Source organism: Oncorhynchus clarkii, chromosome 20 (assembly GCF_045791955.1).
Source record: "Oncorhynchus clarkii lewisi isolate Uvic-CL-2024 chromosome 20, UVic_Ocla_1.0, whole genome shotgun sequence".
Taxonomy (NCBI): domain Eukaryota; kingdom Metazoa; phylum Chordata; class Actinopteri; order Salmoniformes; family Salmonidae; genus Oncorhynchus; species Oncorhynchus clarkii.
In genome coordinates, this window is record NC_092166.1 from 59074501 (window position 1) to 59145526 (window position 71026).

A 71026-nucleotide genomic window follows, 5' to 3' on the forward strand; every position below is an offset into this window, starting at 1 on the left:
TTCTCTCCTCACACACGCACATACACACTTAGAGGATGAACTGTTCTAGATGACAATGTCAACAATGCTATTTGTCCAGTTGCACTCAGAGTTATGCACACCTGTTCTACCTTCAGTTGCTGTCTGTCACTTGGGGATCTCTGAAAGTGTGTGGCATGCAGGTGGTCTCTGTCTTTTTTCTTTCTTTGTCTCTCTGTCTCACACACACACACACACACACACACACACACACACACACACACACACACACACTTTCTTTGTATAAAATGCTAAATTAATGTATACTTTGGATAATAATGCCTTGTAATTTACACGACCGTGTGTGTGTGTGTGTGTGTTCTGACTCTGTAGACTAGCTGTTCTGACTCTAGTCTTTATCCGCCACAGCTGTCTCACACTGTCATTCCTCTGTACACTCCAACACAGATATGCAGCAGACAGAATATTAATCAGAAGACACAAACTCACACACATACACACCACACACAGAGAAAGAATAGTAATCTCAGATTGAGCTCCCATCTCACCCCACCATTTCTCTTCCCCCTTTCTTTCCCTTCTCCTCCCCCATCTCAACCCACCAGGCACCGCATGTCATTCCTGCTAACAATCAGACGTGTGTAGTTAACCTTCAAGACAACGACTGACTTATATGTCTGATGGGGTAGGGGACAATGTGTGTGTGTGTGTGTGCGCGCATGTTTGTGTGCCTGTGTATGTGTGTGTTATTGGATGATGGCGTTGGTCCAGCCTGGTATGGTGGGCATTCAGAGCGGAGGTAGGACATTGTCCTCTCATGGCCCAAACAATACCACCTCTCACCAGGACACAAGACACTGACTAGCTACTGAAACATACTCGCAGCAGAGAGCGAGAGAGAGTTCAGAATTTTTTTTGTCAGTAGTATCTGTGTCTTTGATGAAGTGAACGTTAGGCATTTGAACCCAGAGATTTGGGTTAGAGGTCAAACTATGACATCACTGAACAAAGGACAAAAATCCAAGGAAATACCAGAGGAGAGTGCCATCTAGTGTTTCCCAATGTAACTGCTGTAAAATGGCAGAATGAGAGAGGGGAGCAGAGTAAACGGCTTCAAGCTGCTTATTGGTGCAAACTTGGGACCTCTGTCTTGCTAGCACACATGACCGCTCTTCTGAAGAGTCACACGAAAAGCTGGCTATTCGCTGGCGCCAGTGGGGACACTTTAGGCGGAGGAGTAAGTTTCACACATCCCCATGTGCTCCATTCACCCCTCAAACGTACTCAACTGCGACCCCAGCGTTAAGCTAAGCGCACCTGTAGATCCGTGTCACGGCACCACTGTAAAAGACATCAAGCTACTTGCTTAGTGAGTACCACTTACTCCAGATTTAGCCCATATGTGGAGCGACCTCTGCCTTGCCAGCACACATGCCCACCCTCCTGAAGTGTCTCACTAGTCGGCACCACAGGAAAAGCAAGCTGGTGTAAGTGGGGACACTTCAAGGCTGAGGAGTAAGTTTCTCACATCCCCATGTGCTACAAGAACAGTACCTACAAACACCAGCAGGCGGCAGCAAAATGCGGCTTCTTTAAGTTGTATTTTATTTTATTGGGATCTCTTTTCATTTATAATACAATCCCATTTTCACATATAACACACTGTTACAAACAACAGACATAATACACTGACATGCTGACCGGATAAATATTCTAACAGTCTGAAAATATATGTTGGTTCCTTCATCTACCATAGTCCTGCACAACCTTCCAATTTATTATATTTAAATGGTTCTAAGGTATTGTTTGAATATATATATTGAATGGTTTCTGGTTTTCTCAGATAAATTGTTCAATTTCTTTATTGCTCTGAATCGAAATGTTATTTAGCCTATTTCTCTTTTCTGCCAAGATAACAACAGTAAGTGTTGGACAATCTATTCCTTGTATTGATTAAATGTCTGTCTCTTACCAACGGAATACTGTTGTGAATGGGTTTTGGCCGTTTTAAATGGTGTACATTTTAATTCACAATGAACTTGTTGATTGATGACCACCCAAGAGCATTCTGCATGACTACAACAAAAATAATCATATCTCCACCTTAGAACAAAGCAGCAAGGATTATTTTGTCTAATCTCACATGCTAATGCATTTCCCCAGACCACAGAACAGTAGTTCACCTGACTCTCAATTAATGCTTGGGTTGTTTGCTTAAGAATCTTTCCCGGTAAATATTTAGCTATCCTTCTGATCCTGCATGCAGTTTAACATTTTACATAGATTAGTTATTTGAGGCGACCATGATAAGCAGTTGTCTAGCTGCACTCCTAGTAGTTTGGTTTCTGCCACTTCCTCAATTTGTACTCCCTCCATGCTTAATCACATCCCATGTTGTGCTGGCCTTTTCCTTGTGGAATAGACCAACATAATCTTGGTTTTCATGGTGTTCAAAACAAGTTTGTTCTGGCAAACCCACTCCCTGATATTTCCCAGATCTACTTGTAGAGCTTGCTATACCTGTTTAACCGATTTGTCTTGCTGTATAAATTGTAGTATAATCTGCAAATATAGTAGCTTGAGTTTTGGATAAGGAAGGTCATTAGTATATATTAAGTAAAGAATTGGCCCAAGGTAGCTGCCCTGTGGTATTCCACAGTTTAAAGCACGAGTGGAAGAAAACGACCCATTGATATAAGCGCACGGTTTCCTGTCAGTTAGATATGACTGTACCCAATTCCATACTGCCTCCTTAAACCCATAATGCAATCATTTTGTCAAATGATTTAATAATCTACTAAATCAACTGCTGCACTGAAATCTAAAAATAGTACACCCACAAACCTGCCATAATCCATAGTATTGAGCCACTCATCAGTCATGTCAACCAATGCAATGGTAGAGGAATGGTTTTTTGCGATAAGCATGCTGATTGGCTGTGGTCAGATCATTCTTGTCCATGTGCTGTCATATCTGTCTACTCACAATAGCCTCCAATATCTTAGTGAGTGAAGGGAGTAGACTGATTGGTCGACTATTGGCAGGAGTAATGGGCTCTTTCCTGTTTTTATGGATTGGACACAGCTTAGCATGCTTCCATACATTTGGAAATTGCCCCTTTTCCAGTGACTAATTAAATAATTAAATATTTCGGTGAAGCTGCAATCTGGTGAGCAGCATAGAATAAAAACAAAATCGTCCATAAGATCATAACCTATAGATTTACCATTGGGTAATGACTTGAATAGGTTTAACATATATAGGTTTTCTTGCTCATAATATGATCATCAATCCATTGGACAATAGCTTGTTGGAAGAATGGGTGTTTTCTTTGTAAAAAGATCTGCAAAATGATTGGCAATATCAGCTGGTTTTGTTATTATTCTCCCGTCCACCTCCACACTAGATGGGCATGATGAGATGGATGTACCAAGTAAGCTCTTCGCTATATTCCATACCTTTTTACAATAATTTTTAGAATCAATATAAGCATTTTTTTTGTCAAATAACATTTTTTTTCTTACGATTTAATTTAACCGCATAGTGTTCTAAAAGTCTGTTCATCAATTTCTAGTTTAGATTTTGGCTGCTAAGACTTTTGCTATATTTCTTTGAGAAAAAGCATCACCCAGTTCATCATCAATCCATGGAGATGGACGAGCCCCAACTGTACCCTTTCTTACTGGGGCATGATGGTCCATTACCTCAGTGAGCAAATCAATAAAACATTCTGTAGTGTGATTTAAATCATCCTCTACATAAATCAGCTCCCAGGGTACAGCAGCCAAATAACTTTGAAATTGCTCATGATTGCATGTTTTATTATTATTATCTTGACCACAATCCTTTTTACATGGTTATGTTCACAATATTATGGTCTGTCCACACCACTGGCATTGATCTGGCCTTTTAGCATTGCAATAGTATATTACAGAAGATCAGAGCAATGCGCGTGTCCGAACGGTGACAAAACTTAGTTGATGACCTAGTGGTGTCATTAACCATTTGTTTCAAACCACAGCCCTCGGTTGATCTCATTCATTTAGTTATATTTGAATTATTCTGATCCTTCCAATTTTTTATTAAAATCACCCAAGATAAATACATCTCTGTTACTATCTGTGGCCTGGTCAAACCCAGTGCATACGTCATCCAGGTAGAACACCTTAGAGCTAGGAGGTCTATACACACATCCTACCAATATAGGTGCCTGGTGAGGCAGATGTACTTGAGCCCATAGTGCCTCTACTTGACATGATTAAGGTCATCCTTCCTCTCAAAAGGTATATGATTCTGAATGTACAATGCTAAACCACCACCATTCCTATTCAAATCAAACTTTATTTGTCAGATGCGCCGAATACAACAAGTGAAATGCTTACTTTACAAGCCCTTAACCAACAGTGCAGTTCAAGAAGAGTTAAGAAAATGTTTACCAAATAAAAAAATAATGAAATGTAACACAATAACGAGGCTATATACAGAGTCAGTGTGCGGGGGTAGGGGTCAATGTAATAGTCTGGTGGCCATTTTATTAATTGTTCAGCTGTCTGATGGCTTGGGGGTAGAAGCTGTTGAGGAGCCTTTTGGTCCTTGACTTGGCGCTCCGGCACCGCTTGCCGTGCGGTAGCAGAGAAAACAGTCTATGACTTGGGTGACTGGATTCTCTGACAATTTTATGGGCTTTCCTCTGACACCACCTACATATACGTCCTGGATAGCAGGGCCAAATCCTAACTTTTACTTATATCACATTTTCCCTTAAGGCTCCCAGTGACATTAATGCATGCAACGGAAGTTAGGATTTGTCCTAGTGACTTTGACAGTACTTGTCATAAACTGTATACAATATTTTGGGTGCTTATATTTATCCTGTTACACACTTGTACAAGTGTAATGGAAATGTGTTTCTTGCATATCCCAACTATGGCACTCTCAGGGAGTGGGGTCACGGCCAGGGTCACCATTGTCCTGCGCCCCTGGAGCCATTGGGGTTAACAAGTTGCATGGACTCACTCTGTGTGTAATAAGTGTTGAACATGATTTTTGAATGACTACCTTACAGATCATTGTATGTATGGGTTACAGAGATGACTCTGTAACCCATACATACAATGATCTGTAAGGTCCCTCAGTCGAGCAGTGAATTTCAAACACAGATTCAACCACAAAGACCACAGAGGTTTTCAATGCCTAGCAAAGGAGGGCACCTATTGGTAGAGGGGTAAAAATAAAAAGCAGACATTGACTATCCCATTGAGCATGGTGAAGTCATGAATAATTACACTTTGGATGGTGTATCAATACACCCAGTCACTACAAAGATACAGGCATCCTTTCTAACTCAGTTGCTGGAGAGGAAAGAAACCGTTCAGTAATTTCACCATGAGGCCGATGGTGACTTTAAAACAGTTACAGGGGCCTCCCAGGTGGCGCAGTGGTTAAGGGCGCTGTACTGCAGTGCCAGCTGTGCCACCAGAGACTCTGGGTTCGCGCCCAGGCTCTGTCGCAACCGGCCACGACCGGGAGGTCCGTGGGGCGACGCACAATTGGCCCAGTGTCGTCCGGGTTAGGGAGGGCTTGGCCGGTAGGGATATACTTGTCTCATCGTGCACCAGCGACTCCTGTGGCAGGCCGGGCGCGCAGTGCACGGTTAGATTCAACAGATTAGCCATGTGCAGGTACAGTGATCGGTAAGCTGCTCTGACAGCTGATGCTTAAAGTTAGAGAGGGAGATATAAGACTCCAGCTCCAGTGATTTTTGCAATTCGTTCCAGTCATTGGCAGCAGAGAACTGGAAGGAAAGAAGGCCAAAAGAAGTGTTGGCTTTGGGGATGACCAGTGAAATATACCTGCTGGAGTGTTTGCTATGGGTGGGTGTTGCTACGGTGACCAGTGAGCTGAAATAAGGCGGGGCATTACCTAGCATAGACTTATAGATGACCTGGAGCCAGTGGGTTTGGCGACGAATATGTAGGGAGGGCCAGCCAACGAGAGAGTACAGGTCGCAGTGGTGGGTAGTATATGGGGATTTAGTAACAAAATGGATGGCACTGTGATAGACTACATCCAGTTTTCTGAGTAGAGTGTTGGAGGCTATTTTGTAAATGACATCGCCGAAGTCAAGGATAGGTAGGATAGTCCGTTTTACGAGAGTATGTTTACAGCATGAGTGAAGGAAGCTTTGTTGCAAAATAGGAAGCCAATTCTAGATTTAATTTTGGATTGGAGATGCTTAATGTGAGTCTGGAAGGAGAGTTTACAGTCTGGCAGGAACACCTAGGTATTTGTAGTTGTCCACATATTCTAAGTCAGAACTGTCCAGAGTAGTGGTGCTAGTTGGGCGGGCAGCAATCGGTTGAAGAGCATGCACTTAGTTTTACTTGCATTTAAAAGCAGTTGGAGGCCTCAGAAGGAGTGTTGTATGGCATTGAAGCTCGTTTGGAGGTTTGTTAGCACAGTGTCCAAAGAAGGGCCAGATGTTTACAGAAGGGTGTTGTCTGCGTAGAGGTGGATCAGAGAATCACCTGCAGCAAGAGCAACATCATTGATATATACAGAAAAAAAGAGTCGGCCCGAGAATTGACCCCTGTGGCACCCCCATAGAGACTGCCAGCGGTCCAGACCACAGGCCCTTCGATTTGACACACTGAACACTATCTGAGAAGTAGTTGGTGAACCAGGCGAGGCAGTCATTATAGAAGCCAAGGCTATTGAGTCTGCTGATAAGAGTGCAGTGATTGACAGAGTCGAAAGCCTTGGGCAGGTCGATGAAGACTGCTGCACAGTACTGACTTTTATCGATGGCAGTTATTATATCGTTTAGGACCTTGAGCGTGGCTGAGGTATACCCATGACCAGCTCGGAAACCAGATTGCATAGCGCAGAAGTTATGGTGGGATTCGAAATGGTCGGTGATCTGTTTGTTAACTTGACTTTCGAAGATTTTAGAAAGGCAGGGCAGGATTTGAAGAGGGGGATGACCGCGGCAGCTTTCCAAGCTTTGGGGATCTAAGACGATATGAAAGAGAGATTGAACAGGCTAGTAATAGGTGTTGCAACAATTTCGGCTGATCATTTTAGAAAGAGAGGGTCCAGATTGTCTAGCCCAGTAGGTCCTATGATTGCGTGTGGTCTGGCCCAGGAGTGTGAAGGTGAACGGAAAGGCAACGAATTGCACTTGCTGTCTCTGCCTGGCCGGTTCCCCTCTCTCCACTCTCCACTGGGATTCTCTGCCTCTAACCCTATTACAGGGGCTGAGTCACTGGCTTACTGGTGCTCTTCCATGCCGTCCCTAGGAGGGGTGTGTTACTTGAGTGGGTTGAGTCACTGATGTGGTCTTCCTGTCTGGGTTGGCGCCCCCCCTTGGGTTGTGCCGTGGTGGAGATATTTGTGGGCTATACTCAGCCTTGTCTCAGGATGGTAAGTTGGTGGTTAAAGAAATCCCTCTAGTGGGGTGGGGGCTGTGCTTTGGCAAAGTGGGTGGAGGTTATATCCGTCCTGTTTGGCCCTGTCCGGGGGTATCATCGGATGGGGCCACAGTGTCTCCTGACCCCTCCTGTCTCAGCCTCCAGTGTTTATGCTGCAGTAGTTTATGTGTCGGGGGGCTAGGGTCAGTTTGTTATACTTGGAGTACTTCTCCTGTCTTATCCGGTGTCCTGTGTGAATTTAAGTATGCTCTCTCTAATTCTCTCTTTCTTTCTCTCTCTCTCTCGGAGGACCTGAGCCCTAGGACCATGCCTCAGGACTACCTGGCATGATGACTCCTTGCTGTCCCCAGTCCACCTGGCTGTGCTGCTGCTGCAGTTTCAACTGTTCTGCCTGTGATTATTATTATTTGACCATGCTGGTCATTTATGAACATTTGAACATCTTGGCCATGTTCTGTAATAATCTCCACTGGGCACAGCCAGAAGAGGACTGGCCACCCCTCATAGCCTGGTTCCTCTCTAGGTTTCTTCCTAGGTTTTGGCCTTTCTAGGGAGTTTTTCCTAGCCACTGTGCTTCTACACCTGCATTGCTTGCTGTTTGGGGTTTTAGGCTGGGTTTCTGTACAGCACTTTGAGATATCAGCTGATGTACGAAGGGCTATATAAATACATTTTATTTGATTGCAATTGCCCCTCTGAAATAACAAGGGTGAAATACAGGTGCTTGATGTTGAATAGTTAATTTGACACAGCCATAGCCATATATAACCCTGCCAATTCCAGCAACTCCATGTTGCTGGCCCAGATATGTCAGAAGCTCCCCACTTCATCCCACCCACTGTAGTTCTCCCTATGAAGGTTTAACCCCCTGAGAGATAGCTGACGTTTGGTCTTCTTTTTATAATAAAAAATAAATAAATGATTAACCCATCCACCACCCTTCTTCAGGGGACAAATATATATATATATATATATATATTTTTTTTTACAGCTTTTCTGCTACATGTACATACATTTTACATACATGGTAGTTTTATATAAAGCAGTCATGAAAATTAATACATTACCAAACATAAACTCTTTAATCCTAGCTCTCAGCCACTCTCAACCCATCCCACCTATCACCGTAGACCACCTTTGGTTGATTTCAATGACCCATATATTTTTCAATTGTGCTGTGATGTTTGACAAAACTTTTTTAACCTTTCGAATCGTATAGTATCCACAGATTGTGAGCTAAAGATGAAAACCTTTACTACGAGTATTATTATATTATTTTTCGACTGACTATGGATTTCCACATTGCCCAACACTGCTATTTGTAAGGTTCATTTTAACTGCATGTTGTGATTTTTTTTAACCATTCCTGAACCTGTGACCAGAAACAAGCTGCATAGGTACAATACCAAAATAAATGATCTATTGATTCTGTCTCTTTGCAGCAAAATCTAGAGATGAGACTGTCGTATGAGACTGTAGTAATCTGTTCGTGGCAAGAATTGTATAATAATGTAAATTGAAAAACTCGTAAGTGTTGAATCACGTGTTTTGTTTTGTACCTGTTCATAAACCATGGGATCAAAAATCTCTTCTCATTATTTTGCAACCTCTGACGCAGCTGTCAACATCTTTGTCCTCAAATGAAACTGGTATATTTTTCTAGTTATGCCAATTTGAATCTTTAATATATGGCAGGCAAACAAGTTCCCTACCTTCTCACTTTTTCACTTGCCTCCTCCATTGGTGGTAATGCTTAATCACTTGTTTGTAAATTTGGATTGAGCAGATATTCCCATATATTTTCGATAGCTGCATATGTGAAATAACGCCTCCATTTGTATTCATAATATCATTAATAAATATATATATATTTTTTTTAATCCACAAAGAATGTTTTTTTAATTAATCAGTACATTTGATTTCTTCCCGGTACGTGGACTTCCTATGTGTTTGCATGCTTTTTTAAAACAAATATGGGCCTAATTATAGAATTAAGCATACAGTGGGGCAAGACAGAATTTAGTCAGCCACCAATTGTGCAAGTTCTCCCACTTAAAAAGATGAGAGAGGCCTGTAATTTTCATCATAGGTACACTTCAACTATGACAGACAAAATGAGAAAAAAAAATCCAGAAAATCACATTGTAGGATTTTTAATTTATTTATTTGCAAATGATGGTGGAGGGTTGCAGGGTTGAAATGTTTTCTCTCTTTTGTTTATGGAGGTGCTATCCTCAGATAATAGCATCATTTGCTTTCGCCGAAAAGCCTTTTTGAATTCTGACTTGTTGGCTGGATTCACAACACGTGTAGCTTTAATTTGGTATCTTACGTGTGATTTCATGAAAGTTGGATTTTTATAGGAATTTATTTGAATTTGGCGCTCTGCATTTTCTCTGGCTTTTGGTCAAGTGGGATGCCACTGTCCCACATATCCCAGAGAGGTTAATGCAACCGCTGTGTCAGATTTCAAAAAAGCTTTACGAAAAAAGCAAACCATAATCTGAGAACGACGCTCGGAGAACGACTTTCGGAAAACAAATAGAGATATCCACCATGTTGGAGTCAACAGAAATCAGAAATAACATTATACATATTCACTACCTTTGATGATCTTCATCAGAATGCACTCCCAGGAATCCCAGTTCCACATTAGATGTTTGATTTGTTCGATAATGTCCATCATTTATGTCCAAAGAGCTACTTTTGTTAGCACGTTTAGTAAACAAATCCAAAGTCATGAAGCGCGTTCCCTAGTTGCAGACGAAATGTCAAAAAGTTCCGTTACTGTCCGTAGAAACATGTCAAACGATGTATGGAATCAATCTTTAGGATGTTTTTAACATAAAACTTCAATAACATTCCAACAGGAGAATTCCTTTGTCTTCAGAAAAGCAAAGGAACGCAGCTACCTCTCGTGTGAAATGCGTGTGACCAGCGCGTGACTGCTGGCAGACCACTGACTCATTCCTCTCTCATTCGGGCCCATTTCACAGTAGAATCCTCAAACAAGTTTCTACAGATGGTTGACATCTAGTGGAAGCCTTAGGAAGTGCAACATACCAAATATCCCACTGTGTATTCAATAGGGGCTGGGTTAAAAATCGACCAACCTCAGATTTCCCACTTCCTGTTTGGATTTCTTCTCAGGTTTTTGCCTGCCATATGAGTTCTGTTATACTCATAGAGATCAGTCAAACAGTTTTAGAAACTTCAGAGTGTTTTTTCTCCAATATAATTGGATATAATATGCATATATTAGCAACTGAGACTGAGGAGCAGGCAGTTTACTCTGGGCACCTCTGAGCACCTTTCATCCAAGCTACTCAATACTGCCCCTGCAGCCATAAGAAGTTTTAAACAGCATGATCATTACACAGGTGCACCTTATGTTGGGGACAATAAAAGGCCACTCTAAAATGTTAACTTTTGTCACACAACACAATGCCACAGATGTCTCAAGTTTTGAGGAAGCATGCAATTGGCATGCTGACTACAGAAATGTCCAACAGAGCTGATGCCAGAGAATTGAATGTTAATTTCTCTACCATAAACCGCCTCCAACATCGTTTTACAGAATTTGGCAGTACATCCAACCGGCCTCACAACCGCAGACCATGTGTAACCATGCCAGCCCTGGACCTCCACATCTGTCTTCACTTGCGGGAGAATTGTTGTCTGTAATAAAGCCCTTTTGTGGGGAAAAACTCATTCTAATTGACTGAGCCTGGCTCCCCAGTGGATGGACCTGGCTCCCAAGTTGGTGGGCCTATGCCTTCCCAGGACCACCCATGGCTGAGCATTTGCCCAGTCATGTGAAATCCATAGATTAGGGCCTAATGAATTTATTTAAATTGACTGATTTCCTTCTTTGAACTGTAACTCAGTAAAATCTTAGAAATTGTTGCATGTTGCGTTTATATTTTTGTTCAGTATGTTAGGCTACTCCACTCTAAAATAATTCCGGCATCCATACTGTGCCTGTTGATACATTTGGTTATTCGGTTATTGTCAGTCATTAGGGCTAGTCAAGTCTTGTAAACTGAATTGTAAACAACACACTGCCTGCGTTCATCTCGTTCTCGGACACTCATCTCAGTATGCATTGGCAAAAATGTCAATGCACGTAGCATTTTGGAGAGTATTCAACAAGTTTTTAAGTCTATTCGCTCATTTTTCATGCGACTGACATGCGGTAATGATAAATTGTGTTGCAGCCTACAGTTTTATTGGAATCTGTTTTAATTATTGTGAAAAGGCTCATGTTTTACCGGTATGGTGTACCCCCAATATTTATTTTGCCATTACCGGACAGTTTTGGCTTACTTTTACCCCTGCCTACTACACACCTTTCACTAACCATAAACTCACCTGATCCACCTAGCATTAACCCTCTTTACCCACCCTAACCCACTTTACCCACCCTAACCCTGAAACACCTTTATAGCCTGCAACTTGATCTCAAAGTTTTACTTCGGAATTTGACGTAATTGGATGAACATGTATTTTTGAATCCATTAATTACGTGTGGGTACAGGCTTAAAACAGGAACAACTCAAAGGGTTAAGTTGAGGTGTTATTTCAGAGTGGTTAAGGTTGGGGCTATGGTTTTTGGGAAAGCATAAAGCTAAAGGATTCAAAAAAGTGCTGTTTCCATTTAGTATCATCAAGTACACTCCCTGCTTGCTAGACAATTGTGAACTGCCGTGGCGCAGTGGTGTAAACAGTGTGCTCTGGCTCTGAACATAGTGAGAACCTCTCTCTCTCTACCTCACACTCTCCAGCCTCACCCCATCTCCATCTCCCTCCACACCTCCTCCATCACCCTCCCTCCCTTAGTGATGTATGTCCAGGGCTGGTCAGCTGTTCTCCAGGCTGATGTCTAATAATGTTAACCTAAGGCTTCTTTAGGCCTCTTATCTGCTCAGAGCTGCTGATTAACCACAACACCACCTACTGTTGGCCTCTTTACCGGTGCCTGCAACTACCCCACACACCCACTAACTGCCCCTCAGGACCCCGCTAACTACCCCACACGCCCACTAACTGCCCCTCAGGACCCCACTCACTAGTTAACTACCCCACACAGCCACTAACTGCCCCTCAGGACCCCACTCACTAGCTAGCTACCCCACACAGCCATTAACTGCCCCTCAGGACCCCACTCACTAGTTAACTACCCCACACACCCACTAACTGCCCCTCAGGACCCCACTCACTAGCTAGCTACCCCACACACCCACTAACTGCCCCTCAGGACCCCACTCACTAGTTAACTACCCCACACACCCACTAACTGCTCCTCAGGACCCCACTCACTAGCTAACTACCCCCATTATAGCTGGTCCAGCACAATACCAAAATAACAACTGCTGTTGTCCTGCCCTCTATATAGCCCTCTACAGGTCTACCCTCTAACTTAACATGGAATCAGAACCTTGATTGGTGGTACAAATCAAGGTTCTCACTTTGAAACACAATACAATTTGGAAAAAGACATGGGATGTGAATTCTTTCTGAAGGCACTGGTATATGCCGATTTATAAATATACAGCAAAGTAAACAGAATTTGGCCCCATGGCGCTGGTTGGCAACTTACTTGACAAAATATGTGATGATCGCCCATAGGTGAATAACGTTGTTGTATCTCTGTTCGTCATTGAATGCTTAGATGAATGACTGGGCTCTGGTGTTGTCGAGTTAAATCTATAAACTATGAGACTTACTCTTTACAGCTGGACACAGACAATCACATAATGTCATAGACGGACAATTAGAAAATTAGACAATTCAACAAGTCATATAAAGAGGCTTAAATAATGACATTGGAATTTGTAATGTAGTTAATGGTGGATCCGTTGTTTGCCTAACTAATAGAAACACATAGAAAGTAATAGATCAAATCTAAAACCACAGAACACACAGTCACAGAACACACACACACGTACACACATACACACCGTCGTCCTTCAACCTCCATGTGCAGGGTTGTCCTGTGTCCATGTGATCGCTATAATCTGATAATTACCCTGATCCAATTGGCTAAATCAGGTGCCCCGCTGAGTTCCCAGAAGGCATTGCTGTTTGATTTCTGATCAGTCTTAAGTAGAAACAACACAACACTCTACTTCACGGGGCTAACATCCTTTATTCAAATTTACACAATGGTCTTATCATCTTTCTACACAACATACAGAAAGAAAACCAGATTGATTTCCCATGGCAAAACACATTTTCTTTAAAGTAAATAAAATAATTTATATTAATTACATTGTTTAAAAAAAGTTATGTATCAATACTAGACTATTTACAAAGATAACAGTAGCACGGGCGTTGGCCTATGAGTGAGGTATGTACAGGAACTTAGTGAGTGTGATATATACAGTAACTCTCGACGGTCCAATAAGAGAAATGCTGATTGGACCTGCTGAGTGATGTCACAGAGCAGGGGCTGGGGTCAGAGTTCAGGGGTTGGAGATCAGGGGTTTAGCTGCCAATCTCAAATGTCCTCCTCAAGTTTTGGGGTCACCCCTGGTTCACCTCTGCCTCGTCACCTATAGCCCCTCCAATCCTCCAGCAGCGCACCCCAAACTTCAACACCATCAGGTTAAGTTGAAATGTTTCCACCTCCCCTACCCCAGGAGTTTCCAGCCCCCCTCCATCCCTCAAGGTAATGGTAGGAGAGGAAGGACTTTAAAGAGGTGATGTCTGAGGTGTTTCAGTCCATTTCTTTGGAATTTGCTAATATAAAAAGTGCTCTACAGGTGGGTCCAAATATTTTAAGATAAAACTCTCTGCTCCTTGGGCGATGAATTAACCTTTCCACTTTAACCTCCTTTCTGGGCTGGAGGGTCGCGTAGCAACCACCAGCCCCACACCATCCTTAAAACGCAACATACCTGCTCTCCTGACCTTACTCTTAACCTGTTAATATATATATATTATTCTCAATACAATGCAAATATCTGACATTATGCATTTTCATGACAGTGGATAGTGTTTTGATGTTTTTCCTCTCATTTTGTTAAAAAAGGGGTACAAATAAAGTTGTAAAATATGAACATGAAATAGAGCAGAATTATACAGAATGTTAGAAAACACACAGAGAGTATCCCATCAAATGGGAACTGCTTGGAAGATTAACAAAGCTGGGGTTGGAGGGAGTGTGTGCGTTGAAAAATCATGAGGTTTAGAAAAAGTGTATTGTGAGTGTGTGTGTGTGTGTGGGGGGCATATTGGAAAGTCAATTTATCAATTGGTTATAATATAACTTACACATACATTCATGCATTCGTACATTCAAAATATCCTATGTGCTGGCATGTACTCAGGATCTGTCCATTTGAGTTTTCCCTTCAGATGGCCAGAAACGTGTGTGTTGTGCGCATATTTGTGTATGTCTGTATGTTGTGTCATAAATGCAAAGGAGGTGGTCAATCTTCCTCTCTTCCCTTTGGTGGGAGTGGTCTCAGTTTGTGTGGGCATTTCGTGATCAGCTCACCGTGGCAACACCATCCACTCCGCCCTCCTCCACTGCGTTACCCTTGCTCATGGCTTTCATCTTGTCCATGATGTCAGTAAACGTCTCCTTCACCGTCTTCTCCAGGATCCAGCCTTCACTTTCACTCTCTGGGTCTTCCGGGTTGGCCAGGTTGCACTGGGAGGTGTTCACGTACTGGAGGCCGATCATCACAATAACCTACAGAGGATAAAGAGAGACATATTACTTACAGCTAGCCCTGGACTAAGACTACAGTTAGCGTGTGTGAAGAGCTACACCTGGCCTGAAGTAAGAGCTAGCTTCAAGAACATGCTCATGTACTGAAAGTGAAAACCCACCATAACTAAATCTAACCTCACATTAACCAACCTACAGGGGTAGACCCAGAGAGTGATAGACACATCAGCCTGCACTAACAGCTGTAGGTAATTGATCACACTAATCCCCATTTAACAACTGAATATGTTCCACATAAACACATCAAACCAGTCTGAAGCAAGAAGTTAAAAACAGAGAATCACACTAACAGAGATAGCAACAACAAACAAAAGCAATCATACGTTTGCTAATGTAGTAGCATAGCATACACAAGCAAATATATGTTTGAAGTATTTGATCAGGAGTCTGATTTCCATAATTGGTCCCTCCCCCAAATGAAGACATCACTCCACCTCTCACAAGGCTATCGGTAAGGTAATACCATGGAGACAGTTGCGTAACCATGGCTATTCCAGGTAGGAGACAGCCATGGCTGTTTTTGTCCCTGATAAGCTTCAGCAGATTGAGTCCAGGTTTTTAGTACACGTTAAGTACTGTAAGATTTCTAGAACAGAGATTTGCTGTCCTTAGTAAGATATGTTTTACAAATACCAAAACAGCTAAAAATGTATAGTAACGCTTCTCTCATACTTCTTCAGATAATTTATTCTGAAAAGAAGACAAAGAGACAAAGAGACAAACAGCGCATGTTCAAGGGCAGCCATTTTGCTTTTTTGTCTTCGTAGGCCAGTGGGGGTTGCAGACTTTTGCGCCAGCCAAAATCAGTAACACACCTGATTCAACTAACCAACCAATAATCTTCTTCAATATGGACTTAATTAGTCTGCTTTGGTTGTTGTGAAAGCCTGCATCCACACGGACCCACAGGATTACCAGTACAGCAGTCTAGTTACCAGCCCTGTGTACTACTGTTGTAAGCCTTACAGGTGAAGCTGCCTCTACGCATGTGTCTGTGTGTACCGTTGTAAACCTGGCAGGTGTGTGTGTGTCTGTGCGTACCGTTGTAAACCTGGCAGGTGTGTGTGTTTGTGTACCGCTGTAAGCCTAGCAGGTGATGCAGCCTCTACAGAAGAGAGCAGCAGGTGTAGCAGCAGCCCGCACATGACCTGGAAACATGACAATGGCAGGAGGGGTGGAGGAGGTGTGGAAATGTACATTGAGAGTAAAGGAGGACACCATGCAAGGAACTCTGGATCTAGCCAGGCATCTGGGGCAACTTTGTCATCGGTCAGTGATGAACGCCATCACAAAATAATTACCCCACGCCTTTGAAAAGCGAGTAAGAGGGAGCATTTTCCTTACCTCCAGAATAGCGACCAGTAGCACCAGGGCTCCTATGGTGTTCATCATGCCTCCGTAGTAGGATATCAGTGCGTCGCGGCAGCCCCGTTTCCAGATGTTCAGGTCCTCAGTGTGGTGGTCGTAGGAGTAGTGGGCCGTGTTGTTGGTCACCTGGTACTGGATACAGGGCCGAGGGGAGCCGGGGTTACAGCAGCTGAATGGAACAGCATCCATCAGGTACTTCCCATCCACGTTGCTGCCGATACGACTGGGGGGTGAAAGGGCAAAGGACAGGGGTTAGGGTATTGTGGGTTAGGGTCAGTGCATTGTGTGTTAGGTTCAAGGTCCTTATGGGGTTAGCGGAGTGAAACGGTAGCCATCCATCGGGTACTTCGCATCCACATTACTGCTGAAGCGAATGGGGGTCAGAGGGCAAAGGGCAGAGGTTAGACTCAGGGTAATATATGAAAGTGCTACCCAATCCATCCATCATCATATACTGTAAGTGTGAGGAAGTGCTAGTGAACTACCAGCATTTAGAAAGGTAGGATTAGGCTGAAAGAACATCCGCAACAAAGTCACTCATACCTTGACACAACCTAACACTGATTTTTCATTCAGTATCCATGATAGAGGGTTTACAATGCTTGCATTGTTCCTGACACAGCTGAAATCAGTTCACAGTGTACCTGGTAAATAGAGGATCATGAAGGTCTATCAGTCTCTCACATGCTGTTTGAATGGGATTAACCCCATTAGCTCCTCCCTACTGTGAACACGGTCTCTTCACACTGGCTTTGGGAAGAAACAGTGCAAAGGAAAACTAATACTGTCACTTGCTTTCCAACGAAGGTGCATGAGCCAAGAACTCTGCTCACGTTGGGAAGGAACAATAATACTTCCACTATACCTCGCTTTCCAACATAAACAGACATGCACACTGAAGATGAGAAAAACATTCAGCAACTCTTGGAGGACACATCTTTCTTGGAAAGATGCACATATAGTATATCTGCCAAATACTCAGAAATTACAGCAAAAGGATATGAAAAATCATGCTGCACACCACATACGAATTATCTCTCCCAGAGTTACTTTCCTCCCCTACACTGAGAGGGCATTTCAGAGGATGTATTGAAATTGTATTCATAAATTGATGATTGATCCATTACTTTCAATGAGAATGAATTGCCTAAATGGAATTAGTCTGCATGCTAGCTAATAGATGGCTGGATATACAGTAGTAGTAAACATCGTTGTGGCTTGTCAACAGAGTTGTAGTTGACGGGTAATCAATCAAGCAGTTTGTAGATCGTCTGAGTAGATGAGGATTATCCTAACAAAGTGAGACTGAATGGACTGACTGTGACAGCAGTCATCTCTGATTCTGTAGGAGGAAGTGTGCATTTGGTCTTTGGGTGGTCTGGGGGTGGAGTTTCAATTGTGATTGACAGGTGTAGGGCAGTTCTAAATTAGCATTGTGGAAAGAGTGGTTTGATAGCCACTCCTTGCACCTGCAATCCTAGTGGTTAGAGTGTTGGGCCAGTAACTGAAAGGTTGCCAGATCGAATCCCTGAGCTGACAAGGTAAAAAAAAATATGTTGTTCTACCCCTGAACAAGGCAGTTAACCCACTGTTCCTAGACCCTCATTGTAAATAAGAATTTGTTCTTAACTGACTTGTCGGAGTCAAATACATTTTAAATAAAAAATGTGACAGGGATACAGATCATTCCCAGTCATTCCCAACAATATGGACATGGAATTACACTCTGTTGGGAGTACTGACACTATAGGTTAATGCTGACACAGACCAGGGGTGGGAAACACTTAACAGGACCTGGTTAATGCTGACACAGACCAGGGGTGGGAAACACTTAACAGGACCTGGTTAATGCTGACACAGACCAGGGGTGGGAAACACTTAACAGGACCTGGTTAATGCTGACACAGACCAGGGGTGGGAAACACTTAACAGGACCTTGATTTTCCGAATCAGGTGTATTACAGTAGGGCTAGAGACAAAATTTGCATAGATCTCCAGGAAGAGGGTTTGCAGGCCCTGCTTTAGATCATTTGTTTCCTGAAAGATAAGCAATTTAAGCAGGACTAAGATGTGGTCCTTTAACAGCCCATAGCCCATCGTCGTCATCATCAACCCTGAATCAAAAGAGCATGCGGCTAATATCTCCTTGAGGTCCTATTGGTTAATCACTGTGTCTAGCTAAGCCCTTATTGGTCAATAATTGTCGTAAGTGAATGGTTGGCCAATCACTGTCTCTACGCAAGGCCTTGTTGGCTAACTCGGTCTCTCTCTCTAGACAGGTCTATTCCCAGACCATCACCAGGCCGCATGCTGATTCGTTAGCACATAAGCCTGAAGGGGGAGGAAATGTGGTCCAAGAAGATTGGCCACTAAGAACTCACAGGCTCACACACACATTCGCACACACGGTGAATGCACACCTGTGAACACATACAATGAAAACTGTCCCTTTATACAACCACACACTTGATGTCACTTACACTGAAAACCAACACTTGAAACACCTGCACCCAAGCACACCTTACACCCGTACACTGTAAAACGAACCCTAGCATCATTCCCCTTCAACTCTCACAGAAAGCTCACCTCCCTCCCCACCACCACTTTCGTTATTACTCCACACTAATGACTGAATCCCCCTCACCTCCCGTAAATCGAAAACCAACCCACACGTACGCACAGCCCCATCACCACCTCTAACACTAAAACCTCAAATCCACTGACCCTGTAATCCCTCCTTTACCTTATAATCGAAAGTGACCCTTTTATATTGCTTACGGCCCCCCTCCTTGCACCTGCAATCCATTTATACTGAACACCCATTAAGAACAGTGAACTCACCATAACCTAACCCTACAATCTCCATTCATGCCATTTGTTGGTGTGGGCCTAATATATAGGCCTCTTACTTTACAAAAAAACTTACATCACTACATTATAACCACCTAATAGTTAGGGATATGGTTGGGATAGCTTTAGAACTGATCCTAGAGCTGTTGCTAATATCATGACTCACTCTTTAACTTCCTTGGCGCTGAAGTCCAGGTAACGGTTGCTGACCCACTGGATCTCGAACCAGTCCCTGAAGTTGTTGTTGCCGCAGCAACGGAACTCAATCTGCATCTGGTCCAAAGTCCTCTTCATGTAGCAGCGTCCCGGCGTGTCTGTGTCCTTGTAGAACCTCAGGGCGTTCTTCAGGCCCTCGGCAAGCGTGAACTGGAGAGGGATCCTCATCAGGAAGCAGAGCATAGCCGTCAGCACCAGGAGACAATTGAAAGCCACACAGGAGACGAGGAAGGGTTTGAGCATAGGCTTCCACCTGGAGAACTTGACAGGGTCCAAGGAGTCGTAGCAGATCTTGCCTCCCATGGCGTTGATCCCACAGGCCAGCAGCCCCACAGCAATTAGTAAGTTAGGAACGAAGTGGCTCTCGTTGTTGTCCATCATCTCCGAGCGCTTACGCAGCTCGATCTTAAAGAACAGCCCCATGCTGAAGACGAGCACGCCTGCCATCACTGAGAACCAGTACATCAGCCATAGGAACTGGGCTAGCTTCACCCGCTTCTTCAGGTCAAACTTGACCACCATTAGTGCCATGGTGGCAACCTAGGGATATTCCTTACCTATACACAAGGAAAATACACTACTGAGATGAGATATAGCTCTACGGTCGGGTCCTTCTTCTGGATGCCCCAGCCAGCAGAGTTTCAGCTGTTCTCGTTAAGCGGTTTGAACCGTTGATTCCCTGTAAGGTGGCTTCAGCCGTTCTCTTCGTCTCTCAGTCGCTCCTGCAGCTCATCCAGCAGTGCAGGACTGTCAGCTCAGGCAATGATCTGTAATCCATCCCAGAGAGAAGGAGCAGAGGTAAAGAAAGAGGAGTGCGGTTATTCCTTCAGGACCCTCTCCTCTCCCATAGTGGCCAGACCCTACAAAGAAAACTCACCCAGACGGATGACAGAACACAGGGTCACACTTGTCCCCTTGCCTTAGTTCTAAACTTTCCCTCCAAAAACGTTGAAATCAACAGGTGAGGCTAATCGTGATGTTCCTTTCGCTGGTTGGAAGAGGATTGAGGAAGATCCTCCAGATTCCAGGCGGAGGGGAGGTGCGTCATGATAATCCCCTGTAAGCAGCCTGAACCCATTTACAAAAATCCCTCTCCAGAAGATGAGCCTGGCTGTAAGCTGTTGCCAGGAGACATAATTGGTTTGAATGCTCACATGGTCATTGTCACCCTGATCGAATGCACCGGGGGCCATTAATAAGGACAGTTAACGGTTGACGGAGAGTGGAGATGTGGAACAACGCCGTGCTGCACTTTTGGAAGGGGTCCCTGGGTTCAGGCGAGGAAGAATGTTTACAGTGTAGTCACCTAAGATGTTTCAGCAAACCATCCAAAAACCATGTAAGACTCTCCATGACCCACTTAGCTCCACCTACACTCAGCAGTCAATATCAACAACCTGCCAGTCTCTCGCCTGTAGTAAAGAAGCAGGCAGATTTAGCTATAGGTGTTTGTGTCTACACTAACTGAACTATCAGTGTATGCTCATGGCAGTTTGGTAGACCAATAACTAACTTCTAATGGGAGCTTCTTCACTGCACAGCAAAGTTAGGATTGTGATGTGTACAGTATATGAGAGCAGGGAGATGTGTGGTTGTCAGTGCATTCAATTAACGACATGATACACTAGTGTACATGTGAGCTACACTGGGACGCACAACAGGCCAGCAGACCTGATGACAGCTTCAGTAGTTGGCAGAACTTGTGACAGAGCCAGAGATCAGAGAAACCAGAAGAGCATACTGGTGTTAGTGTACCCGAGGGCGGAGATTTGTACTGTCACTACCGCAGAATGATATTGATCTCGAATGAGTTAGCTATCTCATGGGAAGAGTGGGGACAGGATGTGGAAAGGGGAAGAAACCATTAGGGGCATGCACAGATTAAGACAAGTCCTGGACTAAACAGCATTTTCAATTGAGATTCCTAGGAATTTGAGGACTGGGCTTAATCTGTGTACGGGAAACCACCTGTTACGTTCCCCAGTTTCTGTGTTGTGGGTTTTGTTTGTATGTGTGTGTTTCAGGATGGATTCCTGAAATTCCCCCAAGCAGCTGATTGGTCGGCCACATTGCTAATTGGCGCCGACCCCGCCCTCACGTCAGAGGATACAGCTGTATCCCATTACAGACTCCTTCTCCAGCTATATAAGCCAATGTTTTGTTGTTTAGAAGAGAGATGATTAGTGTGTTCCGTGTTGGTTGTTAAGAGAGCAGATTGATATATCCTGTGTTGGTTGTTTCTCAGAGAGAGCTGATGGTTATGTTCTGTGTTTGTTGCTCAGACAGAGAGCTTATTAGTATGTCCTGTTTTTGCTGAGAGACCGGTTTTTGTACTTTATAGCCGCTGCTTCTAAGGTATGTGTGTCCCCATAGGATGCAGTGTTTTTGATTGAAATTGTTTACTTACATGTATTGTTTCAGTTGTTCCCAGGGGGAAGGGGAAGGCACCTAGGGAGTACTTAGGCAAGAGGCCTGCGGGCATACAAACTGTAGTATTTACTGTCTATACGCACTAGGTAAGACCTGGGCAGACAACTCCCTGTATTTTGGTTCAAACACCAGGTGGTGTTAAGTTAGGTAAGTAGTGGGTAGGCAGGTAAGGTAGAGGGGGCTTTGACATTTACTTTTTGGTTCCGTTCAACCTTTTCTGCAAATTTGTGTGAAGGAATAAATTCCCAGTAAACGGTAAATTGTCTGCCTTTTGTCATCCTTACATTTACAGTCCCATTCCTCTTTCACTACACAGGGAGTGGAGTTGTAGCAGGGTGTTGCGTTCCCTCCTCCTAGAGTTCTGCATAACACCACCCCTAACTGTTTCAGTCAATTATTTCATGCACAATTAAAGACAAGCGTACGAAAGACAGATTGGTTGATGTCAGCCAAACCCTTTATTCACATCTAGTATTTACTCCAGACCACTTAGTCAGAAGAACAGAGAGGTATTTAGTGCTTTATAGATGGGAGAATGACAGAACAAGTGCTGTTTGTAAACATAAGATGGCATTTAAGGACTAAGATTGTTCTTCCTGATTAAATGAACAGGTAATAAGCTGTGTTACAGTACATGGTTGACATTCTGTTTATTGCTCATCGTATAGTCATGAGAAAACAAATGCAGCAACTTTTTCCTCCCTGTGAAGAAAAAGATTTCAGGCAGCACGCTACTGAATATTACCCAATATTTAATGGGTAATCCTGTCAGGACATCTATGGAACAACTGTACTATGGAACTCATTAGCATGAAAAGCAAAGTCAAGTAAGGCTGTGTCACATCAGGGCTGAATGAAAATAAGAGCCTCATTTGTTTGATTGACAGGCTCTTTGTATACTAATGTCTCTAGGAGTCCCACTCTGTTCTTCTCTCAGTTTCTGGAATGACAGACCAGTTAGGAGATTGGGTACCTAAGGCCAGCCAGTTAAAATCATCCACCTGGTTCCAGTTGTTCCTCTCCCGGTCCAGACCAGACACCTTGAAGTCCTGGTCCAGACCCAGGTAGGACCAGGCAAAGGGGGCAAAGCGCACCCCTTGGCAGTCCTCTATGATGGCGCGGCTGGTGACATGCAGATAGACCTGTGTGTCGGTGGTGTGGTGAGTCCGTAGTTGCTGGCATGGGAAGGAGAGGGTGCTGCCGGTGCAGTGGTCCACAAACACAGAGCTGGACACTGGCCCAGAGAAGATTTCACAGTTCTGGACGTGTTTGATGTGGATGGTGCTGGGGGAGCCCAGGAGTCTGACCTTGCAGTTGGTCAGGTGGGTCAGTAGAACATCCTGTTGTTTAATCTCCGCCCCGGACTTGGTCAGCACCTGCCAAAAATAAACAGTGGTCAGACATTTAAGATACATACCTGCAAAGAGCAGAATCTAAACCACAATTGACTAGAAACATTCTCAGAATAAATGATTGAATCTTGTTATGTTAGGGACTGTTACCTGGGCCTCAAAGTGGGAGAAGCCACACTGCTCTGGGGGGCTTATGGCTCCGTCCACTTTAGTTCGGCCAGAATCCTTAGGTGTTACAGGTGGAGCTGGTGGGTCTACTTTGGGTGTATTTGCTGCGCGCGACCTAAAGGCGAACTTCTTCTTGGGGAGAATCTCGTCTCTCTTCTCAGCCAGAGAGTTCTGTAGTTTCTGGAGCGCCGCCTGGGCCTGTCTCAGCTCGTACTGCGGTAAAAACACCATGCTATCGTTTAGAAACTTCTGGAGGAACTGTGTTTTAGTAGTCACTTTCTCCAAGGTTTGAGTTGCCAGGGCGCGGTCAGTAGCCCCCGAGCAGCCCTCCAGTAACTCCTCGATTGTTGCTCTTTCACTACTGAACGTCGCGGTGAAGAACCCACTCTTCTCCTCCGTGACAGACTGGCTATTTTTCGCTTCTTTCTTTCTCTCCACGTCCTCAAGCCTATCCTGTTCTCGTTTAAGCATCCTGTCCGGGATCTTAATGCCGGACTCACTGGGACCAGAATCCTCGTTTCCCTGACAAATACTACTCTCCACGTCCATGTTTTCACTGATGTTGTTTGAATACGGAAGAGATGCGGTTGCTTCGTAACAAACGGCCTTCTTATTGGATAAATCTCTCCTCTCTTGTGACTATACTGTCATTCCATTGGTGGATTAGGGAGCGTTGTTTGCTACGTTCTCCCACTCCCACCCATGTTCATGCATAATTGTAAACCCATAACAAATATCCAGTGGTGGAAGGAAAAAGTACCCCATTTTCATACTTGAGTAAAAGTAAAGTTACGTTACTAGAAAATTACTAAATGAAATGTGAAAGTCACCCAGTAAAATACTACTTGAATAAAAGTCTATATATACGTAAGTATCAAAAGTAAATGTTTTTTCTAAAAAAAACTTAAGTATCAACAGTAAAAGTATCAATTATTTCAAATGTCTTATATTAAGCAAACCAGACAGCATGATTTAAAACAATGTAATACTAATTTACAGAAAGCTAGTGTCACACTCCTACACTGAGTAATAATTTACTAATGAAGCATTTGTGTTTAGTGAGTCTGCCAGATCAGATGCAGTAGGGATGACCAGGGATTTTCTCTTGATAAGTGTGTGAATTGGACCAGTTTCCTGTCCTGCTAAGCATTCAGAATGTAACAAGTACTTTTGGGTGTCAGGGAAAATGTATGGAGTAAAAAGTACATTATTTTCTTTAGGAATGTAGTGGAGTAAAAGTTGTCCAAAATATAAATAGCAAAGTACAGATACCCTCAAAAACGACTAAAGTAGTACATTAAAGTATTTTTACTTAAGTACTTTACACCACTGCAAATATCCATATATAATGACGTTCATGTTTTATTGTGCACCATTGCGAAAGCAAGTGGAAGGATGACAGTGCACATATTAAGCAAAACCTGAGCTTTAATCTAGGAGAATATAACACACATTTCAAAATAGTAAAGTAGTATATCAGTAGCCACCTTCACAGTAGGTGTAGAAGAGTTTATTATGCATTTCTCAATGTCATATACACCTCACTTTCACATACAGTACCTGTTAATTATTCTGCAGGAAGAAATAACTGCACTCTTCCAGTGTAGACTGCTGATGCAAGTATAAGAAATGGGTCTGTAGTTTAAGGAACACAATAGGCCTATATGAATTTACACCAGAATAGACTGAATTACATACAGTGTGTGTGGATGACCCCCATCTCTGATTGAAACATGGTGTACATAGCATCACTGTGAATATGATTCATTGTGTTACATTGGCGATGACTTATAAAAGCTGTTTCCCCCATCCTATATCCCATTGGAGGGTATGTGAGTGGAATAACGCCCTCGTTTTGCTGATCTCTCTGTTGTCACAATGTACAGCTTCCTCAATTACTTTATCAGCCACATCAAGGTGTGGCATCTGCTAGTGGCCCGCCCCCTACCGTTCATAATGGCCAAGTCTACTGTAAAACAATTTCCTATTCATAGGGGAGAAGAATTATGAAATATCTGTCATGAAAGTAAAAAAAAAAAAAACTTTAATGAATGGTAGAACATAGTTTTTCAGTATTTAGAGTGTAGTGACTATTTGTCCGTTCAATGTTACTTCTATGGAATATTGCATCGCTATCTGTAGAATGCTCTGATGTTACTGCCTTCTTCTGGAGCGGCACTACCCGTGCTGTGATGGCGAGGAAACCCCGTTGACAAGGCACTGCTTTTTCATGACGGTGAGTTTCCCTTTGAGTGTATTATAATTTTGTGATAAAATTTCTAGGAAAAAACACACACAACCTCCTTCCTCCCTTCCTTCGGGGAGGGAAGAGAGTGAGAGTGGAGAGAAATCTATCTGAGACAGAACAGGGACAGTGAGAAAAATATGAGTGGGAGAGGGAGAAGAAGGAGGAGGAGGAGGAGAAGGAGGGGGGAGCAAATTAAAAGTTGCCAAATGGAGATATTGGGTTTCAAGAGGAGTGAGACAGGAGTAAGGGTTTGCCTTCTTTCAGTCGTCTTTATGTTATGCTAATCGAAAAAAACACCTAGGTATCGACACTGTTTAGCCGTGTGAACGAATTCTATCCGACGATTCTAAATAGGCGACAACGGCTAGCTAACCTTGAACAGGCCGATGTTTACAAGTAAAAGTCCGCGGTCAAATAGCTAGACCAAAGAGCTGTTGCCGAAGACTCCGCGCGGTCGTAAATTCCACGATTGAAATATGTCTGTTCAGCCAATCGAGAGAAATCTGACGTTTTGCATTGCATGCTGGCAGATGAGCTAAATAGGAGACAAATGGTAACCTCTGAAGTCTACCCCAGCACAGCAGAGAAAGAGAGCACGTCAGCGACCAGTTAGAGGCTGGGAGGACAGGCTTTTTGTGCTCGAATGCGATTATCATTGTCTGTCGATTCAGTCTATTTTTGGACATAAATCGCAAGCTGTACATCAGCTGGTGGTCTAAACGATGTTTCCAAAGCTTAAAACCGTGGCACGACTGTCGTTGCTAGCTGTTTGTCTGATGGCACATTGATGCTACAATTTGGGAGGGTGTCATTACTATTTCAAATTTCAATTGGAGCTAAATGTGTCTACTATTCTTTGGATAAACTGATTTATAAATTACTCCGACCCTGACTAGCCATATCGTCTTGTACGCCTACTCCGACCACTAATTTGGTGACTAAGCTAGGTGCAGGGGAGAGGAAACACCATATTTTCAATAGCTTGGGCAACTGGCAAGCTAACAACGTTTTAGCTAGCCGCTGCTTGTTTTCCACATGCTCAAAATTCTGTGAAATTTGGAAAATGTAACTAGCTAAATATTCCAGGATTTATTGAGTGCATTTCTGCCAGTTATTTGACACGTGTAGACATATCCCCCCATTTAGTGGTGCTAGCTAATCCTGCCCCTATGACAAAATAACCCCAATGTTGAGAAGGGACCTCATTAGAGGTTAGCTAGCCGATTAGCCAACGTTAACCTGGTGATGGTGTCGTAGTTGTCAGCAAATTTCTCAAAACGGACACACTTGAAGAGATCCTTCAAAGAGCACGTGTATCGGTGTAACTTGTGAAATAAAATATAGTTTTACTGTTTTCATTTTTTGTTGGTGGAAAGCTGAATATAAAGTGGCACTCTTAACTGCGTATGCTAGCAGCTAGCTATATATCTGGGCTGCTAGCAAAAATACAGCTAGTTGTTTCACAATTCCAAAACGACCAGTTTTATTAACTATTAATCGTGTAATTCCCTACGTTGAGCTACTCAATTGTAGCTGAGACATTTTATGACGCATTTTTTTTTTTGCCTTATTAGGCTTGGTTCTTTCTCAACCAAAGATGGTGGCCGAGTCGCCATTTTGTTTTAACGACTGGTTAAATGTGTTCAAGAGCACAATGTTACATCACTGACTTGACACAATGTATCACATTTGTCATTCGACATGGCGTCGAATGAAAGACACAAAATAAGTCAAAAATGAAAATGTTGCTACCGTTGGACACATCACAGTTCCCCACAGGCATACCATTTTTCAAAACACCACCTTGTTTAACCCAGGCATTGCAGCTCTGAATTAACAAAATACACAGCTTCACCTTGAGAATATTCCAAGGCTACATTTACTGTTTTGCTCCTCATTGCTATTCATCACATTATTAACTGTTTTATGTCCCCTTTCACCACGATACAAAGCCAGCATCATTGGAGTTAGTTCTGTGGAATGTTGTTGGCTGTAAAACAAAGTAAATGCTTTGTAAACCTTCAACTCCCAAACAAACAACCTTTTAAAGGGAACAGGGTGGAGTTATTTACACTTTGATGACCATCTTCATTTAATGGGAGGTGACAGGAGAGTAGACCAATGTGCAGGAGAAGAGACAAGGGTAGGGGCGGGAGCTTCACTCTCAATACTGCACTTTTAATACCATTGTTCTTAACTTCTCTCTTTCTGTGCCTCCCCCATCTCTCTTTTTCTCCCCTCTTATCTCTCTTGTCTCTCACTCTGCCCACTACGCCATCACAGCAAATAAAAGGTGGTGGTTAATGAATGATTCCATGCTCGCTGTCAGAAAGCTGTGAGTGTTTTATTGCATCGCCAACTGTTACCACACCAGAGATAAGCATGCAGATACAGTCTGAGACACACACACACACACACAGGAGGAGACTAAGGAGAGGACGGCTCATAATAATTGCTGGAATGAAGTGAACAGAAATATATTAAAAAACCATGTGTTTGATACCATTCCATTATTTCTCCATTTCAATCATTACTATGAGCCCGTCCTCCCCAGGTGCCACCGTCCGCCTGTGACCCACCCACCCAGCACGTCCTCTGTTGTCTCACTGTTTATGTCTCTGCATTACTTTCCGTAACTCTTTTGTGCTCACAAGCATTCATAAGAATTGTTGCAGCAATGTAGAATACTCAAGAGGATTTAGAATTAGAGCTTTTGCATTTATGAGCTTTTTAGCATAGTTGCAGTATACAGTTAAAATAGGATATCTCCCCCTTCCTCTTATCCTTTCCTCCATTACACCTCTTTCTACTCACTTCACTCCCCTGTCACTTCATCCCTCTCTCTGCTCTCTCCTCACCCAGGTGTCATGGATGATGAGGACGATCGCCGTCTTCTGGATATTATAGGGTAAATCCATATAACACATAAATCACAAACACTATCTATAACACATCTACAAACATCTAACACTAAGGCATTAGTAATGGCAAGTGGAACAGATACATCTGGTGCCCAGGGGTTACGAATGTTAAATAATTATATCTATTTTTTTTTTCTAAAGTCAAATTCGGATGTTCTCTGACTGAAGCTCTCTCCCTCCTTCTGTCCTCCAGGGATGTGCAGGCGTTGAATGACTACCTGCACGGCTCCACCAACAAGTCTGTGAGTGTCTCCCCCTCTGGTCTACTAGTTCATCCATGCCCATTTCAAGTCATAGAATATTAGCACGCTGCTTTGCATACAGGTGAAGTGACGTGTATTTTCTCCCTCAGATTGAGGAGGATGACGTGACGAACGCAGCTTACGGCTCTGCCGGAACCTTCTTCACCAGTAACACTGTGAGTAGAAATAAATCTGCACTTACCTGCTGGTAATGGGTTTATAAACTGATGGAGCCTGTATAGTTATAAAGTGTTCTCTTTCTCTCAGGCTGGCTCTAACTCCGGCCTCAAAGATGAAGAGTTTGAGGATTCAGCAGGGGTGGGCCTCCAGCTTTCCAGTAGCCTATCGTTCATTGAGGATGAGCTGGGGGGAGAAGCTTCTCCAGGAGGAATGGATCTTGGCGGAGGAGAGGACCAGCCCTTTGACATCCTGCAGAAGTCTCTCATGGAGGCAGACATTACTGAACAGACTCTGGAACAGGAGGCCATGCTAGACTCCCAACCACCTCCCCCTCCTCTCCCCTCGGCCCCCTCCCCATTCCCCCCCCAGCTGGTCTCGGGGGGGTACGGCAGCGGGGTCACCACATCGACTGCAGCTTTTCCCAGTGGTCAGTTCCTCCAGGGCGTGTCCCAGCTGCCTAATGGCCAGGCAGGGGGGCACATCCAGGTGTTGGGGTCCTTTGGCGGGGGAGGGGTCCAGCAGATCCTCCTCCGGCAGGGTGGTGGGGTAGGGGGGGCGGTGGGGGGAGTAGCAGCAGGGGGGCAGGTGTTTGCCACTCCCTCCCCAGTGGGCCAGGTGAACCAGGTAGGCTTGCCCTTTAAGAACATCCCCCTGCAGAATATCATCATCCAGAGAGGACCTGGGGGCGCCCAGGCCCTGGTCAGACCTATCCAGCCCAAACCCCTTCAAGCTGGGGCTCAGACAGTCTATAGCCTGGGACTCCAGACCACAACCACCACCATGGTTAACACCGCGGCCCAGGGACACTACACAGCTAACGGCTCCATCCTGGTCCACTCTCCCTTGGGGCAGCAGAACCAGGGACAGCAAGGCCAGGCCAACCTGCCCCCAGGGCAGTACCTGGTCCACCACAATGGGCCCTCAGACCCATCCCAATCAACCCTGCTAGCCAATCAGAACACAGTACAGCTCGTCGCCGGGCAGAACTTCACGGCGACGGCGGGAGGTCAGCTGATCCAGGTGGGAGGCAGCCAGGTTGGAGTAGGAGGAGCCATGACCCAAACATGGCAGAATTTTCCTGGTACGAACCCTGCCCCAGTACAGGCGGCATCAAACCAGGGGCGTCTGACGCTGGTTGGAACGGCGACTGGGGTTCGAGGGCAGGTGTCGGGCAGCCCAGTGCAGCGCCTCGTACTGTCTCAGACTCAGAACAGCAGCTCCCTCTCCCCCCTGTCTCTCTCTGGTACTGGTACTGCCTCACAGGAACAGGAGTACACACAGGTATTAACTACAACTCTCTTCCTCACTTAATTATTACCTCTTTGCATGCGTTTCTATAATATGTTTTTGTCTTGTTTTGTTCTCCAATTCCTCAGGACAAGCAGGCTCAGACACAGCTCGTCAACCTCCTTGGAAACAAAGGTTTGTGTTTGTGTTTTTGTGTGTTGTTATAGATGTATATAAACCCCTCTCCTGACTTCTGTTTCTCATTTGTTTCCTAGCTGTGAAAACAATGACCTACATCAGCCAAGACGCCCCGCTAAACACACAGGTATTCTACATGTTATACACTGTGTGTGTGAGGTCATGAAATGTTGTCAGCTGGTGATTGTCATGCCTGTCTCACAATAACTGATTGACTTTTAAGTAACATAAACTGTTTAAAATGTTTAACATATCCAGCTTCCATGCTTTGCTTACAATCCACTAATGCAGACCTTTGGAACATCTGAATTTTAAAAAGTCTAATAAATACATTTAATATAGCCTACACCATCACAATATATCCATTATTTATTTTAGGCAGGTCTAAATATGTCGTCCTTATGTTATGCCGTATGGCTGTGGGCTATGCTAGATCATTTAGCAGGCAAGATTTGCTTTTAATTTCTGTGGCATTATTTTATAGTTAGAAGAATACAATTGAACATAGCTGAATAAAATATAAATGATATTTTTCTCAGGTAGTGCGCACATGCAGCTATTCTGTGTTGAGCGGTTAACAAAGAAACAGGTCCTCCTATATGCTTCATTTAGAGTTATTTATGCAACTTTACTTGTGATACAAACGTTGGGCTATATGTTTTGATTTCTAACACATTCTAAGGCTGCATGATGCTACTCTAATGATGATTTGAAAAAAGTCACATGAAAGGCAAGCGCAGGATTTCTTGCGCAGGCTGCACACACTTCATCAGTCTCTCATTCACAATTTGACAAGCACTGATAATATTCTCACCCATAAGATTATTCTTAATAACATTTTATTTAGAATGGCCCAGAAAAAACTAAAACATGTCATCCGTAGCCTGCACTTGTCACGCCCTGACCGTAGAGAGCCTTTGTTTTTCTATGGTATAGTAGTAGGTCAGGGCGTGACTGGGGGTTTTTCTAGTTATTATTTTCTATGTGGGGTTCTAGTTTAGTTTTTCTATTTTGGTGTTTGGTATGATTCCCAATTAGAGGCAGCTGGCTATCGTTGTCTCTAATTGGGGATCATATTTAAGTAGCAATTTGTCCACCTGTGTTTTATGGGATATTGTTTTGAGTTAGTGTATGTTACACCTCTTTGTTGCGGTTCGTTGTTTGTTTCGTTCTTTCTTTTGTGCCAGGTAGGTTTTTAATATGCCAGGTAGGCTACACTGTTTGTGAAGTGTATTAATGTGCTTAAATTTTAAGCAATAAATATGGCAGCATGAGAAAGCTGGCATCCTCTTTTTAAATAGTGTTCAGTCAACTATGTTTTCACACATGATTGAACAAAGCTTATAAGAACACATGTTTCACTAGGCTCTGTAGGCTATGGGCTCTCCAACTGTTCCAGGGGTCTTGGGACTATAGGCTACGTTTGAGGTTATTTAGCCACTTTAGTTTCTGGCCTTAGACTGCACACGCTTGGCATCATTCACAAGTGATAATATTCTCACCTATCAGACTATTTTCAATTTAATCTTGTCTTTACAAATATTATTTAGTATATGTGTGAAATTAGTTTAGATTTAGAATGGGCCATTATCATTCACGGAACAGAGACAGGGTCAAAAAATACATGTCATCTGTATTTAAATGAAACCTTTTATTTAACTAGGCAAGCCAGTTACGAATACATCCTTATATACAATGACGGCCTACCGGGGAACAGTGGGTTAACTGCCTCGTTCAGTGGCAGAACGACAGATTTGTACCGTGTCAGCTCGGGGATTCGATCCAGCAGCCTTTCGGGTTACCAACACTCTAACCACTAGGCTATGCACTTGAATAGCCAATGGAAGAAGCTTTTCCCATGGTTCGTTTTCATGCTAGTCAGGTAGGCACGCCCCCCGATTTATAAAGTGAAGCGATGTGCTTGATATTAGGAAAGTTGAGAAATAAATATAGTAGGCCTAGCCTACAGAAAGCGGATGGGATCCTCTTCTTTTTAATAGTGGCCTATAGAAATATTGCGAAACATGGGTTTACAGACCAGTGTGGTGGTGATGATGACATTGAAATATGTCTCTTGTAGGTCAGTGCTCAGAAGAGGCCGGCCCCTCAGCAGCTCACCAGAGGAGGAATGTAAGTAGTGTATGTGTATAGATGCTGTGTGTGTGTGCATGCAGTGCTCTTGTGAAAGTCTACACACTCCTTGCACAGTTTTCAAATTTAGCTGCCTTAAAGGTCCAATGCATCCGTTTTTATCTCAATATCAAATCATTTCTGGGTAACAATTACGTGCCTTACTGTGATTGTTTTCAATTAAAATTGTCAAAAAGAAACAAAATAGCAAGAATGGCTCTCTTGAGTGTTGAGTGTTCCTGTATTGTCCAGTCTCCACCCTGACTTAAATCTGAGGCAAGGTTTGAATATTGCTGTCCATCAATGATTCCCTACCAAATGTACTGATCTTGAGCAATTTTGACAAAAACAATGGATGTACGTTGCCCTAAGAGTTGAGCAAGGTTGGTAGAATTTTATTCAAAATGATTCACAGCTGTAATGGCTGCCAAAGATGCTTCCACTAAGCATTAACTCTGGGGTATGAAGACATGCAATCAATACATCCTCATTTTGCATTTCATAGTAATTTGTAGAATTTTCTGTGATTTTTCTTTCACTTTGGATTGGTTTTCATTTAATTGTTTTTAGATAGAATTTTAAGGCAGCAAAATGTGAAGACTGTGCAAGGGGTGTGTAGACTTTAACTAGGGACTGGATATGTGCGTGTCAGTGGCGTACCTCAGTTTTGCTGGGCACCCCCTTGGGGGGCTGCTGGAGTGTGTGTGTGATAAGTGTACTATGTGTGTCTCTCCAGGATGCTACAGCAGTTGAGGATGGATCATTCGGGGGTTCTGTCACCTGACATCGCCCGCTTCACCTCATTGGATGACGCACTGCACAGACTCCTCCCCTACCACGTGTTCCATGGAGCTCCGCCCAACAGGGAAGAGTTTTCCCAAGGTCAGCTGTTTGTTCACCTGCCCGGAGGTGCATATGCGACAGCCCAAAGTCAGACACTAACACGGAGCCCAAACCGGCTGCGCGTGCGCCATGGTGCATAAATTTATTTTGTCCCCCCACATCAAAGCGATCACTACACCCAGGTTAAAATATCAAAACAAACTCTGAACTAATTACATTAATTTGGGTATAGGTCAAAAGCATTAAACATTTATGGCAATTGAGCTATCTAGCTTGCACTTGGCTTGCTGTTGCTAGCTAATTTGTCCTGGGATATGAACATTGAGTTGTTATTTTACCTGAAATGCACAAGGTCCTCTACTCCGACAATTAATCCACAAATAAAACGGTCAACCGAATCGTTTCTAGTCATCTCTCCTCCTTCCAGGTTTTTTATTCTTTGAACTTATAGGGTGATTGGCATCTAAACTTTCATAGTATTACCACGACGACCGACAACACAGTTCGTCTTTCAATCACCTACGTGGGTATAACCAATGAGATGGTATGTGGGTATCTGCTTCTATAAACTAATGAGGAGATGGGAGAGGCAGGACTTGCACTGCGATCTGCATCACAAATAGAACTGACTTCTATTTTAGCCCTTGGCAACGCAGACTGCGAGCAGTGGGTGCAATAATGGAATAATATAGTTTTCTAAATTTATTTTGCAACGCTCGCGCATGCGATGTGAGCGGTGTAGTCAGGGTATAATGTGGTTTTCCAACAGCAAGTCTCAAATCAACATGGCTGTGTTGCCATTGTTTATGAAATGTTTTCGTTAGAATGTCAAAATAATCATCTAACCCCCATATCCCACAAACTGAAATCATAATATAATATTGTTTCCACATTGTATAATCGATTAGTGAGAGAGAGCCTCAAATATCACATTTATTTGAATATATCCGCTGTACACATAAATTCCGGCAAATTTGTTCCTGTTTCAGTCATGTATTTGTGTGGGTAAAACGTAAACACCCTAATGATTGGTTGACAATAGAGCCTCCCACAATGCATGCGATGGCTGCATAGCGCAGTTGGGGAAAAGCAACTGAAGAAACGTCATTAACTTTGATCACGTGATTTTTGTAAAGTTCATGGAGTTGACATGTTGGTGTGACGCTGCTTGCTGCCTTGCTAGCACATGTGACCGCTCTCCTGAAGTGTCTTACCAGTCGGCTGGCGTAAGTAGGGACACTTCAGGCTGAGGAGTACATTTTATACATCCCATGTGCTACGTAGGTGGCAGTCGGACAATTCTTATCCCCAGAATGGGCATGATGCAATGCTTTGCTCTCACACAGTCACCCAGAGTATCTGCGCTTGTGCACGGGTGCGCTTCACGCTGCTACAACGTGGTAGTTACAGGATAAAAACAGCTGAGGGTTTAGCCTTACGCTTCAACGCTCCAGGTTGTTGCGGAAATTGACCCACTACTACTGTTTAAGTAGTGCACCTACGTCATCTCGCGTCATCTCCCTAAATCTACCTTTAAACTTGACCTGACCTATCACGTTATGTATTACTGCCCCACAGTGGCAAGAAGTGACCTCCCAAAAAACACAAAATATACAACACATACAGTTGAAGTTGGAAGTTTACATACACTTAGGTTGGAGTCATTAAAACTCGTTTTTCAACCACTCCACAAATTTCTTGTTAACAAACTATAATTTTGGCAAGTCAGTTAGGACATCTACTTTGTGCATGACACAATTATTTTTTCCAACAATTGTTTACAGAGAGATTATTTCACTTATCATTTAAGGTGTCAATTCCAGTGGGTCAGATTAACACACTAAATTGTCTGTGCCTTTAAACAACTTGGAAAATTCCAGAAAATGATGTCATGGCTTTAGAAGCTTCTGATAGGATAACTGACATCATTTGAGTCAATTGGAGGTGTACCTGTGGATGTATTTCAAGGCCTACCTTCAAACTCAGTGCCTCTTTGCTTGACATCATGGGAAAATCAAAATAAATCAGTCAAGACCTCCGAAAACAAATTGTAGACCTCCACAAGTCTGGCTCATCCTTGGGAGCAATTTCCAAACACCTGAAGGTACCATGTTCATCTGTACAAACAATAGTACGGAAGTATAAACACCAAGGGACCACGCAGCTGTCATACCGCCCAGGAAGGAGACTCGTTCTGTCTCCTAGAGATGAACGTACTTTGGTGCGAAAAGTGCAAATCAATCCCAGAACAACAGCAAAGGACCTTGTGAAGATGCTGGAGGAAACGGGTACAAAAGTATCTATATCCACAGTAAAACGAGTCCAATATCGACATAACCTGAAAGGCCGTGCAGCAAGGAAGAAGCCACTCCTCCAAATCCGCCATAAAAAAGCCAGCCTACGGTTTGCAACTGCACATGGGAACAAAGATCATACTTTTTAGAGATGTCCTCTGGTCTGATGAAACAAAATTAGAACTGTTTGGCCATAACGACCATCGTTATGTTTGTAGGAAAAAGGGGGAGGCTTGCAAGCCGAAGAACACCATCCCAACCGTGAAGCACGGGGGTGGCAGCATCATTTGTGGGGGTGCTTTGCTGCATCAGGGACTGGTGCACTTCAGAAAATAGATGGCATCATGAGCAAGGAAAATTATGTGGATATATTGAAGCAACATCTCAAGACATCAGTCAGGAAGTTAAAGCTTGGTTGCAAATGGATCTTCCAAATGGAGAATGACCCCAAGCATTCTTCCGAAGTTGTGGCAAAATGGCTTAAGGACAACAAAGTCAAGGTATTGGAGTGGCCATCACAAATCCCTGACCTCAATCCTATAGAACATTTGTGGGTAGAACTGAAAAAGTGTGTGCGAGCAAGGAGGCCTACAATCCTGACTCAGTTACTCCAGCTCTGTCTGGAGGAATGGGCCACAATTCACCCAACTTATTTTGGAAGCTTGTGGAAGGCTACACGAAACGTTTGACCCAAGTTTAACAATTTAAAGGCAATGCTACCAAATACTAATTGAGTTTATGTAAACTTCTGACCCACTGGGAATGTGATGAAAGAAATAAAAGCTGAAATAAATCATTCTCTCTACTATTATTCTGACATTTCACATTATTAAAATAAAGTGGTGATCCTAACGGACCTAAGACAGATAATTATTACGAGGATTAAATGTCAGGAATTGTGAAAAACTGAGTTTAAATGTATTTGGCAATGTAAACTTACGACTTCAACTGTGTGTGGCTCCTAGCCTGCATACAGTAGATAGGCAACTTTCTTTACTAACACTAAAACAAAAACTGAAATTACAAAAAAATGAACTGTTTTTATAGAACTTAAGCTAAATAAAAACTAGTAAAGTGGATCTGCAAACGAACTGAAACTAAACTGAATTTCAAATAAAAAATGGCAAACTAAAAGAAAAGAAAAACGCAAAACTATAATAACCTTGATTCCTAATGTGATGTGTGGACTTGATAATCACAATTTAGGCTAATAATATAACTCAATCACTGTTTGTAAAAATGCATGAGCACATAGAGTAGGCCTAGCCTATAAATAAAATGTTATTTGTCACATGCTTCATAAACAACAGGTGTAGACTAACAGTGAAATGCTAACTTATGGGTCCTTTTCCAATATTGCAGAGTTAAAGATAAAATAAATAACAATAATGACAAAAAATTACAATAATGACAAAAAATTACAATAATGACAAAAAATAACATGTCATTAAAAATACAGGGAGTACCAGTACTGAGTCGATGTACAGGAGTACGAGGTAATTGAGGTAGCTATATACAGTGCCTTGCGAAAGTATTCGGCCCCCTTGAACTTTGCGACCTTTTGCCACATTTCAGGCTTCAAACATAAAGATATAAAACTGTATTTTTTTTGTGAAGAATCAACAACAAGTGGGACACAATCATAAAGTGGAACGACATTTATTGGATATTTCAAACTTTTTTTAACAAATCAAAAACTGAAAAATTGGGAGTGCAAAATTATTCAGCCCCCTTAAGTTAATACTTTGTAGCGCCACCTTTTGCTGCGATTACAGCTGTAAGTCGCTTGGGGTATGTCTCTATCAGTTTTGCACATCGAGAGACTGACATTTTTTCCCATTCCTCCTTGCAAAACAGCTCGAGCTCAGTGAGGTTGGATGGAGAGCATTTGTGAACAGCAGTTTTCAGTTCTTTCCACAGATTCTCGTGGCAAAAGGTCGCAAAGTTCAAGGGGGCCGAATACTTTCGCAAGGCACTGTATATTTGTATTGACTGTAAAAACACAAGCAAATTAGCTTCAAGTGATTTTAATTTCAGAAATCTGTTCCAAAGTATTGCCACACTTAGCAGAGAGAGAGAGACACTCAGTGGACAGTTTAAAAAAAATTACACAACCCTGTTCACAAATGTTTAGCTCCTACAGAGTGAGTCACATGGGCGTGGCTTGCTATATAGAGCATTCAGTTATTATTCGATTGAACGTTTGAATGGGCAAAACGAGTGACCTAAGTGTGGTATGATCATTGGTGCCAGGCATGCCGGTCCCAGTATTTCTGAAACAGCCGGCCTCCTGGGCTTTTCACGTACGATAGTGTCTAGGGTCTACCGAGAATGGAGCGACAAAACACATCCAGTCAGCGGCAGTCCTGTGGGCAAAAACAGCTCGTTGATGAGAGGTCGAAGGAGAATGGCAAGAATTGTGCAAGCTAACAGGCGGGCCACAAACGCAGCATAACCGTGGTGTTCAGAACAGCATCTCAGAACGCACAACTTGTCGGTCCTTGTCACGGATGGGCTATTACAGCAGACGACCACACTGAGTTCCACTCCTATTAACTAAAAATAAGAAGAAGCACGTGATCACCAAAACTGGATAATTGTGGAGTGGAAAAATATCTCCTGGTCCGACAAATCCAGGTTCATGTTGCGTAATGCGGTTGGCGGAGTCAGGATTTGGCGTAAGCAGTCCATGGCCCCATCCTGCCTGGTGTCAACGGTACAGGCTGGTGGCGGTGGTGTAATGGTATGGGGAATGTTTTCCTGGCACACGTTAGGTCCCTTGATACTCGTTGAGCAATGGTTCCATTCCCTGTAGAATTTGGGCTGTTCTGGAAACAAAGGGGATTCCGACCCGGTACTAAATGGGTTTACCTAATAAACTGGCCACTGAGTGTATGTGATCGTATTCAAATATGTAAGCAAGGTTGTAAATTATTATGTTTTAGTCAAATATTATATCGGTTTTGGCTTCTTGTGGTCAATTTGCAGTCTACAAGAGAGTCTTCCTGCGGGTGAATCTAGTTGATGATCCCTGAGAAAGGCTATATTGTTCATTAAATTAAGTTGCGATTTTTGCTAACTAAAAGACAGATCTTTTCATTGTTTTCTCTTTACAGCAGCGTTTCCCAAACTTGGTCCTGGGAACCCCAAGGGGTGCATGTTTAGTTTTTTGCCTTAGCACTACACAGCTGATTCAAATAATCAAAGCTTGATGATTAGTTGATCATTTGAATCAGCTGTGTAGTGTTAGGGTAAAAAAAACAAAACGTGCACCCATTGGGGTCCCGAGGACTGAGTTTGGGAAACACTGCTTTACAGCAATAGTTTGGAAAGAAAATAGCTATGTTTCCCCGTAATTGTATTTTGAAATATTGCAATATGCCTGGCTGGGCCTCTCTACTTGTCACTGACAGTCGAAACTCAACAATCATCTATTTGGTATTTGCCGTGTGCGCTGCCCAAATTGCGGGCCCTTCCGCTGGAGGCAATGTGATTTTAAAAACAATCCACAGCTTGTTTTTTTCAAAGAAGTTCATAATCCTTTGTGGCCAAATGATGCATTCTGGTGCCGTAGCCTGTTTTTTCAGTTTTAATTTATTTATGTAATAGACTATTTAGGCTTCATAATTATGGCAATTTAATTCAATATACTTTAGGGAAAGCTTAGCCATATGCCTTTGTTGCCTGAGAATGCCAGAGGTGTCTTTAATGATAGAATGAATGCTTCAATCTAGTTTACATTGTTAAAGTTTTTCATCTCTCATTCTCTTAAGAAGTTAAGATGCTTAAGGACCGAGGACAAAATGCAATTAAAAAAATAATAATTAACAAATTACATCAGTTTAACCGGTTTTAAGGAAATTAAAAGCTGTGAAAACAACCAAACATGTTTCTGAGAAGATTTCAGTTCGTCTTGGATGCATATTTTATGTGGTTGGAATACTATCGGCTTTTATAACGCTGATAAGGATAGCACCTTTACAGACGGTCCCTATCTTGCATTCACATTCTCTCGAGGCTGAATGAAATAAATCATATTTCTCCACTCCTGTTCAGGAGTCAAAATGTAGGTTTTGTATATGAATTGGTATAGTGTCTCGCAATCATTACACAGAATGTAGCTGCCACTGCAATCATCCTCTTTTACCTCTTCACCAAATCTTCCCCATACATTAGGCTACCTATTGTTCTGACCCTCCTATTTATTTTCAACTCTCCATTTCGCAGCTTTTCTCTTATTGAATTCAACTCAGACTTTTTGTCTCAGTGGATCGACGTTAACTTTTTCTGCCCAAGTTCCCAAAACATTTGGCAATTGGTGTGTATTTGGTAAACTTACAGTTAGTCCCTAAATAAAAACATCAATGTAGCCTATAGATATGAACTGCGCAATAATGATACATTTATGGATTTTTAATGCATTGTTTTCTCTTTATTCAACCCACCCGCCCTTCATCCACGCCATATTTCATGACCCTAAACCCGTCCGCCCTGCGGACATAACCGCTGGGACTGCAGGTTGTGTGTCAACCCATGCACCACTAGTGTGTGTCTGTGTAACCACTGTATTCTGTCTCTTAACAGTGGATGATGAGTTTGAGTCGATGGCGACTCAGGTATTGAAGAGGACCCAGGTCATGATCAACAAATACAGACGACTGCTGATGGTGGAGGCTGAGGTGAGTACGCACACACACAGTTATTTTGAATCTTTGAAAAGTGTTGTGCTAACAGGAAGTCCCTTCCCCTCCCTGCAGCGCTCCAGTCCCTCCTCAGAGATGGTGATGATTGACAGGACCTTCAACCAAGAGGAGCGCCAGAACCTGACACAAGACAAACGTATGATACTGGTGGACCCAGGTGAGGAGGTGGGACTTGGCAGGGTTGTGGACCATTGAGCAAGTGTGGACCATTGTTTTTTCTCATCATCGTCTCTCTCTCCCTCCATAGATGGCTTCTTGGAAGATTTCTGCTGTGGGGTGAAGACATCTCCCCTCTCTCTACCCTGCCTCTCCTTGGACCCTCTCTCCACCCCCTCGTCCAGCCACAGCGGTAGACAGACAGGGAGGGGTGCGACCACAGACCCCCCTTACAGGACAGACCCCCAGTCGGGCTATGGAGACCCGGGGGGAGGAGGGAGAGGAGGAATAGACTCTTTTAAGAGTATCATGGACCTGAGGAGGACTCAACATAGCAACTATGAAAACAAAGCTGCCTCTAGCAACCACAGCAACTATCACCATGGCAATGTGGCTGCTACTGCCACAATCGCGATGTCGACAGAGCCGGTACAGACTCAGTTCCTGTCTCACCTGTCCTCCTCTCACCCCCAGGCCCCCCTGCCCCTCCCTCCCACCCTGCCCGACACGGACTCGGTTCTAGAGGCAGCTGTGAACAGCATTCTAGAATGTTAGACAGACAGATTTGACAGACGGACGTGCCACCATTCCATCTCTCTCATCCCCCCTCCATCCTTTGCCCCGCCGGCTCATTCTTGGGGCTACGTGTTTTTTTTTGTTTATTTTCTTATTTTGCTCTCCCATTGTCGGTCCTTTTCAACCAGCTCTGAGTTAGTTAGTCATAGAAATATAATCTAGATATATGGTTACTATGGTTACTGTAGGACAACCAGGGGTCATGACCTGTGTTACATCATGTCCTGTTGGGTGTGAGCCGGAAGAAGATATCAACCCCCTGAACCCCAACTTTAGCCACGTGCAATTATGCTGAAGTTTAGGGAGGAAGAATATGATGATGATGATGATGATGATTCTGTGCCTGAGAAATTCTATGTTGTCCTTCAAATGTTTACATGAAGAAGCCTTGTAAGAAATGTCCTTTAATTTTTGCACCTGACATTACACACCTTCACACACTGAGTATACCAAACATTAGGAACAACCCCCCTCCCCCATGATAACAGCCTCAATTCGTCGGGGAATGACTCTACAAGGTGTCGAAAGCGTTCCACAAGGATGCTGGCCCATGTTGACTCTAATGCTTCCCACAGTTGTGTCAAGTTGACTGGGATGACCTTTGGGTGGTGGAACATTCTTGATATACACAGGAAACTGTTGAGCGTGAAAAATCCAGCAGTGTTGCAGTATTTGACAGAGACCGGTGTGCCTGGCACATACAACCATACCTCGTTCACAGGCACTTACATTTTTGGTCTTCTGAATGGCAAACATACACAGTCCATGTCTCAAGGCTTAAAAATACTTCTCCCCTTCATCTACACTGATTGAAGTGGATTTAACAACCGACATCAATAAGGGATCATAGTTTTCACCTGGATTCACCTGGTCAGTCTTATGTAATGGAAAGAGCAGGTGTTCATAATGTATTGTATACTCAGTGTATGATACCATAGTCATTTGATGGATTTGACAACTACCAGAAATATATTGTTCTTTTTCTGTTCTATACTTCAGTTTTCATAGTCAAGCCAGAGAGACTCACTCACACGCTGAGTGTCTTAACTACTAAAGCAGCTTTTGGTTTTCTGTCAGTTTTTGAAATGTATCTTTGACATTTTTCTTATGTACCTTAAAGGTATGTGATGCCCCTCCGCGCACGCGCACACACACACACATTTTGTTCTTCTATCCTCGTGGGGACCTAAAATTAATTTCCATTCAAAATCCTATTTGACCTAACCTTAACCCCTAAACACTTATTGTGTTCGGGTTCTGCGCATGTGACAAAGTTTGATTTGAACTCCTAACTCCTAAACCTAATTGTAACCATAACCCTAAACCTAACTCCTAAGCTTAAAATAGCCTTTGTCCTCATGTACCCATGTATCCTCATGTACCCAAGGGATAAAACATTATTTTTGATTTTTTTACTATCCTTGTGGGGACTTTTGGGGGTTTTAGGTTCCCACAAGGATAGAAAAACCAACCCACACATCAAACACACACATTTTGTTCTATCTTCATGGCGACCTAAAATGAATTTCCATTCAAAATCCTATTTTTCCTGACCTTAACCTGGAACCCAAACCCTGAACCTAATCCCTTACCCAAACCCTAATTGTAAGCATAACCCTAACTCTAACCCCTAATCTTAAAATAGCATTTGTCCTCATGGGGATGTGGGAAATGTCCTCACGAGGGGAGAATTTTTCTTGTTTTACTATCCTTGTCCCCACAAGTATAGAATAACCAAGAGACACACACACACACACACACATGTGTATTGGTGTTGGGGGGAGCTAACTCCTCAGATTGAGGGAAAAATGTTATGACATGTTTATCTTTTTTTATTTAGATTTAGTTAATTTTTAAAAATGAAACATCACTATTATTTGTGTTGTTAGTGATGTGTGTCCCAGCGATGTCAACACGCAACCATGGCAATGTCTTACCGTCATGTGATACAATGACCCTGGAAGGTCATGGATTGTATATGTATGTCCACTCTCTGTGAACGTGTGCTGGTGTGTTCATATGTTTGTTGTGTGTTCACTCACCCCGGATGAATGTTACTCGTTCCCTAGCACACTTAGTTTCCCCTCCTCCACTCTATCCTTCTCTCCCTCCCCACAGTTAAGAGATGAGAGACAAGTGTATGTAAACTCTGCTTTTAAACTGACTGAAGGAACAGACTGAAGGCCTTAGATAGAAAGTGTCTTGTGTCTGAGTGAGTAAGGGCTTGAATGGTTGTGTTCTCCTGCTCAAACGTCGCATACATCAACCAATGGTTGCGTGCCACTTCCTTGACTGTGCCGTGGCGTCGGGCACCAGATTGCTAGAACATATGTGGCACGTCTATCCTATCCAGGTGTTGTAAGGTCTTCATGTGCCAGCAGTGTCTGAGCAGAGGAACACAACCACTGGGTGTGGCCTTCTCAGCCCTGGTCCTGAGGACCCCTGTGTCTGCTGGTCGACACACTATTCCCCATATATTTTTACCCAGAGCCTATGTAACTCACCCTATGTGACTCAAAAGTAGTGGACTATATGGGAAGTAATTTCACACAGGAGTGTCTTGAGGGGTTAAGGTACTAGGCTATGTATGCCCTTTCTGCCAAGGAGAGCAATACATTTCTACTTTCTTGACCTGTTTTCACTGTTGACTTTCTTTTGGTCTGTCTCGCTATCTACATGATTTGTATAGGGGCTTTTTTGGTATAAAAAATGAAAACGTGAAACACAAAATATTTATAATTTTTTCTAAGGAAAACCCCAGAGGAAAAACACAAGAAAAATGAAGTTCTTTTTTATTCTGTTGGCTTTGAAGTGTTCCAAGATAAATTGTTACAAAATACTGTCAGTTGTTCATTTCTAGTTTGTGTGTTTACTACAACAGCAAAAATAGGTCAATAATAAATTCATTTTGAATACAATCATAAACTGGCTCAGCCTGATTGATTTAATACATTTGCCAACACATGTATTATTGGTAGTAGTTAGATATTCAGTTTGTTGTGGGGTCCAGTATGAAACTCATACTGCTGGTCATTATTTTACATTCAATTCATTCAAGGCTCCACAGACTTACAACATAGCATGTTGCTGGTAGAGCAAAATCATGAGCCATATACAAAAACAGTCCAAGAGTGACAGACAACAGGTGGACAGTCTTGGGAGCCCTTCACAGGTTCTGGTTTCACTTCGTTGCTGTTCACACAACAAGTACTATTAACTAGTCCTAGTAATACAAGTGCTGTTGAAGTATCCTTCCCTTTCATTACAACAGAAAAAATCATAAAAAATGCCACAAATAAATACTTCAGATATATACTGATACACTACGTGACCAAAATAATGTGGACACCTGCTAGTCGAATATCTCATTCCAAAATCAGTGGCGTTATTATGAAGTTGGTTTTCCTTTGCTGCTATAACAGCCTCCAGTCTTCTGGGAAGGCTTTCCACTAGACGTTGGAACATTGCTGCGGGGACTAGCTTCCATTCAGCCACAACAGCATTAGTGAGGTTGGGCACTGATGTTGAGAACTGATGTTGAGCGATTAGGCCTGGCTTGCAGTCGTCATTCCAATTCATCCCAAAGGTGTTCGATGGGGTTGAGGTCAGGGCTCTGTGCAGGCCAGTCAAGTTCTTCCACACCGATCTCGAGAAACCCTTTCTGTATGGACCTCGCTTTGAACACGGGCATTGTCATGCTGAACCAGGAAAGGGCTTTCCCCAAACTGTTGCCACAAAGTTGTAAGCACAGAATTGTCTAGAATGTAATTGTATGCTGTAGCGTTAAGATTTTCCTTCACTGGAACTAAGGGGCCTAGCCGAACCATGAAAAACAGCCCCAGACCATTATTTCCCCCCCACCAAACTTTACAGTTTGCACTATGGTAGCACATTGAGGTAGTCACCTCATACAAGTACCTGGGAGTATGGCTAGACGGTACACTGTCCTCTCAGTACATATCAAAGCCGCAGGCTAAGGTTAAGTCTAGGCCTGGTTTCCTCTATCGTAATCGCTCCTCTTTCACCCTAGCTGCCAAACTAACCCTGATTCAGATGACCATCCTACCCATGCTAGATTACGGAGATGTAATTTATAGATCGGCAGGTAAGGGTGCTCCACCAATGCTCCTTATAGGATACATCACTGCACTCTGTACTCCTCTGTAAACTGGTAATCTTTGTATACCTGTTGCAAGACCCACTGGTTGATGCTTATTTATAAAACCCTCTTAGGCCTCACTCCACACTATCTGAGATATCTACTGCAGCCCTCATCCTCCACATACAACACCCATTCTGCCAGTCACATTCAGTTAAAGGTCCCCGAAGCACACACATCCCTGGGTCGCTTGTCTTTTCACTTCGCTGCAGCGAACGACTGGAACGAGCTGCAACAAACACTCAAACTGGACAGTTTTATCTCAATCTCTTCATTCAAAGACTCAATCATGGACACTAACTGACAGTTGTGGCTGCTTTGCGTGACGTATTGTTGTCTCTACTTTATTGTTCTTTGTGCTGTTGTCTGTACCCAATAATGTTTGTACCATGTTTTGTGCTGCTGCCATGTTGTGTTGCTACCATGCTGGGTTGTCATGTGTTGCTACCATGCTATGCTGTTGTCTTAGGTCCCTCTTTATGTGGTGTTGTGTTGTCTCTCTTGTCGTGATGTGTGTTGTGTCCTATATTTTTTTTTATTTTTAATCCCAGCCTGTCCCAGCAGACGTTTGTTGCGCGCTCTGCACTTCAGCACTCGGAGGTCCCGTTCTGTGAGCTTGTGTGGCCTACCACTTCGCGGCAGAGCCATTGTTGCTCCTAGACGTTTCCACTTCACAATAACTGCACTTACAGGGCAGACATTTGACAAACAGACAAACTGGGAGCATCCTATGATGGTGCCAGGTTGACAGTCATTCTTCAGTATGGCCATTCTACTACCAATGTTTGTCTATGGAGATTGCATGGCGGTTGCATGGCGGTGTGCTCAGTTTTATAGACCTGTCAGCAACGGGTGTGGCTGAAATAGCCAAATCCCAAAATTTGAATGGGTGTCCACATACCTTTGTATATATAGGCCTGGTATAGACTAGAAGACATGAAACTGAAATTAGACTTTTTCGCTCAGCACCTTAGTGTTGCCTCTGTTCACATTCTCCCACCTCTCACAGATGATTCTATGGAGAGAACTCGCCATAGCTTCAGATCTTCTAGCCTTTATTTCCAGGTAACACGAGACTACAGCTCTGCACATCTGGTCTCCACCACTAGGGGCTCCGTCCCTGAGTGACAGCTGTTTCCCCTTAGTCTGACCCTTACCGCCAGGGCTCAGTGGTACTTCCTCCAGCGATCATGCTCTATAGAGGGAAAACGCAGTCATTCAAGAAAGATTTTCTGAGTTGACAAGCACATGCACATACTTACTGATGTGTGGGTAGCTGCAGGTGTAGCTGAGGATGCAGTATCCAGCGAGCAGCATGGCCACTCCTCCCAATCCACCTTTCCTCACGTCTATATACAGTACCTCCCGTAGTACCACTGCTATCCTAGAGAGAGATAGAAAATGACAGTTGGAAGTGAGAGATATCTTGGGATAATCGAAAAAGATATTGTGTGAGTGAGTGAGTGTGTGTGTTTGTGTGTGTGCGGGGTGTCCTACCTCTGTGCAGGGCCAGTATTCCCTGTATGGGGTTGACGGGAGCTCGGTTAGCGATCAAGCCAGGCAGTTCCTTCAGCCTCACCTCCTCTAGAGACAGTGCACCTGCAACTCATCATCTCTTCTACAGGGAGTAGGTGTGTCAAAGGTTAACGGTGTTAGCCAGTCTAAATAAAGTAGGACTAGACAAACACTACTGACCCATTATCCTCTGCTCAGTGCCGTACTTCCTGGTGTTGAGTGGCGCTCTCTCCCTCGTCACGATCTGATTGGCTGTTGCTGCCTTCGCAACGATGAGAGGGAGAGAGGTGAAAGAAAGAAAAGAGGAGGGGCAGAAAGAGTAGGAGGATGAGAAGGAGGAGGAGGGGAGAATGGGAGACAGGGAGTGAACCAAGTAGATGCATGAAGCATCAGCCCTTCCAGTATTGGGCCAGTAAGAGAGCAGGAGGATGACGTTATCTTGAGTCCTATCCTCTGATAGGGCAGGAGCATCTCAAGCGTTGCGTCCATACCTACTACACCCCACTGGGGGGGGGGGGGGGGGGGGGGGGGTGTCCAAGGGGTATTGAGTGAGGAGGGAGGAGGGAGGAGGGGAGAGAGGGGCAGGATCAGAGTACAGGGATGGAGAGACAGAGGGAGGAAGAGAAATTAAAAGGCTGGGGTGGGGTGACCCCCTATTCAGGCCAAGGTGGGGTAATCCTGAAGAGGTGACGGAAGGGGCAGAGGGAACAGAGGTGATGGCTGCAAGGGAGGGGGGATGGCTGGGTTGTATGTTGCTGTTGAGATCTCTTATCCTCTCGGTTAGTGCTGTTACAGTTAGTGAGGTCTGAGGGTGGGTGACTGGGCTGAGTTAGCATTGGGCGCTAACATGCCAACAGTTTCATGGTTACCACTGAGGGCAGGGTTTGTGGTTGAGGTTTGATCAAGGTCAACCGTGAAAAGTCATCTGGTCTTGTTGTATAGATGGATTTTGTTATGATCAGTGTTCGTGGTCTGAACACGATCCAGCACTGTTGAAACGTGGTTGACCGTGAGTGGTCCCTGTTGCTTGTCTTGATGCGTAGACTGTTTTTATTGAGGTCAGAGGTTATGGTTGGGTTATGGTCCAATACGGTTGTCTTGCTGTACTGACGGTCAAGTTTGAGGTCAGCTGTGCTGGTGGTGTGGTCTTGGATGCGGGGTCTGGGCTGACCACTCCTCTCTACTGCTCCCAAACTCCACCTTCTTCCAGAAGCATCTTGCTTCTCTTTTTTCCCCTGCTAAAGGATCCTTGGATAGTGTGGCAGCAGCTCTGGCTGCCTGAGCGGATAGCTCAATTAGCTCTTTCAGTGACACCTTCTTAGAAGCAGCTTTGGCTTTAGTGCTGGCTGTGACTGTAGCAGTGGCTGGGGCTGCTTTGAGCTTGACTGGAGTAGCTGTTAATGTAATTTCATAATTCCAATATGTGTTCATTAATTGAATTCACTTAGTCTATTTTATGAGAATTTGTAAGATTCTTATTTGCATAAAATAGACAGAGACCAGTCTTATCAAAATTAGATAATACTATTTATTCTCGGAGTGCGCTGCCATGTAACCACGAACAACACTTTATATACAAAATATGACATCATAGGTTATAAAATGTCCTTCCTCCTATCGACCAGGACCCAACAGGTTCAAAAGTTTATTCCCACCCCCTCACTCGCTCACTCCAGACACACAGTTAAATCAAGATTAAACTTCTGAAGTATTCATCTATCACTATTCAGCAGACAGCTCCAGATAATGGAAAACCCAGGAAAACACTCGCTGCCTTATCTAAACATCCCAGAACTAAGTTGAGTCGGTTCAACCACAGGTTAACGATCCTTACTTACGATCCTTACTTACTTAAAACCCACAATCCATTTCCTCCCCAACCCAGCTGGAATGGTATTTATTAATCAGATATAATAAAACAGAGTAGAGTTTAATTAGTTAAAGTTCTATTTAAAATGTAGATATTGTTTAGTCATTATTCATAAAATTCCTAACAGTAGCTTTGGGTTTAGTCTTGGCTGTGACTGTAGCAGGGTCTGGGCTGGGTCTGCGTTGAGCTTGGTTGTGGTTGTTGTAGCTTTAAGATTCGTGGGGGTCTGGGCTGGATATTTAACCCAACTCTCCTTGGAGACTATCAAAGTCTCAAGGAGCTTCTGCTTTTTCATACTCTTAGTTGATGTTGTTGATGGTGTGGATGATGAAGATGGTGATGACAGTGTCTACTTACTCTTCTTAGTAGTTTGCAATGATGAGGAAGATTATGATGTTGTTTTCTTAATCTTAGTTGTCTTTGCCGATGGTGCTGATGAAGGTGGTGAAAATGATGAAGATAATGTATTACTCTTAGTAGAAATTCTTGAAGGTGATGATGATGATGTCTTTTTGCGCTTCTTACATGTGATTAGGTTAAGTAGGCAAGGGGGGGGGTCTTTGAGTTGTCATGGTGACTGGAGCCATCTTGCATTTGGGAAGGTAGCTGTTAAGTCTCGAGAAAAGTTTTCCCACAAAATGGACACGCCTCTACTGAGGAAGACATGACTGCAGGAACACAGAGAGGAGAACAGTATAAATTATGAAAATATACTGAACAAAAATATAAATGCAACATGCAAGAATTTCAGCGATTCTACTGAGTTATAGTTCATATAAGGAAATCAGTCAATACATTAATTAATTTGGCCCTAATCTATGGATTTCACATGACTGGGCAGGGGCGCAGCCATGGGTGGGCCTGGGAGGGCCAGAATCAGAAGGAGGAGTCAGAAAGCAGAATCAGAAGGAGGTTTTCTCCACAAAAGGGACAGAAATACTCAGTTGCATCTGCTGTCTGGGTTGCTGGTGACAGACAATCCCGCGGGTGTAGAAGCTGGATGTGGAGGACCTGGGCTGGCTTGGTTACACGTGGTATGCGGTTGTGAGGCCAGTCAGACGTACTGCCAAATTCTCTAAAACGACCTTGTGGTAGAGAAATGAACATTAAATTATCTGGCAGCAGCTCTGGTGGACATTCTTACAGTCAGCATGTCAACTGCACGCTCCCTCAAAACTTGAGACATCTGTGGCATTGTTTTGAGTGACAAAACTGCACATTTTAGAGTGGCCTTTTATTTTCCCCAGCATAAGGTCCACCTATGTAATGATCATACTGTTTAATCAGCTTCTTGATATGATACACCTATCAGGTGGATGGATTATCTTGGCAAAGGAAACATGCTCACTAACAGGGATGTAACAAATGTGTACACAAAATGAGAGAAATTCTTTTTTTGTGCATATCTAAAAATATCAGGGATCTTTTATTTCAGCTCATGAAATATGGGACCAACACTACATGTTGCGTTTATATTTTTGTTCAGTATAGATTATATTAATTATGTTTTATTTTTAGATGTTTTATTTTTTACCTCTAATGACTAACTTTATTGTCAGAATAAAAAATTATGCATGATCTATACATTAGTTAAGCAATAAGGCTCCTCGGGGGTTTGTGATATATGGCCAATATACCACGGCTAGGGCTGTTTTTAGCACAACACAAGGCAGAGTGCCTGGGCACAGCCATTAAGCGTGGCAAATTGGCCATATATCACAAACCCCAGAGGAGCCTTATTGGTATTAATAACTGGTTACCAAATGTTTGACCTTACTTTTGCTAAACTTTTATTTCACTCGTTACCAATACAGCAATTGGTTACAGTTCTAAAGATAAAAACATCAGATATAGTGTATCTAGTAGTCAGCATAGTAGAACTTTGCTGCCCTCTAGTGGAACCTACAGCTCCACTACAGTGCCTAGTGATCCTACACACCCTTTGGCCAGTTATCACATTAAGCGGTGCATGGGTAAAATCACTGGGGAAGGCAAGCCAGGGAAAAGAATGCATTTTACAACCTATGTGTTGTGATAATTGCGTTGTTTGCTCTATAACCTGTTAGTTCATATGCCTTGACACTGCAGGAGGTTTGTGGCACCTTAAATGGGGAGCATGGGCTCGTGGTATCGTCTGGAAAGGAGTTAGTGGAATGGTTTCCATGGGTTGATGCCATTCCATGAGTACTGTTCCAGCCATTATTATGAGCCATCACTAGCCATCACCCCTCACTAGCCTTGACTCTGATATGCAATGCATTCGGAAAGCATTCAGACCCTTTGACTTTTTCCACATTTTGTTACGTTACATCCGTATTCTAAAATGGATTAAATAAAAAAAATCCCCATCAATCTACACACAATACCCCATAATAACAAAGCGAAAACAGAGTTTACGAAATTTTTTGCAAATGTATAAAATAAAAAAAAACAGAAACACGGTATTTACATAAATATTCAGACCCTTTGCTATGAGACGGAATTGAGCCCAGATGCATCCGGCTTCCATTGATCATCCTTGAGATGTTGCTACAACTTGATTGGAGACCACCCTCTGCCCCCAGCTGTGCTCTGGACACCATATGTGAACTGATTACCCCCCATCTATCATCAGAGCTCGTGCTGCTAGGTGACCTAAACTGGAACATGCTTAACACCCCAGCCATCCTACAATCTAAGCTTGATGCCCTCAATCTCACACAAATTATCAATGAACCTACCAGGTACCACCCCAAAGCCGTAAACACGGGCACCCCCCTAGATATCATCCTAACCAACTTGCCCTCTAAATACACCTCTGCTGTTTTCAACCAAGATCTCAGCGATCACTACCTCATTGCCTGCATCCGTAATGGGTCAGCGGTCAAACAACCTCCACTCATCACTATCAAACGCTCCCTGAAACATTTCAGCGAGCAGGCCTTTCTAATCGACCTGGCCGGGAAGGATATTGACCTCATCCCGTCAGTAGAGGATGCCTGGTTATTTAAAAAAAATGCCTTCCTCACCATTTTAAATAAGCATGCCCCATTCAAGAAATTTAGAACCAGGAACAGATATAGCCCTTGGTTCTCTCCAGACCTCACTGTCCTTAACCAACACAAAAACATCCTATGGCGTTCTGCATTAGCATCGAACAGCCCCCGTGATATGCAACTTTTCAGGGAAGCTAGAAACCAATATACACAGGCAGTTAGAAAAACCAAGGCTAGCTTTTTCAAACAGAAATTTGCTTCCTGCAACACAAACTCAAAAAAGTTCTGGGACACTGTAAAGTCCATGGAGAATAAGAACACCTCCTCCCAGCTGCCCACTGCACCGAGGATAGGAAACACTGTCACCACCGATAAATCCACTATAATTGAGAATTTCAATAAGCATTTTTCTAAGGTTGTGGCCATGCTTTCCACCTGGCCTACCCCGGTCAACAGCACTGCACCCCCCACAGCAACTCGCCCAAGCCTTCCCCATTTCTCCTTCTCCCAAATCCAGTCAGCTGATGTTCTGAAATAACGACAAAGTCTGGACCCCTACAAATCAGCCGGGCTAGACAATCTGGACCCTTTCTAAAATGATCTGCCGAAATTGTTGCAACCCCTATTACTAGCCTGTTCAACCTCTCTTTCGTGTCGTCTGAGATTCCCAAAGATTGGAAAGCAGCTGTGGTCATCCTCCTCTCCAAAGGGGGGGACACTCTTGACCCAAACTGCTACAGACCTATATCAATCCTAACCTGCCTTTCTAAGGTCTTCGAAAGCCAAGTCAACAAACAGATTACCGACCATTTCGAATCCCACCATACCTTCTCCGCTATGCAATCTGGTTTCAGAGCTGGTCATGGGTGCACCTCAGCCACGCTCAAGGTCCTAAACGATATCTTAACCGCCATCGATAATAAACAATACTGTGCAGCTATATTCATTGACCTGGCCAAGGCTTTCGACTCTGTCAATCACCACATCCTCATCGGCAGACTCGATAGCCTTGGTTTCTCAAATTTTTGCTTCGCCTGGTTCACCAACTACTTCTCTGACAGAGTTCAGTGTGTCAAATCGGAGGGCCTGTTGTCCGGGCCACTGGCAGTCTCTATGGGGGTGTCTCAAGGTTCAATTCTTGGACAGACTCTCTTCTCTGTATACATCAATGATGTCGCTCTTGTTGCTGGTGAGTCTCTGATCCACTTCTACGCAGAAGACACCATTCTGTATACTTCTGGCCTTCTTTGGACACTGTGTTAACAACCCTCCAGACGAGCTTCAATGCTATACAACTCTCTTTCTGTGGCCTCCAATTGCTCTTAAATACAAGTAAAACTAAATGCATGCTCTTCAACCGATCGCTACCTGCACCTGCCCGCCAATCCAGCATCACTACTCTGGATGGTTCTGACTTAGAATGTGTGGACAACTACAAATACCTAGGTGTGTGGTTAGACTGTAAACTCTCCTTCCAGACTCACATCAAACATCTCCCATCCAAAGTTAAATCTAGAATTGGCTTCCTATTTCGCAACAAAGCATCCTTCACTCATGCTGCCAAACATACCCTTGTAAAACTGTCCATCCTACCGATCCTCGACTTTGGCGATGTCATTTACAAAATAGCCTTCAATACCCTACTCAATACATTTGATGCAGTCTATCACAGTGCCATCCGTTTTGTCACCAAGGCCCCATATTCTACCCACCACTGTGACCTGTACGCTCGCGTTGGCTGGCCCTTGCTTCGTACTCGTCGCCAAACCCACTGGCTCCAGGTCATCTACAAGACCCTGCTAGGTAAAGTCCCCCCTTATCTCAGCTCACTGGTCACCATAGCAGCACCCACCTGTAGCATGCGCTCCAGCAGGTATATCTCTCTGGTCACCCCCAAAACCAATTCTTCCTTTGGCCGCCTCTCCCTCCAGTTCTCTGCTGCCAATGACTGGAACGAACTACAAAAATCTCTGAAACTGGAAACACTTATCTCCCTCACTAGCTTTAAGCACCAGCTGTCAGAGCAGCTCGCAGATTACTGCACCTGTACATAGCCCATCTATAATTTAGCCCAAACAACTACCTCCCCCCTACTGTATTTATTTATTTATTTAGCTACTTTGCACCCCATTATTTCTATCTCTACCTTGCACATTCTTCCCCTGCAAATCTACCATTCCAGTGTTTTACTTGCTATACTGTATTTATTTCGCCACCATGGCCTTTTTTTTCCTTTACCTCCCTTATCTCACCTCATTTGCTCACATTGTATATATACTTTTTTTCCTACTGTATTATTGACTGTATGTTTGTTTTACTCCATGTGTAACTCTGGGTTGTTGTATGTGTCGAACTGCTTTGCCTTATCTCGGCCAGGCCGCAATTGTAAATGAGAACTTGTTCTCAACTTTCCTACCTGGTTAAATAAAGTGAAATAAAACAATTAAATAAATAAATAAAAGATTGAACTCTTTGGCCTGAATGCCAAGCGTCGCATCTGGAGGAAACCTGGCACCTTCCCTACGGTGAAGCATGGTGGTGGCAGCATCATGTATGTTTTTCAGTAATCTTGTTTCTCATGGTGTGCGAGTCTTTATGTGCCTTGTACTGAGGAGTAGCTTCCATCTGGCCACTCTACCATAAAGGCCTGTTTGGTGGAGTGCTGCAGAGATGGTTGTCCTTCTGGAAGTTTCTCCCATCTTCACAGAGCAACTCTAAAGCTCCGTCAGTGACCATCAGGTTTTTGGTCACCTCCCTGACCAAGGCCCTTCTCCCCCGATTGCTAAGTTTGGCCGAGCAGCCAGCTCTAGTTAGTCTTGGTGGTTCCAAAGTTCTTCCATTTGAGGATGGAGGTCAGTGTGTGTTTGGGGACCATCAATGCTGCAGAATGTATTGGGTACCCTTCCCCAGATCTGTGCCTCGACACAATCCTGTCTCAGAGCTCTACGGATAATTCCATTCGACCTCATGGCTTGGTTTTTGCTCTGACATGCACTTTCAACAATGGGACCTTATATAGACAGGTGTGTGCCTTTCCAAATCATGTCCAATCATTAGAATTTACCACTGGTGGACTCCAAGTTGTAGAAACAGCTCAAGGATGATCAATGGAAACAGGATGCACCCGACCTCAATTTCATGTCTCATAGCAAAGGGCCTGAATACTTATGTAAATAAGGTATTTATTTGATTTTTTTTATTCAAAAATTGCTTTGTCACTATGGGTTATTGTGTGTAGATTGCTGAGGATTTGTATTTATTTAATATATTTTTGAATAAGGCTGTAACGTAACAAAAGGTGGAAAAAGTAAAGGGATCTGAATACTTACCGAAGGCACAGTACATTCAACCTCGTGAAGGAAATTTAAGAAAGACAGAAAAACAAAAAATATATTTTTTCCTTTTTTGGGGAAGCCTGGCTTCCCATGGCATCCATGAATACACGCCACTGCCTCTGTATTTTCAAGTATCGTGGGGGCAGCATCATGTCATGGGTATGCTTGTCACCGGCAGAGACTCGAGTTTGTCAGGACCAAAAGAAATATGAAAGGAACAAAGCCAAGGTAAAAAGTTAGGAAAACATGCCTCAGTCTTCTGAATAACTAATCCTGGGATAGTTGTATTTTTCAGCTGGACAATTACACAAATCGTAATGCCGAATACACACCAGAATGGCTTTCTAAGAGGTGTTGAGTGTTCCTGAGGGGTCTAGTCTCAGTCCTGACAAATCTGCTTAAAAAAAAAAATAGAAAAGGTTTGAATATTGCTGTCCTTCAGAGTGACTTCCAACCAAATTTACTGACCTTTAGCAATTTTGACAAAAACAATGGATATGTTGCTCTAAGAGTTGTGCAGAGTCAGTAGAATCTTATTTAAAATTATTTACAGCTGTAATTCCTGTCAAAGGTGATTCCACCAAGCATTAACTCTGGGGTGTGAAGACAAAAATGAAGATCTCATCATCACATATTCATTTAGAAACACTTCTATACTTCATTCAGATTGGACATGTGGAGCAGGTTGTGTAGAGCAGTAGGAAAACAATCAAACGTAATGCCTTTTTAGATTTCATTTTAAGGCAGTCTGGTCAGAGGATGGAACTCTTCAGTTCAACTGAACTTGAGAAACCTTAGTCTAATCAGACCTTGGGGCATTGAAGCATGCACACGGCGGAGGCTTCTGGTCCAGAACAAGAGAACCCCTACTTTATAGTCTATGGTGTGAATGAATGACAAGTCACACTTCGTTAAAGAAATATGTTTTATTTTAACGGTTTAAGTGGCATTAAACAAGGAAGAACGCTGATTGTTAGAAAAAAGGAAACATGTCCATAGTCTGTTCAATGACAAGGCAAAGTGTGAAACAGCAATCAGCGAATAATCATCTGCCCATTTTTTAAACAACCATTTACACATGAATGTAAACCAAGTGTTTTATATTACAACTAAGGCATCAGGTGTCAGTATGTACAAGGCCAGAGAGGGACAGTGGAAAGACAAGACACGTCATCTCCGTAGCTAGAGGAAAACTATCAGTTGATCCTTGTACACATTTGGTGAAGGCACAGTGTGATTTAGCAGGAGAGAAACGTTACAACGCTGATCTGGAGTTAACCTCAAGCTGTCATTCAGCACTATAAAGGTGGCAGATTTTACAGTGTCAGCATACCTATACACATTATGACAGTATACACACACACTATGGTCATCAACAACACAGGTTACAGTATAGACAGGAAAGAAACAAAAACATTTCAACTAGAATATAAATTGGAGTCAGTCTGTACAACTATAAACATCAAACAGATGGCCAGAGAGGCTGTCTAACGCAACACACATCCCTTTACAAGGGCACCAATGGGAGGGGAGGAGAGGGAGGCGTTATAGAACGTTCATATAGGAATTAACACGCATGTATGGCTCTACCTGAAGGTTATATAACATTTGCTCCCCAAATGAATGCAGCCCAGGGCCTGAGACACACCCCTCTGCTCTTCTGGGTTGTATTCATTAGGGCACACTGTGGCAAAACGTTTCAAAACATTGTGCAATGAAAAAAAAGAAAACAGCCGTTTCTTATTGGACAAGTTCAGATAGTACCTCCCCGTTGCAGCCCGTTTCTTCCAATTCGTGCCTAAAGAATACGTCCAAGAACAGGTTCGCACAGAAGACATTTAACTAAGAATCTAAAGCTTTAACCTGGAGTATCCAATATAGACAAGGGATATTCAAATATTACCCTACGAGGTATGGAGTACTGCTGGTTCTGTTCTACTTGATAATTAATTGCACCCACCTGATGTCCCAGGTCTAAACCAGTCCCTAAATAGAAGGGGAAAATTGAAAAAAGCAATGAAGGGCCAGATTTGAATTTGAGGGGTCTCGACAATAGACTACAGACACAATAATGACATTTATACAATGGTCTCCATACAACCCTGAGATAACAATATTAGCTAACCGTCACGCCTGCCTGCTGCAAGTGTGTGTGTCCTTACAGCAGAATTACAAGTTAACCATCAGGGAATAGTAAGGCAGACATTTAACTGTACACACACACACACACACACACATTGGAATGTAGGTGATCAAGGACATTATTGATTAAATGATAGTTTACGCAAATACCTAAGGCTAGACAGGTATACACAGATAGCTCAGTACAGATTAACACATGCACGCATGCACGCACACACACACACAGTGATTAAGGGTTATTAAGATGTTGTATGAAGGCATTATGGTTTCTCCATCAGTTAGTCACACAGATCAGTGGACAGGAGAGGGGCTATGACAGCACGGTAGGCATCAGGGTAGACATCAAACTGACCCAGGGACAGAGCTTAGTATCCAGCATTCAATCATGTCCCTAGCCAAACTGACTTCAGAGCAGTCTATAGACCATCCACTCACCACAGGGCAGTAAAAACCAAATAAAAACATCTAAACAGAAGTGGAACGTCAAAGTCCTCCCCAAGGCATGGGTGTCCTCAACCAAGTCCTCTTAAAGTCTGGTTTATTGCAGGTCCTCTTTTAAAGGTGAGAGGTCCTCAATCAGGTCCTCTTTTAGGCAGGAGAATAAGTCCTCTCTGGGGTCCTCTCGGAGGCTGGTTTTGCTCAGGTCCTCTCTGGAGGTCATAGTTCACTGGAGCATCAGCTGTTTGAGGTTGTCATGAAGGATAGTATCCTTGACATCTCGGAACACCAGGCGGATGTTCTCTGTGTTGATGGCCGTGGTGAAGTGGTGGTAGAGGGGCTTCTGTGTCAAGTCTCTTCTCTTCTCCCGGAAACAGTCCACTAGGAACTTCTGGACGTCCGGCAGGCTGTGGTCCGGCCCCGTGTACTCTGGGAAGTATTTACTTAGCGAAACATTCAAGACCTGCCGAGAACAAGGATCAACCGAACATAACATGGAACGTCAGTACAATCAGAAGGTTGGTTGGGACTCAATCACAATACTTGACATCAATATATTTCTCTCTGAAAAGCTAAGAGCCCATTTTCTTCAGTGAGGACTCATGCGAGCAGGGTCCATTCTACTCAAGGCATCACTATCTTAGGTAAACGAGTTTGTGATTACGGGGAATGTGACTGTACAGACCTTCTCCTCCAGCAGGTCAGTCTTGTTGAGGAAGAGGATGATGGAGACTGAGAGGAAGACTCGGTTGTTGACAATCGTCTCAAAGATGTTCAACGACTCTCTCAGCCGGTTGGTCTGCCTGTCCTCCATCAAGACCTAGAACACACAGGGGATAAAAAAAAAGAAATAAATAAATAAATAAATAAGGTAGTGTGTCAGTGAGAGAGAAACAGAGGGCGTGTGTGGTGAGCGTGTTCAGTGTGCGTGCATGTCCACTGTGTGTGTACCTGGTCATACTCTGAAGAAGACACTAGGAACAGTATGGAGGTGACAGAGTCAAAACACTCAAACCACCGACGTCTTTCCGAGCGCTGTCCTCCCACGTCCACCATCTTGAAGGGAATACTCTTGATCTCAAAGTCATACTCATGAATGCCCTTCGTGGGCTTACGGGCTAGCAGGACGTCATGCTGGGAAGGGATGTAGCTCTGGAGGAGAGAGAGGGATGAGTAGAAGACAGGAGAAGAGGATGGGGGTGTTAAGGAGGCAGAGTGATTTATGGAGGGAAAGAGGGCGAGGGAGAGAAACTTACCGGCTCCCCGAGCTTCTCCACATTGTCCAAGAAATACTTAACCGACTCACCCTGAGAGAGGAGAGAAATGTGTGTTAGCTTCATTGTCAATCCTAATACTCAGATTATGTACACACATCAGCCTAAAACTGCTACATGTGAGTGAGTGAGTGTACTACAGTGGTAGGGCAACTAGATTCAGCCGCGGGCCGATTTGAATGGTCGGGGGCCGGAACTCAATTATAATAATTGGAAAAACCACATTGACAACAACTAAGCCTAAATATTGATTACGTTTGAAAATAACAATAATGTCATACTTTGATTTCATTGAGCACGTTTACATGCATACTAATAATTCGATATTAAGCTGATTATGGGAGTAGGCAGATTATGCAATAGTCACATAAAACACCTTACTCTGCTTATCTTGAATTGGCAAAAGGTTAAAAAAATTGAAGTAAACCTACGCCAATTAAAACATGGTTTCCTGAGCAATCTTTCAAATTATTAGGGCATGTAAACACCCTAAAACGGCGTTCCAGAAGTATATTTGATTTGCGTGTGCGCTAGCACCAGCAGAGTGAGCCTCCCTCTTCAGCTCAAGTGTGTTCGGAATAACTGAATGTATGGGTCTTTGAAGTAGTTTTCACATAGACACGTTATGCAGTGCATTGGGAAAGTATTCTTTAACTTTTTCCACAATTTGTTACGTTACAGCCTTATTCTAAAATTGATTAAATCTCCCCCCCAATCAATCTACACACTATACCCCATAACGACAAAGCAAATACAGGCCAATAAATTTTAGCAAATTTATTAACATTAAAATTTAAATCTTACATTTGCATGAGTATTCAGACCCTTTACGCAGTACTTTGTTGAAGCACCTTTGGCAGCGATTACAGCCTTGAGTCTTCTTGGGCATACCCACGCTACAAGCGTGGCACACCTGTATTTGGGGAGTTTCTCCCATTCTTCTCTGCAGATTTTCTCAAGCTGTGTCAGGTTGGATGGGGAGCGTCGCTGCACATAAATGTTCATATCTCTCCAGAAATGTTAGATCAGGTTCAAGTCCAGGCTCTGGACCACTCAAGGACAATCAGGGACTTGTCCCGAAGCCACTCCTGCATTGTCTTGGCTGTGTGCTTGGGGTCATTGTCCTGTTGGAAGGTGAACCTTCGCCCCCAGTCTGAGGTCCTGAACGCCCTGGAGCAGGTTGTTATCAGGGATGTCTCTGTATTTTGATCCATTCATCTTTCCCCTGATCCTGACACTGAAAACAACCCCACAGCATAATGCTGCCACCACCATGCTTCATCGTAGGGATGGTGCAAGGTTTCCTCCAGGCCAAAGAGTTCAATCTTGGTTTCATCAGACCAGAGAATCTTGTTTCTCATGGTCAGAGTCTTTAGGTGCCTTTTGGCAAACTCCAAGCGGGTTTTCATGTGCCTTTTACTGAAGAGTGGCTTCCGCCTGGCCACTGTATCATAAAGGCCTGATTGGTGGAGTGCTGCAGAGAAGGTTGTCCTTCTGGAAGTTGCTCCCATCTCCACAGAGGAACTCTGGAGCTTTGTCAGAGTGACCATCAGGTTCTTGGTCACCTCCCTGACCAAGGCCATTCTCCCCCGATTTCTCAGTTTGGCCAGACGGCCAGCTCTAGGAAGAGTCTTGGTGGTTCCAAACTTCTTTCATTTAAGAATGATGTTGGCCACTGTCTTCTTGAAGACCTTCTATGCTGCAGACATTTTTTGGTACCCTTCCCCAGATCTGTGCCTCGACACAATCCTGTCTTGGAGCTCTACGGACAATTCCTTCAACCTCATGGCTTTGTTTTTGCTCTGACTTGCACTGTCAACTGTGGGACCCTATATAGACAGTTCTGTGCCTTTCTAAATCATGTCCAATCAATTGAATTTCCCCAGGTGGACTCCAATCAAGTTGTAGAAACATCAAGAATGATGTAAACAGGACACAACTTAGCTCAATTTCGAGTCTCATAGCTAAGGATCTGAATACTTATGTAAATAAGGTATCGGGTTTTATGTTTTAAACATTTGCACAAACTTCTAAAAACCTGTTTTAGCTTTGTCATTATGGGGTAGTGTGTGTAGATTGATGTTATTTTTTAAATGTATTTATTTATTTTAGAATCAGGCTACAAAATGTGGAAAAGGTCATGGGGTCTGAATACACTACACTATGTATAAACTCAGAATCAAATATGCTCACATAGGTCTATTTTTATTTGTGGGAAAACTTGGGAATAGATTTCCTCAATTAAACAAATTGGTAGCTGAATTCCTGGTAATTTTACAGTGTTTTTGGAACAAACCCCCACCCCCCCAAAAACCAGGTTGGCCACATGATGCCAACCCCTTGTAGTGGAATGGCCTCAAGTTGCCAACCCCTGTAGTGCATCCATGTGAAGTGAGCATTCGTGTGCCTGTATGTGTGTGTGATGTGTAACGGAGTGTGGGTGTGTTTTCCACCCTGTCCTCCTGGTCTGGTGTTGTTTCTCAGTAAGTGGGGCGTGCCCAAACACGAGCCTGCACAGCCAAGACTGGCTCACATTCCAGTCTGAGTGTGTGTGTTAGAGCATGTACTCACTCTACCCCTGAAAGCTACAGAAATGTAAATTTAAAAAACTATCTATTCTTGTGTCTTTGTGATGATTAGATCACAACTGTGTGTGTGTGTGTTTTACTGTACACATTCGATAATAACACTAAACGCCTTTTATCTTTACAACTCACCTGGCCTGAAAAACCTGTCTGTGTCTGTCTGTGTGCGGTAGGCTAAGATTAGAGTATGTAGAGTTGATCAAACCAGAGCTCAAGTGTCTGTCCATACAGGCAGAATACTTTATTTTTTAAATTAAACTAGGCAAGTCAATTGAGAACAAATTCTTATTTACAATGACGGCCTACACTATACACACACACTGATAAACATACACACAGGCCCTGTGCTACTGGAACCAGTATATCATTAGACAGATGGCCTCAGCTACAACCCAAAAGTGAAACCTAGGCACACAACTTGTTTTTTTCTGTAACAGATCCTGCCTCCCTTCTTACTGTAAACACACACCAGAATTCCCGTTAGGAAAATGTGGTGTCGAACATCTGATCGGCAGCATTTTAATTTAATGGACATTTGAGAAATGTATCGGACCCATATGCATTGGGTGCGTAACCTGATTAGGGCACCCACCCACGGTTCTCAGAATGACAGAAATCACATTTAGATTATGGCTAGGCCTATTCATCTTAACAGAACATGCAAGTCGAGGATGCAATGGCGTGTGTCCTTAACGAATTCCGATGCGCACTTTGAAGATGTTAGAAGTTATTTACTTTTCCTGTGCCAAGACAAGTAACAAACAGCAAAATCACTAGTCACTATGTCAATCTATTATTGCCCATAGCAGCATAGAAAAGTTTACCTATTCTATTCATCAGCTTGTCGTACTGTGCGAGAAAGAAATAGCCAATTCCAAACAGACTCTGGGACAGTTGTGGGACGATAGGTTGTATGAATTATGATTATTATTTTTTTAAAGCAATGAATCTGATGTAATAGACTAGAAAGTTTTGCTTAAAATGTTGATAAACTATTATTTCTCCACATTATAAAGCGCAGCAATGCACCCTAGGCAGCGCACCCTAGGCAGCGCACCCTAGGCAATACGCAACGTGCGTTGGTTCCATAATGCAATTAGCAGGAAAACACTTGTCAAAAGCGCATTATACATGTCAGCTGTTTCCAAGGACAGTGATGAAAATCAGTTAGAAATTAAGATAGAGGTGAGATCTAAAGATGCAGAAATAAGCATGGATTGCGGCTTTGGCTACTGGACAACGAAAGAAAGTTTATTTGAAAACAAATGAGAGAAATAGGCTACTGGTTTCAATGGCACATGGAAGTCTTTATTAAATAATTGCCTCCATGTTTCTATGGTCGGGTTTGACTTTGAAGCAAGGTAAGACATGCCTCATAATATGACGTAAAACATTCAGGCTTCAAACAATGAAGTATACTGTATGTTTCCAAAATGCATACTGCCTCCAGCTCATTGCAAAGTGGTGTGATGCACTGAAGCCTGCATACATCCACTTGAATGGTGAATGGGAAGCACGCTTTAATTACCAGTTGAAATTTGTTGTTGTTTTTAGCACTTTTAAAATCGTGGCTATCAAAACTTAACACACAATTGCATTTAGAATTGTTACACAATGATTGGGCTTATAAAAATCACGTTTCACTCCAGCAGCCAACGAATGAGCTGTTTGAGAAGCTGTAGCAACAGCAGCAGGAGCTCTCACGCTGTCCTGACAGATTTCCGCTCATAGCCTCTATATGCAGTGCACTACAAAAATTAACCTATAGACCGATAAGCATGACCAGTCAAATGCATTTCCATCGACTGGTATTTCAATCAATGAATAGGTTAAAAAACATTATTTAGCAAAGGGATTTTTTTTTCTTTCCCGGACAATTGGCTGGCGGCAGTTTTATTGATCAGATTTTCATTTATTTAAAAAAATTGGCCAAAAGCCTGCTATTACCGGTTTACGTTAATCCTGACATACCCACACACAGAGAGTTATAAACACAAATTGTTACATCTCAGACTGACTTCCCGGCTGACGATGCCCCCTTGTGTGATCGTAATGCCCCATAATTGTTTTAATCCATCAGAACATTTAGCTTAAAATGTTAAAATATTAGGCTATTTCTTCACATTATGAGTGCAGGAATGCGCAAAACGGCAGTAGGCTATAAGCGTGAATGTTCTAAAATGCTATTAGCGGGAAAACACTACACTCCAAATCTCCAAAGCGCACCGCAATTGCGAGATGAAAATATCCTTTAGAAATTTAGAAAGGTCTAAAAATGCAACAACTAGCATGGGTTTTTAATATGACTAGGATTGTGTCTGTGGCTGTCATTGTGTCTGACAAAAAGGATAAATATAAAAGGTAAATAAATAAATATAAAAGGAACCCCTTACGGTCATGCCTCATTGTCATAAAGTGTATCTCTTGTCGTGGTGTGTGTTTTGTCCTTTTGGTAGGCCGTCATTGTAAATAAGAATTTGTTCTTAACCGACTTGCCTATTTAAATAAAAAGGTTGAATAAAAAAGTATTGACAGCTGTGCCATATAGCAATATAGCTGGGAAGAGATTTTCAATGTACCGATAAAAACTTGAGTTTTTAACTTTAAAATTATTATACAAAATTCTTGCAACGAATGTAGCTTGTTTTTGGTCACAGGTTAAGGAATGGCTGAAGAATTGCAACATTTAAGTGCAAATAGCACTGCTGGGCGATTTAAAAAGTAAGTCAAATTGATCTATATTATATATATATTATATATATAGTTATATATAATAACTCTTAGCAAAAATGTTTCTTTAATTTACAATCTTTAGAAACTATGAGAATAGAAAGGTTCAGAACTTTTGTGAAACATCACAGCACAGTTGAAATATATATATGGCAAACAAATCGAAACTGGATGATGTTCAGAAATAGATGGGAGGGGTTGAAAGTAGCTGGATGGGACTAAAAACAAATCAAAAAGAACTATTGTAAAATTGATATAGTATGAATAAGATGGAAGTAGAAGCCTAAGTGTTGTTTACTCCAATTAGGGGAGGAGTGGCCCTTAGCAAGATGGCGCCGACAGATAGGGCAGCTCTGCTTCTAGCTCCTAAGCAACTTTACAAGCATTTCGCTACACCCACAATAACATCTGGTAAACGTGAATGTGACCAATAAAATTTGATTTGGTAGGGTTAGGGGAAAACAATATATATATCTATATATAACCAGTCAAAAGTTGACACACCTACTCATTCAAGGGGTTTTCTTTATTTTTACTATTATTCTACAATGTAGAATAATAGTGAAGACATCAAAAATATGAAATAACACATATGGAATCATGTAGTAACCAAAACATATTTTATATTTGAGATTCTTCAAAGTAGCCACCCTTTGCATTGATGACAGCTTGGCACACTTGGCATTCTCTCAATCAGCTTCATGAGGTAGTCACCTGGAATGCATTTCAATTAACCGGTCTGCCTTGTTAAATGTGGAATTTCTTTCCTTCTTAACGCGTTTGAACCAATCCGTTGTGCAGGGGGTGGTATACAGAAAATAGCCCTATTTGGTAAAAGACCAAGTCCATATTATGGCAAGAAGATATCAAATAAGCAAAGAGAAATGACAGTCCATCATTACTTTAAGACATGAAGGCCAGTCAATGAGGAAAATTTCAAGAACTTCTTCAAGTGCAGTCGCAAAAACCATCAAGCGCTATGATGAAACTGACTCATGAGGACCGCCACAGAAAAGGAAGACCCAGAGTTATGGCGGCAGGTAGCTTAGTGGTTAGAGCATTGGGCCAGTAACCAAAAGATTGCTAGATCGAATCCCAGAGCTGACAAGGTAAACGTCAGTCGTTCTGCCCCTGAACAAGGCAGTTAACCCACTGTTCCCCGGTAGATCATCATTGTACATAAGAATTTGTTTGTAACTGACTTGCCTAGTTAAAGAAAGGTAAAAAAAAGTTACCTCTGCTGCAGAGGATTAGTTATTTAGAGTTAACTGCACCTCAGAAGCTGCCCAAATAAAAGCGTCAGAGTTCAACAAACAGACAGAACAGAACTGTTCAGAGGAGACTCATGGTCAAATTGCTGCAAAGAAACCACTACTAAAGGACACCAATAACAATAAGAAACACGAGCAATGGACATTAATGAGTCCAAATATTAGATTTTTGGTTCCAACCGCAGTGTCTTTGTGAGACACAGAGTAGGTGAACGGATGATCTCCGCATGTGTGGTTCCCACCGTGAAGCATGCAGGAGGTGGTGTGATGGTGCTTTGCTGGTAACACTGTCAGTGATTTATTTAGAATTCAGCAAGGCTACCACAGCATTCTGCAGCAATATGCCATCCCATCTGGTTTGCCCTTAGTGGGACTATCAAACAATGACCCAAAACACACCTCCAGGATGTGTAAGGGCTATTTGACCAAGGAGAGTGTTGATGGCCTTGCCCCTAAAAATCAAGAAATTTCAGGCCTGACACTGACTTATATAGCTCCTTGGCATCCTGTAAATCTGGCTGTCACTGCTGTATTGCTGCTATGTCACTTTTATGTCAGTGTTAGTGTTGAATGCAGCCGGTACAGGGCTTTGAGTGAGTGTGTGTTCTACCTGTAAGCAGATCAGCATTCCAGCACAAATCATACTCGATCTCACCAACAAACCAATACTCAAGTATTTTTATATCTATAGCTTGTTCTCCATGTTATGGTGAGCCAACCTGTGCTATTTGGGATGCTAATTCGATTCGTTCCGACATTTCTTAATTTCTTTCTTTTTACTTTTTGGATTATGTGTGCATTGCTTGTATTGCTAGGTATTACTGCACTGTTGGAGCTAGAAACACAAGCATTTCACAGCACCTGCGATAACGTCTGCAAATCTGTGTACGCTAACTGACAATGTTATCAGCATTAATTTCCATGACCCCAACTCATTTTCTCACGGCTCTTCCTTGTTCTTCTGCAGCAGACAGAGTGAGCATTACATCGAACACAATCAAAAATTACAGTACCGATTCGCAATACACAGAATCATGATAAAACCTCAATACATATCACAGCAGTACCTAAGTATCTTGACAATATTGTATTGTGAGGTCCCTAGCAATTCCCAGCCCTAGTGTGTGTGTTAGGAAAGACCAGGTGTCAATAGAGGAGAGCTGAGGTCGGCACAGCTAACAGACTGACGCACGTGCAGCTTGAGCATCCGACACACACACCAACCTCACACACATGCAGAGAGAGCCATTGAGAGACAAGGGAGGAAGCAGCCGCAAGTCTCTGGTCTCTACTCAGTTTCACTTTTACTTCAGCTCAGCCAGTCTGCAGAGGCCTGATGAGTCTGTGTGCATCTGTGCATGCGTGTGTGTACTGACCAGCTGGAACTCCCTGCGTCTGTTGTAGGCGTGTTGTATGGCAACGTCAGCCCACAGGGCCTGGATGGAGGGCAGGTACTTGAGGAACACGCTCGTCTCCACCTGGCCGTGCACCATCATCGAAGATCGTGTGTCAAATGACATCACATGGTCTCCGTGCACCTGGTTGTCAGAGGAACCCCAGGGGATCTGAAGCTTCTCCCGTGCATCAACCAACACACGCACACCTGAAGGGGAGAGATAGGGTTTAGAGTTAAATACACACAGGGGTCTGTGGCCCACAACCCTATCTGACAAGTATCAGAAGGCAACAAGGCTGATTTAAAATAAGTATTTTTGTTCGAGGATATAAACCACAGTTAGATAGTTTGGTCACTCTGGAGGCATGTTACACCACTGTTCAAACGACACTGAAAAAAACCCTCAAAGAATAACGTTAGATGAGTTGAATTTTAGAGCTGGCAGCAGGAAGTCATATTTTCTCAAGTATATCTGATTTAGTTAGCCAGTTATAAGATAAAATGGCAATTTTACATTAGAAACGGCGATACTCCCACACTAGTCGATAGTCATCAACACGGGCGTTCCTCCACTAAACGGGGAATTTGTATTTCTGAAGCTAAACCCCATACAGTAACAGTTAGCGAGCTAATCTGCTGCTACCTTCGGATAGCAGCTCCACTTATAAACATAATGGAAACTTTGCCAAAAAGTTTTCACCACTCAAGTTACAGTCGGGCCAGAAAGACGAACGTTAAGAATGTTAATGTAGCTTTTTTTAGATATAGTCCCGTAGACTTTCTCCCTAGTTACCTTTGATAACATTGCTGTAAATTATTGCCCGGAACTCTTCTCGAGCTTGCTGGTCGAAGTCCTGCCCGTGGATAATCCTCATCTGTTTGAGGAAAGTGGACTTGCCGCTCTCGCCCGCGCCCAGTAAAAGTATCTTCACTAGTCGTTTCACGTAGGTTTTGTCCCGGGAAATACTTTTGTCAATCGCCTTAGATTTCCTCAGCTGTTCCACCTCGGTGTTGGTAAGCAGACAAGCGGGGAAGTAGTGGTTTAGTACGGATCGGGTCGGCAGGAAATCCGCCATGTTTCAACCAGCTTCATCGATACACGGGAGAGAGTTTGCGCGTTCATGTGAGGAGCGCGGACACGCTACTGTCTACTCTACACCATAGAAATACAATGATTTCTATGTAAGTACACACTGGCTGCGTTTACACATGCAGCCCAATTCTGATCTTTTACCCAATTGTTGTAGAAAGAGCTGATCTGATTGAACAAAATACCAATACGTGGAAAAAATATCAGGGGTGTATTTATTGCATTATTTGTTGCAAAACGTTTAGTAACGGAAGCAAACGGAACGAAATGGGGAGGGACCTACTTGAAATTATTGAAAATGTTTGGATGTATTGGGCTGCCTATGTTAATGTTCACACACACACACACACACACACACACACACACACACACACACACACACACACACACACACACACACACACACACACACACACACACACACGCACACACACAGGACCAAGCCTTTGGGCAAACCCCTATCTTTTATATAACCAAAAAGTGTGCTTTGGATGACAGTACAGTCTACAAATCTAGCATATAATGCCTTTCTTGCAAAGCAAAATTAATACATTAATTTCATCACTTAACTATGTGATTATTCTTTTCATTTTGCCCTGATAAAACTTTTTTACATCCTCATTTAGACCACTTTTTTTTTTTTTTACCAAAGTTGACCAAATTAAACAAAATAGCTGTTCCTAAAATTATAACATTGAAATACCTTATTATTCACATCACATCAAAGCCCTAATGTAACATTTAACAGAACAATTCAACACTGTCAAATTACAATCATGACTTGATCATGAATCATTTAGGCTCTGAGGTGTAATGATCCAATGTCCCCACCTGGTGGTCACACCACACAGTTGCATAAATGCAGAGCATATCGGTTACCTTACTTCATATAGCAGGCTATGGCAGACAGACAGGTGGTTCACTGGTGGGAATATAGAACCGTGCCCGGATTGGCTAATACGATCTCCCTCTCCATCCCTATCGATGCATGCTGGTCATTGTATTGATAACCTACTCGCGTATTCCTTCGCATCTAGCGTCTTCCCTTTGGCTGGAGAAATATTAGGCTACATTCATTCAGAGTGTAGCCGTTATCATAGTGAATAATAGGGGAGGAAGGCAGACAACATGACCATCAGAAACGTACGGGATCATGGACAGAGGTTCCGACCGAGGATGACATGTCTCAAAAAGGTAGGTAGGTTAGCCCAATCAGAGATCGTTATGCTACTGGGCAGATGCAGACATCTAGGCTACGGTGTGTTGCTATATTTAGTCATCAAAATATATATCGACTATTCTTTCATCACACGCTGGGCAGTGGGATCTGATGTTTTGTATTATTATCCGGGTTGTCGACCCAGTGCACCTATATGATAATAATACATAATGATTACAACAACAAAAAATCATAACATGCCATATTCTCCTACAGCCATTTTTTAAAAACTCAGCTGTTATGGATTTGTTGCCACATATCACAAAACATAATTCCCAGGAAAGCCTGTCTATATTTACAGTTAACCAGCTAGTCATGTTTAGTTGTTTCACAGGTGTCAATAAGAGTGTGAGAGAGCTAGCCTATGCCGTAAAATGAGACCACCTATCCTCAATGTGCAAAGTGTAAGTACATTACTTCCGTGAACAGCATTTCACAAACTTGTACTGTAGCTTTGGCTTTGACTGACACTGTGTTCTCTCTACCATTGTATTGCTACTCAGTGATGAGGTCACCGAGTGTGTGATCAGTATTATCTGATCTACTATTGTGTGATTAGTATTAGCACCTCCAGCAGCCAGCAGATAATCCAACCCATTTGTACTAACCGTACTGGACAGGACAAACTCTTGTTGCATTCCCAGCCGGGACCATGCTTGTTGTGCCAGCTTCTGTTACCAACAGGCTACTAAAACTGGGTTCTCTGTGTAACTTAAAGGGGAACTGCACCCGCTGATTTGGCCTCGTTTTCTAAGTTGCTCCTCAAGAAATGCTGGTGGCCATGACATAAACCAAACATGAGTTGACTTGGGGATGTGGTATGATGTGGGTGTTTCTTGGGTGTGTCCTTGCAACCAGCAAATCAAATACAATTGTATTAGACACATACACATATTTAGTAGATGTTTATTGCGGGTTTAGCGAAATGCTTGTGTTCCTAGCGGTTGAGTAATATCTAACAATACACAACAATACATAGAAATCTAAAAGTAAAAGAATGGAATTAAGAAATATAGATACAGTTGAAGTCGGAAGTTTACATACACTTAAGTTGGAGTCATTAAAACTCTGGTTCATCCTTGGGAGCAATTTCCAAACTCCTGAAGGTACCACGTTTATCTGTACAAACAATAGTATTCAAGTATAAACACCATGGGACTATTAGGGACTATTAAACACCATGGGACTATTATTCTGACATTTCACATTCTTAAAATAAAGTGATGATCCTAACCGACCTAAGACTGGGAATTTTTACTAGAATTAAATGTCAGGAATTGTGAAAAACTGAGTTTAAATGTATTTGGCTAAGGTGTATGTTAACCTCCGACTTCAACGGTATATTAGGTCGAGCAGTGTCGGAGTCCGGAGTACAATTAAATGATAATTTCCAAGAAGCCGGTGTTGGGAGGATATATTGGCACGGATGTTTGACCCGAGACGAAGTTGAAGGCCGGCAAAACTTTTTGGGTTACTACCTGATTCCATATGTGTTATATCATAGTTTTGATGTCTTCACTACTTTTTTACAATGTAGAAAATAGTAAAATAAAGAAAAACCCTTGAATGAGTAGGTGTGTCCAAACTTTTGACTGATACTGAATATATGTATGTATGTGTGTGTGTGTGTGTGTGTGTGTGTGTGTGTGTGTGTGTGTGTGTGTGTGTATGTGTGTATGTGTGTGTGTATGTATGTATGTATGTCTGTATGTATGTATGTATGTATGTATGTATGCATATATGTGATGGGATATACAGCCATTATGGACAGTATGTGG

At 43.0% G+C, this 71026-nt stretch overlaps 6 protein-coding genes across 12 annotated transcripts in view; 2 read left to right on the top strand and 4 right to left on the bottom strand.

The window, feature by feature from the left end:
* Positions 1–42, bottom strand: part of LOC139376624 (protein quaking-B-like) — a 17166-nt gene extending 17124 nt beyond the window's left edge. For all 3 annotated transcript variants that reach the window (XR_011627949.1, XM_071119414.1, XM_071119416.1), the window contains exon 1: positions 1–42. This exon is cut by the window's left edge and continues 696 nt beyond it. The gene's annotated coding sequence lies outside the window, so the exon portion shown is untranslated.
* Positions 43–14640: 14598 nt separating this feature from the next.
* On the bottom strand, positions 14641–20563 carry LOC139375609 (peripherin-2-like). The gene is made up of 3 exons (XM_071117399.1): positions 19532–20563; positions 16492–16738; positions 14641–15108 (listed from the first exon to the last, which is right to left on the bottom strand). Exons 1-3 carry the CDS (start codon positions 20110–20112, stop codon positions 14902–14904), a joined length of 1035 nt encoding a protein of 344 aa, XP_070973500.1. The 5' UTR covers positions 20113–20563; the 3' UTR covers positions 14641–14901.
* A 2081-nt stretch (positions 20564–22644) lies between these two features.
* LOC139375610 (tubulin-specific chaperone C-like) lies at positions 22645–24110 on the bottom strand. The gene is made up of 2 exons (XM_071117401.1): positions 23514–24110; positions 22645–23387 (listed from the first exon to the last, which is right to left on the bottom strand). Exons 1-2 carry the CDS (start codon positions 24078–24080, stop codon positions 22920–22922), a joined length of 1035 nt encoding a protein of 344 aa, XP_070973502.1. The 5' UTR covers positions 24081–24110; the 3' UTR covers positions 22645–22919.
* A 1531-nt stretch (positions 24111–25641) lies between these two features.
* Positions 25642–44174, top strand: LOC139376625 (BRD4-interacting chromatin-remodeling complex-associated protein-like). 4 transcript variants are annotated; one of them, XM_071119418.1, is made up of 13 exons: positions 25674–25767; positions 28063–28114; positions 28642–28687; positions 28894–28942; positions 29053–29118; positions 29210–30403; positions 30499–30544; positions 30625–30674; positions 32628–32677; positions 33414–33559; positions 40399–40493; positions 40572–40674; positions 40765–44174. In XM_071119418.1, the coding sequence occupies exons 2-13, from the start codon at positions 28087–28089 to the stop codon at positions 41226–41228; spliced, it is 2337 nt and encodes a 778-aa protein (XP_070975519.1). In that variant the 5' UTR covers positions 25674–25767; positions 28063–28086; the 3' UTR covers positions 41229–44174. The 4 variants fall into 4 exon arrangements, with proteins under 4 accessions (XP_070975522.1, XP_070975519.1, XP_070975521.1 ...); XM_071119420.1 differs by lacking the exon at positions 25674–25767 and adding an exon at positions 25955–26021; XM_071119421.1 differs by lacking the exon at positions 28063–28114 and having other exon boundaries at positions 25642–25767.
* An 11840-nt stretch (positions 44175–56014) lies between these two features.
* Positions 56015–68038, bottom strand: LOC139376628 (guanine nucleotide-binding protein subunit alpha-13-like). The gene is made up of 6 exons (XM_071119425.1): positions 67733–68038; positions 66920–67146; positions 58940–58990; positions 58635–58835; positions 58369–58503; positions 56015–58146 (listed from the first exon to the last, which is right to left on the bottom strand). Exons 1-6 carry the CDS (start codon positions 68013–68015, stop codon positions 57910–57912), a joined length of 1134 nt encoding a protein of 377 aa, XP_070975526.1. The 5' UTR covers positions 68016–68038; the 3' UTR covers positions 56015–57909.
* LOC139376627 (regulator of G-protein signaling 9-like) overlaps positions 67806–71026 on the top strand; it is a 19092-nt gene continuing 15871 nt past the window's right edge. The window contains exon 1 of one of the 2 annotated variants that reach the window (XM_071119423.1): positions 67806–68121. Coding sequence is in view for 1 of the 2 variants with exons in the window: in XM_071119422.1 (XP_070975523.1) it covers positions 69158–69223 (66 nt within the window). In the remaining variant the exon portion in view is untranslated. Of the gene's footprint in view, positions 68122–68945; positions 69224–71026 lie in introns of those variants that run through there. The other variant, XM_071119422.1, reaches the window with a different exon arrangement.

What these genes read in the sequence shown, in the direction of transcription:
- LOC139376628 (XM_071119425.1), bottom strand. Translation starts at nt 68,015, where the DNA reads ATGGCGGATTTCCTGCCGACCCGATCCGTACTAAACCACTACTTCCCC. An exon ending in TTACAGCAATGTTATCAAAG is followed by an intron (nt 67,147 to 67,732) that starts GTAACTAGGGAG and finishes TCTCCCCTTCAG; the next exon opens with GTGTGCGTGTGTTGGTTGAT. An exon ending in GACGCAGGGAGTTCCAGCTG is followed by an intron (nt 58,991 to 66,919) that starts GTCAGTACACAC and finishes CTCCTCTCTCAG; the next exon opens with GGTGAGTCGGTTAAGTATTT.
- LOC139376625 (XM_071119418.1), top strand. Translation starts at nt 28,087, where the DNA reads ATGATTCCATGCTCGCTGTCAGAAAGCT. An exon ending in ACGGCTCCACCAACAAGTCT is followed by an intron (nt 28,943 to 29,052) that starts GTGAGTGTCTCC and finishes TTTCTCCCTCAG; the next exon opens with ATTGAGGAGGATGACGTGAC. An exon ending in CAGGGAAGAGTTTTCCCAAG is followed by an intron (nt 33,560 to 40,398) that starts GTCAGCTGTTTG and finishes GTCTCTTAACAG; the next exon opens with TGGATGATGAGTTTGAGTCG.
- LOC139375609 (XM_071117399.1), bottom strand. Translation starts at nt 20,112, where the DNA reads ATGGCACTAATGGTGGTCAAGTTTGACCTGAAGAAGCGGGTGAAGCTA. An exon ending in AGCGCCAAGGAAGTTAAAGA is followed by an intron (nt 16,739 to 19,531) that starts GTGAGTCATGAT and finishes TTCACCCCCCAG; the next exon opens with TCGTATCGGCAGCAACGTGG. An exon ending in TACTGGTCGCTATTCTGGAG is followed by an intron (nt 15,109 to 16,491) that starts GTAAGGAAAATG and finishes TATCCTCTGTAG; the next exon opens with GTTATTGTGATGATCGGCCT.
- LOC139375610 (XM_071117401.1), bottom strand. Translation starts at nt 24,080, where the DNA reads ATGGACGTGGAGAGTAGTATTTGTCAGGGAAACGAGGATTCTGGTCCC. An exon ending in TCTCCCACTTTGAGGCCCAG is followed by an intron (nt 23,388 to 23,513) that starts GTAACAGTCCCT and finishes TATTTTTGGCAG; the next exon opens with GTGCTGACCAAGTCCGGGGC.